Here is a 52,262-nt window from a genome sequence, read left to right on the forward strand (position 1 = left end):
GGGAGTATGTGCTTTAGCAATGGGCCACATCACGGGCCTCATCGCTTCTGGTTTTCTTTCTCAGTGCACATGTCCCTACTTCACGAGCAGTGAAGCAGAGCTGCAAGTCTCTCTCCCTCTCCCTCTTTCTCTCTCTCTCTCCTACCCTCTCAATTTCTCTCTCTCTCTCTCTATCTATCTATCTATATATATATATATTCAATAAATAAATAAATAGAATATACTTTTACGGTAGCGCAGCAGGTTAAGCTCACGTGGCGCAAAGCGCAAGGACCCGCATAAGGATCCGATTGAAGCCCCCAGCTCCCCACCTGCAGGGGAGTCGCTTCACAGGTGCCACAGGACATCCCATGTGGAGCTGGGGTTCTAACGTGTGCTGCACACATAGCAGTGCACGTGCCCTGCCCAATGAGCTATAGCTCTAGTCCCTTCACTTAGAATTTTGATTGAAATATTTCTTTTAAGATTTATTAATTTATGGAAGTCAGGCGGTAGCGCGGGTTAAGCGCACGTGATGCAAAGCTCAAGGACCGGCATAAGGATCGGGTTCAAGCTCCGGGCTCCCCACCTGCAGGGGGTCACTTCACAGGCGCTAAAGCAGGTCTGCAGGTGTCTATCTTTCTCTCCCCCTCTCTGTCTTCCCGTCCTCTCTCCATTTCTCTCTGTCTTCTCCAATAACGACGGCATCAATAACCACAACAAGGGCGGCAAAAGGGAAAATAAATATTTTTTAAAGATTTAAAAAATAAAAGATTTATTAATTTATGTATTATTTATGTATTTTTTACCAGAGCATTGTTCAGCTCTGGCTGATGGTGGTGCTGATGGTGGAGACTGGACCTGGAACCTCAGACACTTAGGCATGAGAGTCTTACAAAACCATTATGCCATCTCCCCATCCTGTTTTAAGATTTATTTATTTCTCTACTATAGAGAAAGAGAGGAGAGAAAACCAGAACATCGCTCTGCCATATGCAATATCAGGGACTGAACTTGGGACCTCACACTTGAGAGTCCAGCAAGCTAGCCACTGCACCACCTCCCAGGCCCTTTACATATGAAAGCCTTTAGTATTCTCCGCAGCGGTTGTGGGGAACATCTGACCTGCAAAATCACTTGTCTGACCCTGCCAAGGTAGCTGCAGCTCTTTGTCATAGAGTCATGAAGTGCTAGTTATTAAGCCGATAGTTTTGCATGGTCCTCAAATGATGTTAAATATTACTGGGCAGGGGTGAGGGAAGTTCCCCCATGCTCTGCTCTGCAGCAAGAACAGAAAGTTAGGTCAGTCTTCTCTTCAAGTAACTTAGCAAAATGTCTACTATTGATCATTTAGAAAGGTTTCTTCTGGGGGCCAGGCGGTGGTGTGCCTGGGTAAGCACACATGTTGCCATGCTCAACGACCCGGGTTCAAACCCCTGGTCCCCATCTGCAAAGAGAAAGCTTCATAAATGGTGAAGCAGGATTGCAGAAGTTTCTGTCTTTCTCCCTCTCTCCCTCCCCTTGTCCTCTCAGTTTCTCTTTATCCTACCAAATAAAATAGAGAGACAGAAAAGAAAAAACAGATACCAGTGGACTCATAGTGCTGACTCTAAGCCTCAGTGATAACCCTGGTGGCAATAAAATTAATTAATTAATTAATATTTCTTTTAGGGGCCGAGTGGTGGCACACCTGGTTGAGCACATATGTCACTATGCGCAAGGACCCAGGTTCAAGCCCCTGGTCCCCATCTGCAGGGGGTAAGCTTTGTGAGTGGTGAAGCAGGGCTGCAGGTGTCTCTCTGTCTCTCTCTCTCTCTCTCTCTGTCACCCCCTTCCCTCTCAATTTCTGCCTGACTCTAGCTAATAAATAAATAAAGAGAATTTTTAAAAATTTAATAAATAAACATTTCTTTTTTTTTAAATATTTTATTTATTTATTAATGAGAAAGATAGGAGGAGAGAGAGAAAGAACCAGACATCACTCTGGTACATGTGCTGCCGGGGATTGAACTCAGGACCTCATGCTTGAGAGGCCGATGCTCCATCCACTTCGCCACCTCCCAGACCACTAAATAAACATTTCTTTTAATGTCTCAATGTCTTGTTGATCTCTATAGTCTGTAAACAATTCTCAAAAATTGCCACAATCAGGTCACACGGTCGGTCACTCAGTGGTAGAGCTCATATGTCACGGGTATGAGGCCCTGCATTCAAACCCCATACAAAAGGGGAAAAAAAGGAAATAAAATAAAGAACATGTTATTTAAAAAAAAAAACAAAAACGAACCCTACAGAGGAAGGAAGAAGTCTCCACACTGTGATTAAAATCCCTGACTTGGCAGGTTTTGCAGAAACACAGGGTCATGGGGGGTGGGGTGGGAGCAGAGGGTGGCGGTGGGTGCTCTTAGGGCCTTAGCAGAGGTTGTGCAATTCAGTCCGACCTCCCCTTCCCCTGTGGCCTGAGTTTTCAGTCGTTTGACAGCAAACCTGCTTCCACTGGGGAGAAGCTTCCAGAAGGGCTCTTCTTCCTGCAATAATCAAGGGGCCACCCAGTGGGGGCAATGCCCACCACATCAGGGACCGCACAGGCCAGCCATGAAGAGGCGCGTGCCTGGGGGCCTGGCGGTGGCACACCCGGGAGAGTGCACATGCTGCAATGTGCAAAGACTCAGGGTCAAGCCCCTGGCCCCCTCCTGCAGGGGGGTAAGCTTCATGAACAGTGAAGCAGATCTGCAGGTGTTTCTCTGTCTCTGTCCTTCTTTATCTGTCCCCCTCAATTTCTCTCTGTCTCTAGTCAATTGCTCAATTTAAAAAGATGGTGTGTGCCCCTGACTGTCACCTGGTAGTCTGTGGCCCACAGCCTGTGACAGGCAACAATACAGACCACCTTAGAGTGAGCCGCGCACTGTCCCCAAGCTGGCAAGAGGGCCATCCACCTTCACTGAGGCTGCACAGATAGAAACTGGCAGGTCCTGAATGCCAGGAGGGAGCAGGCTAAGAAAGATACACAAGCAGGCAAGGGAAACAGCACAATGACTCTGCAGAAGGCTCATGCCTGCGGCTCTGAGATCACCGGTTCAAGCCCCAGAGTCACCATAAGCCAGAGTTGAGCTGTAACTCTTCTGTCTGTCTGTCTGTCTTTCTATCTATCTAACTCTATCTCTAATTAAAATAAAAAATAAAATAATTTTAAAATAAAAGACGCAAAGGAGATAGCACAATGGCTATACAAAAAATTTTTTTTCATGGGGGCCAGGTGGTAGTGCAGCGGGTTAAGCACAGGTCAAGGCGCAAGGTGCAAGGAACAGTGTAAGGATCCCAGTTCGAGCCCCCGGATCCCCACCTGCAGGGGAGGTCACTTCACAGGTGGTGAGGCAGGTCTGCTGGTGTCTATCTTTTTCCCCCTTCACTGTCTTCCCCTTCTTTCTTGATTTCTCTTTGTCCTGTCCAACAATAGCAATAACAGCAATAACAATAACAACAACAAGGGCAACAAAATGGGAAAAAGTGGCCTCCAGGAGCAGTGGATTTGTAGTGCAGGCACCGAGCCCCAGCAATAACCCTGGAGGCAAAAAAAAAAAAAAATCTATCCCCTCAAAAAATTAAAAAAAAAACTTTTTCATGACTGAGAGCCTCCAAGGTTCCAGGTTCTATTCCCTACACCACCATAAGCCAGAGCTAAGCAGTGCTCTGATAAAAATAAAATGATTTTTAAAATTTAAAAAAGACATAAAAGGGCCAGGAAAATAGGTCTTGGATAGTGCTCTGCTTTGCCATGAGTACAACCCAGGTTCAAGCCCAGTGCCCACTGCATTGAAAGAAGCTTTGGTGCTGTGGTCTCTCTCTCTCTCTCTCTCTCTCTCCCCGTCTATTTTCTCTGCATATGCACAGGAAGGAAAAAGGGAGGAAGGGAAGAAGGAGGGAGAGGGAGAGGGAGTAAGGGAGGGAAAGATAGAGGGAAGGGGGGAGAGTGAAAAAAAGAGATAAAAACCAGGCTGTCTCTGGTTTAGAGGAGCCTGCCTCTCCTCCAGCTCCCCAGGACTGCACTCGACTTTCTTCTCCTGCCTTTCTTAGAGACCCACCCACATTTCATAATGGACTTTCTTTCCCTCACACGCCCCTGAGGATGCCTGTGCCCTGGGGTTCTTTCTGTGGCAGTGGGGGCCTCTGAATCTAGTGCTGAATGACTGTGTCCAGATTAGTGAAATGGGTATTGTTGCTCCTGTTTTGTTGTTGTTTGGGAATGCTGTGACGCTGTACTGCCAGGATGGCAGCCTGGGCCGGCCCTCCCCTTAGGCATCTCCCTTCTGAGGGCTGCCAGGACCACATCTGTCCTCGCCCTGTGGGGCCATCTGCCCCCTGCCCTTCCAGCCTGGGGGACACACGTACACACACACACACACACACACACACACACACACCCTCATGCTCTTTCCAGTGTTCTGCCAAGAACATGCCAGCCCTGAGTTCAGCAGGGAAAGGTCAGCTGGAAGACTCTAACTAGATGGAAGTCACAGCTCATGGAGCCACCACCCCCAGGAAATTCTGGCCTTAACCATGGGGAATCGGGGGCATTTTTTTTTACTTGATTATAAAAGTGAAATACACCAACAAGTGAGGAGAGATGGAGAGATGGTAGAGAGAAAAATTAAGAGCCAAGCCAAGTTAAGCCTAGAGTGGGAGGCGGTATAGCAGTACTAGACTTGTGGTGTTTTGTTTTTTTTTCCTCCACGGTTATTGCCAGCATCATGAATCCACTGCTCCGGGAGGCTTTATTTTTTTTCCCTTTTGTTACCCTGGTTGTTTTTTTGTGTCATTGTTGTGGTTATTATTATTGTTGTTGTTGGATAGGACAGAGAGAAATGGAGAGAGGAGGGGAAGACAGAGAGGGAGATAGAAAAATAGACACCTGCAGACCTGCTTCACCGCCTGTGAAGTGACTCCCCTGCAGGTGGGGACCCGGAGGCTCGAACCAGGATCCTTATGCCAGTCCTTGCACTTCATGTCAGGTGCACTGACTCACTGTGCTCAGAGGGACTGTGCCCAGCCCCCCCCCCCCCCGTGTGTGTGTGTGTGTGTGTGTGTGTGTGTGTGTGTATGTGTGTGTGTGTGTGTGTGTGTTAGTTAATAGTGGGTTACAAGATTGCAAGATGATAGTGTATAGTTATGCACCCCCCCAGAGATAAACTAGATCAGATGGGGGGTCCATAGTGTGTCCTGATAAGGTGGGGGTCTGCAGGTGCCAGGCTCAGACAGGGGGTCCACTGGGGCATCAAGATTGAATGTGGATCCACAGGATGTCTGATCAGATGGGAGTTGCCTGGGGTGCCCCTATCACATGGGGGTCCACTGTGTGCCAGCACTAGATGGGGGTCTATGGGAGGTCTGGTTAAGACAAGGGTTCTCTCTTGGGGTGCCTGGCTCAGACAGGGGGGTCCGTGGGGTGCCTGGGCCAGACTGGTGGGTTAGCCTGACGTGTGGATCAGACAGGGGCTTCGTGTGGCACTGTATCAGACAAAGGGCCCAGGGGTGCCTGGCTCAGATAGGGGAGTCCCGGTGGTATTGGGTCAGATGGGGGGCCCGAAGGGTACCTGGATCATAGAGGGGGTCTGCACGGTGCCTGGCTCAGATTATACCGGGGGGGGGGGGGCAGAGGATTTCCTATGTTACTGGGTCAGACAGGGAGGTCTGTCTTAGAGACTGTTTACTTCTAAGTTGTTTGGTTGGTGTTTCTGTTTTACTGTTTTTGATTTTTTGCTCTGTGTGTGTGTGTGTTTCAGGTCTCTAGATTCCACATGAAAGAAACCATTTTTCCTCTCTTTATTTCACTGAACACCATCACCTCCAGTTCCATCCATCTTGTCCCAAAGGACACCATATCATCTTTTTTAATTGCAGAGTGGTATCCTGCGGAATCTATATCCCATAACTGCTTTAGCCAGTCATCTGTGGATGGGCATTTAGGCCGCTTCCACTCTGTGGCTACTATGAATAACGCAGCTGTGAACACAGGGATGCCTGTGCCCCTTCAAATCAGTGTTTGAGTGTCTTTTGGATAAATGTCTCAGAGTGGTATTGCTAGATCATAAGGTGATTCCATTTTTATTTGTTTAATAAAGTGCTGCCTAAGTTTGTAATAGCCAAAACCTGGAAGCAACCCAGGTGTCCAACCACAGATGAGTGGCTGAGCAAGTTGTGGTCTAGATACACAATGGAATACTACTCAGCTATTAAAAATGGTGACTTCACCGTTTTCAGCTGATCTTGGATGGACCTTGAAAAATTCATGTTGAGTGAAATAAGTCAGAAACAGAAGGATGAATATGGGATGATCTCACTCTCAGGCAGAAGCTGAAAAACAAGATCAGAAGAACAAACATAAGTAGAACCTGAACTGGAATTGGTGTATTGCACCAAAGTAAAAGACTCTGAGGTGGGTGAGGGGGAGAGTACAGGTCTTTCAGAGGACCTAGTGGGGGTTGTATTGTGATATGGAAAACTGAGAAATGTTATGCATGTACAAACTATTGTATTTCCTGTTGAATGTAAAACATTAATTCCCCAATAAGGAAATTAAAAAATAAATAAATAAATAAATGAAGTGCGGCGTATTCTAACTCCACTACCGACCTCAAGTGGTGTTTGGATGTAAGTCCTCCAATCACCTGTGCCATTTGGAATGTCTCTGTGTCTTAAACACCTTGTTCAGATCTCAGTGACCACTGAAGGATTGTTTCATCGTCCACAATGGTGACCAATTTCAAAAGAACACTACAGAAGGAAGTCAGATGCAAGAAATCTGGAAGTAAACTTCTACATTGCCAAATACTTTGTGGCCAAACGATCTGGCAACTCCACCCACCCCCAGCTCTGGATGCTAAGCACCCCTTCTTTGGCTTTTGGTCTCCCAGGGAATTTCTCCTCCCCATTTATTCCCTTCTCTGTTTATGCTGCATCTGGAAGGACAGAGCTGACTCTCCAGGCTGGTTTCAGACCAGAAGCCCCTGGCCCAGCCCAGACAGGAGGACACACATACAACATCACCCCTGCAAAACACACACACACACACACACACACACACACACACACACACACACACGGAGACAGACACACACAGCAGCCCTGACCCACTTCTGAGATGACCAACTTCCTCATACACCCCGGGGTGCTACCGCATATGTATTCCCTGTGCCCGAGCCCCATTCCTTCCCTCCCCTCCCCCACCTTGCTAACCACTTACACTGGCAGCCTGTTTTCAAAAAGAGTTCGTAGTTTGCTGTATACTTTAGTGGGTATTCAGGAAGCCAACGTTGAAGCAAAAGGGAGGAGTCCTTGAGCTTGGGTTGGTGGGGGGGGGTTGCAGAGGGGGAGAAGAGGGGGTAAGGGGAGACCCACCCCAGGGTCTTGGGATTGGTAGGGTCTTTTCTAAAAAGGGTCCTAGCCACCCCCATATTCACGAAACCAGGCATTGGCGGAAGGGGTCCGTGTGCACCCCTCCTTTGTGCCAGGCCTGGGCCTGCCCAAGAGCAGCTCCTACCCCCATAGGGCTCACGTCGGATGAGGGTCCGCTAGGGCGCACTGACTGGAAGGAAGTTCAAAGGGTTCCCCATGGGTGGAGTCTGCAGAGGCGCCTCAGTGGGTGGGAGCCCCATTGGGTAGGAGGCCGCTGTGTGTCTGGATCAAATGGGGCGGGGAGAGAAGGGTTCCCTCGGTGCCAAGATCAGATGGGGGGGTCCATAGTGTGTCCTGACAAGGCGGGTGTCAGGCTCAGACAGGGGGTCCACTGGGGCATCAAGATTGAATGTGGATCCACAGGATGTCCGATTAGATGGGAGTTGCCTGGGGTGCCCCTATCACATGGGGGTCCACTGTGTGCCAGCACTAGATGGGGGTCTATGGGAGGTCTGGATAAGACAAGGGTTCTCTCTTGGGGTGCCTGGCTCAGACAGGGGGGTCCGCGGGGTGCCTGGGCCAGACTGGTGGGTTAGCCTGACGTGTGGATCAGACAGGGGCTTCGTGTGGCACTGTATCAGACAAAGGGCCCAGGGGTGCCTGGCTCAGATTGCGGGGAGGGGGGATCCTATGATATTGGGTCAGACTAGGAGGTCGGTGGGGTGCCTGACTCAGATAGGGGTCCATAGGGCGCTGGCTCAGGTAGGAGAGATCCACCGAGTGCCTGGCTCAGACGGGGGAATGCCGGTTGCTGGGTCAGATGGGGGTATGTGCATGGTGCCTGGCTCAGCTGGTGGAGGTCCTATGATGTTGAGTCAGACAGGGGGTCTGCAGGGTGCCAAGACCAGACTGGTGGGTGCAGCCTGGTATGTGGATCAGACAGGGGGCTCCGTGTGGCTCTGGATCAGGCAGGGGGTCTAAGGGTACCTGGCTCAGATAAGGGGTTCCATATGGTATTGGGTGAGATGGGGGCTCCAAAGGGTACCTGGGTCACAGAGGGGGTCTGCAGGGTGCCTGGCTCAGATTATGCATGGTCAGACAAGGGAGGTGCATAGGGTGCCTGACTCAGAAAGGGGGTCCATATGGCACTGGCTCAGACAGGGGGGAATCCAGGTGCCTGGCTCAGATAGGGGGTCCACAAGGTGCTGGACCAGATGAAGGAGGTCCTATGATGCTGGGCTAGACAGGGGGGTCTACAAGGTATGGGAGGGGGGTCCCAGGATGCTAGGTCAGACAGGAGGGGGTGGGCCATAGGGTGTCTGACTCAGGAGGGATCCGCGGAGTGCCCGGCTCAGATGGGGGGAGGCGGGGTACTGGGTCAGATGGGGGGTCCACAGGGTGCTGGGTCAGATGGGGGTCCACGGGGTGCTGGGTCAGATGGGGATCCACAGGGTGCTGGGTCAGATGGGGGGGTTCACGGGGTGCTGGGTCAGATGGGGGGTCCACGGGGTGCTGGGTCAGATGGGGGGTCCACGGGGTGCTGGGTCAGATGGGGGGGTCCACGGGGTGCTGGGTCAGATGGGGGGTCCACGGGGTGCTGGGTCAGATGGGGGGTCCACGGGGTGCTGGGTCAGATGGGGGGTCCATGGGGTGCTGGGTCAGATGGGGGGGTCCACGGGGTGCTGGGTCAGATGGGGAGGGTCTGCGGGGTGCCTGGTTCAGACAGGGGGAGGTCCTATGATGCTGGGTCAGATGGGGGTCTACAAGGTGTCTGGCTCAGATAGGGGGGTCTGTGGTGCTGAGTCAGACAGCGGGGTCCGCGGGGTGCCTGAATCAGACAGAGGGACCCATAGGGTGACCCCAGCTCCGGGCCTGGAGGGGCCAGGCCGGGCGGCGCCCAGGAAAGTCCCGAAACGGGGGCGGGGCGGGGCGGGGCTCCCGGGCGGGGCGGGGCTCAGGGGGCGGGGCTCCCGGGGCGGGGCGGGGCTCCGGGGGCGGGGCGGGGCTCCCGGGGCGGGGCGGGGCGGGGCGGGGCGGGGCGGGAGGCCGGGCCTGCGGGCTGCCCAGACCCCGGAGCTGCGGCCGGGAGCTGGAGGAGGAGGCGGCGGAGGAGGGCGGCGGAGGAGGGAGGGCGGAGGAGGGAGGGCGCTGCAGCCAAGGCCGCGCGGGCCGCGCGGTGATCATGACCCGCAGGGTCGCCGCCCAGAGCCGGGCCATGCGGCCGCCGCCGCTGCTGCTGCTACTGCTCCTGGGCTGCGGGGCCGCGGCGCCCCCCACAGGTGAGCGCAGCTGGGGGCGGGGGGCGCCCGGATGGGCGGGGGCCTTCGGGATGCCGGGGCCGATCCTGGGGGGGCGCCTCGCTCGGCGGAGGCCTGGAGGGATGTCCCGGTAGCGTGGGGGGGGAGAAGTCTATGGACGGGGCTGCCCCGATTGCATGTAGGGGAGAGGTCTTCGGGGTGCCCGGATAGCGTGGGGAGGGGTCCGTGGGGCTGTCCCCCTCTATCTGGAGGACCCACAGACAGCCCAGGTCGGCCGAGGGGCAGCGGGGAGCCCGCAGTGCTTGGGGGTGGGCAGCGGGGAATTCCGGGCAGCCTCTGGGCACCGAGCCAGACGGCCCGCCCCGGAGGACACCCCCTTCCCGCCCTGTGACACCTGCACCGCAGGCCGGGGGGGGGGCAATCTGGACCCTCTTTACTCCCCCCCAACCTTTGCTCCCCCCCAAACCGCCGCCTCACCCCTAAACCGTGCTGCGGGTGCAAGTAAAGGGAGGCACAAGCCAATCCGGGGTGGGGGCTGCTGGCCGAGGGGTCTTCCCAGGCCCGTGGCTCGGGGCGTCCTCCCTGGGGCCGCCCCCAGCACCTAGCTGTCAATGGGACCCTTTTGCTCAGCCACCCGGCAGGGACTAGGTCCGGGGCCTGTGCTGGGTAGTGGGTGTGAAGTCCACAGGGACAGCGTTGGGACAGAACACAGACTGACTTCAGGTGTCCCCCGGGGAGGAGGCTCAAATGTTGGTGCCAGCCCCTTGCCCATCCACAGCCTCTTCTGTGTGTGTGTGTGTGTGTGTGTGTGTGTGTGTGTGTGTGTGTGTGTGTGTATCTTCTGTCTAGGAGACCAGCATCATAGGTTAGAGGGGTTCTCCCTGTTAAAGGGGGTCACCTTTGGGGGAGGGTCAGGAGATACCCATGCTGGGTGATGGGCGCTGGGTGATACTCGAGATGATGACTGCTTCTGGTTGGTGGTGGCTTGAGGTCAGGTCCCTCTGGAAGATCAGGAAGGCTTGTGGAGGCAGGAAGAAGTGTTGGCAATTTAGGGATAGGGCTCAGTGCTTATGCAAACAGGCTTTCATGCCTGAGACACCAGAGATCTCAGGTTCCATCCCCAAAGCCATCAGAAGGCAGAACAGAGCATTGCTCTAAACACAGAAAAAGAAATGGGGGGGGGGGGGCAGACGGTGGTGCACCTGGTTAAGCGTCCACATTACAGTGCACAAGGACCCAGGTTCAAGCCCCTAGTCCCCACCTGTATGGGGACTTCACAAGTGGTGAAGCAGGGCTGCAGGTGTCTGTCTCCCACTCCCTTCTCAATTTCTCTATATCTCTACCAGTAATAAATAAAAATATTTTGAAAAAAAAATAAAAAAAATATTTTAACAAAACATTTTTAAAAGGAAGAATTATTTAGAAGCTTTGCAGGCTGACACGCAAGGACACAGCCAGCTTTCTAATGATCGTCTTTATTGCAAGCTACCAAAGTTTGGGTCTGTTTGGAGGTACTGGATAGAAATTATCAGGGAGTGGGACTGTAGTGCAGCGGGTTAAGCGCACGTGGCGCAAAGCGCAAGGACCAGCGTAAAAATCCCTGTTTGAGCCCTGGGCTCCCCACCTGCAGGGGAGTCGCTTCACAGGCAGTGAAGCAGGTCTGCAGGTGTCTCTCTTTCTCTCCCCCCTCTGTCGTCCCCTCCTCTCTCCATTTCTCTCTGTCCTATCCAACAATGACGACATCAATAATAATTACTACAACAATGAAACAACAAGGGCAATAAAAGGGAATAAATATAATTTAATTAAATTAAAATTAAAAAAGAAAGAAATTATCATTCACAGTGGATTCCCCCCAAAGCAGTCCATTTATCCATTAGCACTGCATATACCCTGTGCTCTGACAGTAATTCCCAGTGACTCCATAATCTACTCTCGTGAGTATTTGGAGTGTCTTCATAATAAATTTGAAAAGAATTGGGGTAAGGCTGGAAAATAACATAGTACTTAGGCAAAAAGACTTTCATGAGGCCAGCTGGTTATGTGTACATTATTACCATTACCATGTACAAGGACCAGGTTCAACCCCCAGCTCCCCACCTGCAAGGGAGGTAGCTTCAGGAGTGGTGAAGCAGGGCTGCAGGTGTCTCTGTATCTCTCCCTATCTCCCCTTCTCTTCTCAATTTCTCTTCATCCTTTAAAAAAAAAGACTCCCTAAAAAGTTTCATACCTGAGGCTCTGAGGTCCCAGGTTCAATCCCAAGCACCACCATAAACCAGAGCTGAGCAGTGGTCTGGTAAAAATAAAAAAGAGGGAGTCGGACGGTGGTACAGTGGGTTAAGTGCACGTGGCGCAAAGCGCAGGGACCGGCCTAAGGATCCCGGTTCGAGCCCCCGGCTCCCCACCTGCAGGGGAGTCGCTTCATGGGCGGTGAAGCAGGTCTGCAGGTGTCTGTCTTTCTCTCCCCTCTCTCTCTGTCTTCCCCTCCTCTCTCCATTTCTCTCTGTCCTATCCAACAACAAAGCAACGTCAACAATGGCAATAATAACCGCAACGAGGCTGCAACAACTAGGGCAACGGAAAGGGGGAAAAATGGCCTCCAGGAGCGGTGGATTCATGGTGCAGGCACCGAGCCCAGCCATAACCCTGGAGGAAAATAAAAATAAAAATAAATAAATAAAAAAGAAAGGAAGGAACGAGCTGGGGAGACTGGAAGGTAGTTCACAAATAGGGCATGTCGCGTCCCACACACCTGGTCGAGGCTTAAACTCCAGCACCACATGGGAGTGACACAGCAATGGGGAAAGTTCTGGTGCTGTACTGTCCCTGTCTCTCCCTCTCTCTCTGTCTCTCTCTGAAATAAAAAGAATGACAAAGTCAGCTAAGGAGTGAAGTCAGGGATATGCAAGATCCCACCACTGGCATTACTTTAGATGAACACTATTATTTCTGATATGGGTACATTTCTTAGGATGTTGCTATTACATGTATTATATGTTAAGTATATACAGTATGTTCCAAATTTTATCTAAAATACATTTGTTCAAGCCCCTGGTCCCCACCTGCAGGGGCGGAAGCTTCGTGAATGATGAAGCAGGGCTGCAGGTGTCTCTCAGTCTCTTTCCCTCTCTGTCTCCCCCTTACCTCTCAATTCCTGTCTCTATCCAATAATAAATAAAATAAATATATTTGTGATACATATTACACAAGATATATGTTTGTTGTTTTGCTTTGAAACTGATTGCATTTCAGTGGAAATGCAGAAACATGTTTGACTACCTTCAGTATGAGAAACAAATATCTTGATTGCTGACAAGGGAAAATATTCTATGTTCACTGCACTGTGTGCTGATAGGGTATTTATAAGAGAAACGCCTTGTCAAAACACACAGTGAAAATATTAACAGTGATTACACAGTAAGTGATTAGTAGAAAAAGGCTCACAGTTAGGATGAGGGGATAGTTTAGTGGTTAGCCTGTAGACTTTGCATGTATAGTCTACGTTCCATCCCTTAAAGTTAAAAGGAATAAATGCCATGTTTTTTATATACATTTCAACTGTGCTTCAGGAATCATAAAGTTGCTTTTCTCTTTTTTAAATATTTATTTATTTATTCCCTTTTGTTGCCCTTGTTGCTTTATTGTCGTAGTTATTGATGTTGTTGGATAGGACAGAGAGAAATGGAGAGAGGAGGTGAAGACAGAGAGGGGAAGAGAAAGACAGACACCTGCAGACCTGCTTCACTGCTTGTGAAGCGACTCCCCTGCAGGTGGGGAGCTGGGGGCTCAAACCAGGATCCTTATGCCGGTCCCTGTGCTTTGCACCACGTGCGCTTAACCCGCTGTGCCACCGCCCGACACCCAAGTTGCTTTTCTTTTAAAGCTATTTTTGAAATATATGCGATGTTGTGATACGATAGAGAGAAATTGAGAGGGAAGGGAGAGACAGAGAGGGGGAGGCACCTGCAGACATGCTACATTGCTAATGAAGCTTCCCCAGGCACTCGAACCTAGTCGCCATGGGCACTGTAACAGGTGCACTCAGCTGGTGCACCACCGCCTGGTCCCTGAGGTAAGACTTATTTTGTCATTGGTTTTTGTATTTTAGTGTGGTGCCAAGGGGTGAGTGAAGGGGCTCCAGCATGTGTGCTGCCGCCCTGCAGCCTTCCTGGCCATTTTTTATTTTTTATTAGAGAGAGAAGAAGAAAACAGAAGGGGGGAGAGTAGAAGAGAGGGTGAGTCAGACACCAAAGCACCTCTCCACCATCCACCCAGGCCCCTTTGGTGCTGTCCATACAGCTCCGGTGCGGCTCCGGGGCGTCAACACTGGGCTTTCACACAGGGAAGGTGTGCGCTGCACCGAATGAGCCCACGAGACTCCTGGTTACAGCTGGAGCTGCTGCTTAGTTTTTCCAATGAGTGGATGTGTCCTTGCTCCACAGAATTTCTTTCTTTCTTTCTTTTTTAACCGGAGTACTGATTGGCTCTGGGTTATGATGGTAGGGGAGCTCGAACCCAGGACTTTGGAGCCTCAGGTCTGAGAGTCTCTTTGCATAACCCTTATGCTAGTTACACACACACCACCATCACCACCACCACCACCACCACCACCACACACAATTGTATCACTTCGACTGGCTGACTCGGATGCCCAAAGTTCCCGATGTGCTTAAGATAAATCCCCCACGACATAAAGACCATTGAAAAGCCATGAGACCGGGGCCAGGTGGTGGCGCACCTGGTTGAGCGCACGTTACAACGCGCAAGGACCTGGGTTCGTGTCCATGGCCCCCACCTGCAGGGGAAAGTTTTGCAAGTGGTGAAGCAGTGGTTCAGGTGTCTGTCTCTCTCCCTGTCTGTCTCACCCTCTCCTCTCAATTTCTGGCTAGCTAGCTAATAAGTAAAGATAATAAAAATAAAATAAAAAATGAGAAAGAAAAGCAAAGCCCTAAGACCGTTTGAGGGCTGGGGAGACAGCAGAAAGGCTTTGCAGAAGACTCTCATGCCTGAGGCGCCAATGTCCAAGGTTCAGTCCCCAACCCCACCACAAGCCAGAACCGAGCAGTGCTCTGGTCTCAGCCTCTGTATCTTTCTCTCTGGATCGCTCTTATTAAAGTACAGTGTTAAGGGGCCAGCTGGTGGTGTACCTGATTGAGGGCACACATTACTGGGGTCCTAGTCTCCAATCCCCACAGGCCAGGGAAAGCTTCACAAAGAGTGAAACATTGCTTAAGACATCTCTGTCTCTCTCTTCCCTCCTTCCTCTCTCTCTTCCCCTTCTCAATTTCTATGTCTCTACCCTAAATAAATAAAATATTAAAAAAAATAATAAAAACACAGTTTTAAAAAAAAGACCATTTTAGTGCACATTAAGAAATTCCTGACTGCCAGGCTTCCCTGGATTGAAGACCCCACCGATGTGTCCTGGAGCTCCGCTTCCCCAGAGCCCCACCCTACTAGGGAAAGAGAGAGGCAGACTGGGAGTATGGACCGACCAGTCAACGCCCATGTTCAGCGGGGAAGCAATTACAGAAGCCAGACCTTCTACCTTCTGCAACCCTCAATGACCCTGGGTCCATGCTCCCAGAGGGACAGAGAATGGAAAAGCTATCAGGGGAGGGGGTGGGATATGGAGATTGGGTGGTGGGAATTGTGTGGAGTTGTACCCCTCCTACCTTATGGTTTTGTTAATTAATCCTTTCTTAAATAAAAAAATTTAAAAAAAAGAAATTCCTGACTGCTGGGGGGACAGGGTAGTACCTCACCAGGTTAAGTACATAGTACAAAGGTAATGACCCGCGCAAGGATCCTAGTTCGAGCCCCCAGCTCCCCACCTGCAAGGAAATCACTTCACAGGAGGTGGAGCAGGCCTGCAGGTATCTATCTTTCTCTCCCCCTTTCTGTCTTCCCCTCCTCTCTCCATTTCTCTCTGTCCTATCCAACAATGACGACGACATCAATAACAACAATAATAACAATAATAAAACAACAAGGCAACAAAAGGGAATATATAAATAAATAAATATTTTTTAAAATAAATAAAATAGGGAGTTGGGCGGTAGCGCAGAGGGTTAAGCACAGGTGGCGCAAAGCGCGAGGACCGGCGTAAGGATCCTGGTTCGAGCCCCCGGCTCCCCACCTGCAGGGGAGTCGCTTCACAGGCAGTGAAGCAGGTCTGCAGGTATCTGTCTTTCTCTCCCCCCTCTCTGTCTTCCCCTCCTCTCTCCATTTCTCTCTGTCCTATCCAACAATGACGGCATCAATAATAACTACAACAATATAACAACAAGGGCAACAAAAGGGAATAAATAAATAAATAAATTTTTTAACTTTAAAAAATATAAATAAATAAATAAATAAATAAATAAATAAAATAAATGGCCATAGGAGCAGTGGATTCATAGTGCAGGCACCAAGCCCCAGTGGTAACTCTGGAAGCAAAAAAGAAAAAAAAAAAAAAAGTTCCTGATAGTGCATCATCTAAACAGTTTAAACCATACAGTAAGTGGGGCATTGGGGGCAGACTCTGTACATGACACTAACAGCTACTGCTTACTGAATGGCAGTCCTCCTAGATCTGACTAGGCACTCAGGCTTTTTATTTCCCCCACCATGCCTTTGCGGTTTGCGGTAGGTGAGAGCCCCGCTTTACTCTCCCAGAAACAAAGCCTGTCTTTGTGGGAAGTGACCAACCAACGGTGGAGGTAAACAGGCTGATGCCTAGTGTTTGCTGAAGAGAACAACTTCCTGTATGTGTTCCCTGACTTCCCTTCCCCTGTGGGGTGTCTGAGGTGGAATCGCTGCTGTTCATCTTCCGGTCCCTGTGACATGCACAGAACCAATCTTCCGCAAGGGCTCTGGAGAAAAAGGGCAGGAGCTGTGGGCATTTGACACAGGAAACTGCTTTGGTGTCACCTGAGAGGAGTGGCAGAGAGAGAGAGAGAGCATCAAGGAAAGAGGCTACCAGAGGGGGGTGTGCCACGAGGATGGGGTGAAATGGAGGTGTCCCCAGCCTCTCCCAGGAAGAAAGGGGGAGACCAAGTGGGTGAGGTGGCACAAGGATAGCCTTCTGCTGGGGATGCCAACTGTGGCCCCAGCCCCTGGTAGACCAGCTTGCCAATCACTATTACACCTGCCTTTCAAAAAGACAAAGTGTTTGTTTGTTTGTTTTGTTTTATTTTATTTTGCCTCCAGGGTTATTTCTGGGACTTGGTGCTGGCATTATAGCCACTTTTTCCATTTTATTGGATAGGACAGAGAGAAACTGAGAGAGCGAAGGGAAATAGAAAAGGAGAGAGAAAGATAGACACCTACAGACCTGCTTCACTGCCTGTGAAGCATCCCCCCTGCAGGTGAAGAGCCAGGGGTTCAAACCCAGAGTCTTGCACTTAAGTGTTGGGTGTGTTTAACCGGGTGTGTCACCACGCGACCACCCAGAAGACAGTCTTTGCTGCAGTCCAGGGCACAGGGCAGACAGGTACCATGCTCAGATTGTCTCCCACTACCCCCACCCCTCCCTTCAGGGAATATTTATAGAGATAGAAGGAGGAACTGGGGTGGGGGTAGATAGCATAATGGTTATGCAAAAAGACTCTCATACCTGAGGTCCCAAAGTCCCAGGTTCAGTCCCCTGCACCACCATAAGCCAGAGCTGAGCAGTGCTCTGGTTAAAAAATAACCAGAAAGGGGCCGGGCGGTAGAGCAGCGGGTTAAGCGCATATGGTACGAAGCGTAAGACTGACCTAAGGATCTGGGTTTGAGCCCCTGGTTCCCCACCTGCAGGGGCATCACTTCACAAGCAGTGAAGCAGGTCTGCAGGTGTCTGTCTCTCCCCTTCTCTGTCTTCCCCTCCTGTCTCAATTTCTCTCTGTCCTATCCAACAACAGCAACAAGGGCAGCAAAATGGGGCGGGGGGGGAATGGCCTCCAGGAGCAGTGGGTTCTACTGCAGGCACTGAGCCTCCAGCAATAACCCTGGAAGGGAAAAGGAGGAGGAGGAGGAGGAGGAGAAGAGAAGAAAAAAGGAGGAGAAATCTTTAAAAAAAAAAAAAAAAAAGGAGGAGGAGGAACTGGAAACTTCTGTCTTGTGTTGTCTACTTCTTGAAAAGCTGGAGGTGGGTTTCAGGACAAACAGGATGGTTTGGCCAGCCACAGTGAAGGCAGAGAACCAGCAGGAACTGAGGGCTGTGCATGCATCTTGGTCTTTCTCCAAAAGGCTAGCTGTAGATGCAGTCAGCCTCTGCTACAAAGTTGTTCCCGCAAACAGAGGACAGCAGAGTCTTTGTCTTTCATCTAATCCAGTGTATCCCTGTCAGTTCCCTTAATCACAGTCAAATCAGGAAGACCTGCCCTGTTAAGGCAGTGACTTCACAAAGTGAAGAGAGCAGTATCGTAAGAACTTATTAATGCTTTGTCTAGATGTTTTTGTATAAACATCATTTGATAAAAAACAAGAGCAACAAAAGGGAAAATGAATAAATATTTTTTTTAAATTTTAAAAACATTATTTGATCAGAACATTTGTAAAGAGTGCGTGGTCTTGAGTGTTTCACTGTGGAAGCCACTCTTTGGGATTGCTGTTGTCTTTGGATATGGTGAGACAGGAGGTCCTAGGAGATTCACATGGAAGAGCAAAGGAAGGGCACCCGGTTGAGCATACACATTACCGTGCACAGAACCTGGGTTCGAGCACTTGCTCCCCTGCAGAAGGAACATTTCACAAGAGGTGAAGCAGGTCTGCAGGTGTCGTATCTCTCTCCCTCTCTCTCTCTCTGTCTCTCTCCCCCTCTCTCTCTCTCCCCCCTTAATTTCTTTCTAACCGATCTGAGGGAAAGAACGGGAAAAAAAAAGGCTGTCAGAAGCAGATTCATAGTGCCAGCACTGAGCCCCAGCAACTGGAGGCAAAATGAAGAAGAGGAGGAAGAAACAGGAGAAGATGAAGAAAAAGATGATGAGAAGAAGGAGGAGGAGAAGTTATAAAAGGAGGAGAAGAAGAAGGAGATGGAGGAGGAGATGGATGGATGGAAAGAGAAATAACAGGACCTTGGAGGTGGAGCTGGAGCAGGGGTTAAGGCAGTGGACTCTCCAGCATGAGGTCTTGAGTTCAATCCCCATATCACATGTGCCAACGTGGTGCACTGGTTCTAAAAAAAAAAAAAGTTATCTTTTTAAAAATTTTTATTTATTTCCTTTTGTTGCCCTTGTTGTTTTATTGTTGTAATTTTTGTTGTTGTTATTGATGTCGTCGTTGTTGGATAGGACAGAGAGAAATGGAGACAAAAAAAAAAGAAAGGAAAAGACAGGGAGGGAGAGAGAAAGATAGACACCTGCAGACCTGCTTCACCACCTGTGAAGCGACTCCCCTGCAGGTGGAGAGCCGCAGGCTCGAACCAGGATCCTTATGCCGGTCCTTGTGCTTCGCGCCAGGTACGCTTAACCTGCTGTGCTACCGCCCGACTCCCCCCACAAAAAAAAGTTATCTTTAAATTATAGGGTAAATATACGAATATGTGAACTATAATGCAATATGTAATAAATATAAATGTTTATCAAAATTCCGTGTCATTGACTCCTGGATAAGACTGAGACCCAGACTGTTAAAATTCCTTCTTAGTCATGCTCCTCTTCCTAAGGTGGAACTTTCTAGTCCATGCCTGCCTGGGAGTACAGGGACCTGCTAGGGAAGGAAAGGCAGCGGCCCCCAGCGCCTTGAGGCCTCCTCTCACCATCCTGGTGGAGGAGAGGGGGAGGAAGATTTGCCAGGAGGAACAGGAAATCCCATTTCTGTGCAGTGACAAAAGCTGACTGGTCAGATGAAGGGCGATGGGCACTTTATCTGCCTGGAGGCTTTCCTCTGACCCTCGCTCCCCCTCCCCAGGCTGGCCTTCCCAGCTGCCTGCTCCGAAGAACGTCAAGCTGCACCTGTACAACACCCAGCAGGTGCTGAGCTGGGACCCGGTGACCCCGGGCGAGGACCCCAGGCCTCTTGTCTACCAGGTGCAGTACAGACTGTAAGCACATGTTTCTCTGCCATGTTTCTGGGGAGGTGAGGGTGCCAGGGAGGGGGTGGGGATTGTTGTGGAGAAGCCAAGGGCCAGCCACACAAGAAGCAGAGGGTTCTCATGCTCTAAAACATTAAATCTCCAAGGACAGAGGTTTCCCAACCTCCCACTCAGCCCAGGGTGGGTCTGTTTGTCTGTCTGGCAACCCTTCTCTCAGACCACAGGGCTCTTCCTCTAAAAGAAGATTTTTTTCTCTCTCTCTCTTTCAGGGGTTTCAGAAGGTTGTATCAAAGCACTTCCTGTCTCAGAACACTTCCTGTGTTCATCTCTTGGACAGAGAGGTTATTCCGGAGGCACAGTGCCAGTACAAATCCACCACTCCCGGCAGCCATATTTATTTCTTTTTCTATTTCTATTTTATTTTATTTTATTTATCTATTTGCCTCCAGGGTTATTACTGGGGCTCGTTGCCTGCACTACGAATCCACTGCTCCTGGAGGTTGTTTTCCCTTTTGTTGCCATTGTTGTTTATCATTGCTTTTGTTTATCATTGCGGTTATCAGTTATTAGTATTATTAGTGTTGTTGTTGTCACTGTTATTGGATAGGACAGAGAGAAATGGAGAGAGGAGGGGAAGACAGAGAGGGGGAGAGAAAGAGAGACATCTGTAGATCTGCTTCACTGCCTGTGAAGCGATGGGGAGCCGAGGACTTGAACCAGGATCCTTAACGCCAGTCCTTGCGCTTTACGCCATGTGCGCTTAACCTGCTGCACTACCGCCCAGCCCCCCCTTTCTTTCTATTTTATTTAATAGGACAGAGAGAAATTGAGGAAGGGGATAGGGGATTGAGAGAAAGGGAGAGAAGGAAAGAGAGAGAGAGAGGGAGAGAGAGATCTGCTTCACTGCTTGTGAAGCTTCCTGCCAGCAGGAGAGCAGAGGTTCGAACCCCGATCCTGCATGTGGCAATGTGTGTGCTTAACCAGGCACGCTCTGCCCCACGCCTTTTGGTTTAAACCTGAAAGACCAGATGCGACTCAACAAGGCTTTTTTCTTTCTTTTTCCTTTTTCTTCTTAAATTTAATTCCAATCAAGTATCAGTTTCTAAAAGGGATTTCCATTTTGTCTTAGTTGGCCCTACTCCTCTTCCCAAACCTCACCCCCTCACCCCCACCCACTCTGATTTGTAATATAAACACAAACAGGAAGAAAGCAAAACCTGAGCCCTCAGCCACTGTTTGCTTCCCTTGCTAGACAGGCAGACTGAAGGTCAAGTTCAAACTCTGGGCTGAAGTCATTTTGTTACTAACTGCGATGGATAAAGACCAACCGCATCAGTTAACACAGCCCCTTGGAATTCGGCTCTTAGCTCGACATTTAGAGCTGTGGAAATGTTTGCGTTGCTTTAACTCTAGACAGATATTCCAGTCTCCCCCCACACAGACACGAAAAATGTACTCCTGCAGATAAACACTGAAATGGCCACTAGTGTCCGTCTGCGTCAAATTGCATCATGCTCACTTGGGACTCGAGCTCTGGGCAGCAATGAAGCTGGATATTCTGTCAGCTGTGGTTGACTGCAGCTGTGTGCCGTGTGGAAGGGCCTCCATGGTCAGAGTAGGCAGGGCCACAGAAAATTCCAGGCTGCTAATCTATTAGAGGAGTGTGGTTCCAGAAAGATCAATCTTTTTTCATTTTTCCCTGTGCACTGTGGCACTATCTGCTGAGTAGAATTAGATTCAAGGTCCCAAAAAGCAGACCTCCTCCCATGTCTGAGTCCCTGGGCTTCCACCCTCACCACCACATAGGACAGCACCAAGGGGAGAGTCCATGGATCGTGGGGCATTGTGCTAGTGTCTCTCGCTTTCCCCCCCCTTTTCTCTCTCCCCATATTTTATCTCTAAAATTAGATAATAATATTGGATAATAAATTCGATAATAAAGGCCAGGAAATATCTCATCCACTAGAACACACACTTTGCTAGGTTACCACTCAGGGTCAAAAGAATAACAAAGAGTTTCCCAGACAGACAACTGAAGGAGGGCTGAGGAGATAGCGTGATGGTTATGCAAAAGAGGTTCATCTTTTGATGAAACTCTTGAGATTCTAAGGTTCCTGGTTCAATCCCTACCACCACCAGAAACCAGAGCGGAGCAGTCCTCTGGTTTCAGTCTTTCTCTCTCTCTGATCTCTCTCATTAAAAAAAAAAGTTTAAAAAAACAGTTGAAAGAATACAGTACTGTTAACTCAGTCCTATAATACATACTATAGGCACTTATACAAAGAAAAATACTGAAATGTTTTTGACTGGGTTACTGGGAAATAAACTCAGGTCCTTGCATAAGTGAGACACCACTGAGTAGACTCCTAGACTCAGTTTTTTTTTCTTTTTCTACCTAGAATGAGACAGACAGACAGACAGATCACAGCACAACTCCACTATCCATGGTACTCCTATCTGGACTCACAACCAGGAAGGACCTCACACTAAGTAAGGCCTGTGCTTTAGTGGATGAACTATCTCCCAAGAAATATTTTTTGAAGCTTACGACAGTGTCCTATCAAGTGTTGGACCCTCTCCTATCTGCCAAGAGCTTATTGTAGAGATTTTTCCACGCCAGAGATTGATTTTAGTCAGTTCTTCTTCTGGCGTTTGCCCTTCTTCCGTAGCCAGTCAACAGCGTCAGGTTGAGCCTGATGTAAAGTTTCGAGACCTCCTTTGAATCTGGAGAGGTGGCAGTCGTTGACTATGTGGGTCATAGTCTGTCTGGAGCCACAGGGGCAGTTCAGGTCGTCTCTGGCTCCCCAGCGATGGAACATAGCGGCGCACCGGCCATGGCCTGTTCGATAGCGATTGAGGAGGGCCCAATCATAACGTGCTAGGTCAAAGCCGGGTTGACGCTTGCAGGGGTCTGTGATGAGCTGTTTGTTCTTTGTCTCAGCTGACTGCCAACTCTGTTTCCAAGAGTCTGGAACAGAGAAGTTCAGTGTAGGCGTAGGGGACCAGATTGGGTGACGAGACATCAAGCGTTGGACAGGGTGGGCGAAGATCTCCGCGTATACTGGCAGGTCCAGTCGAGCGTAGACGTGGGAAATGAACTTAGATGATGCCGCATCCCGACGAATATCTGGCGGGGCGATATTGCTAAGAACTGGCAGCCATGGAACCGGGGTGGAACGGATGGTTCCAGAAATGAACCTCATGGAGGAATATAATTTGGAATCGACCAAGTGGACATGGGGGCTACGGAACCATACTGGGGCACGGTATTCTGCAGTGGAATAGCATAATGCCAGAGAGGATGATCGTAGTGTGGAAGCGCTCGCGCCCCATGAGGAGCTGGCCAGTCTTGCAATGATGTTATTCCTCGCGCCCACCTTTGCTGCAGTTTTTATGAGATGTTTGTGAAATGACAGGGTGCGATCGAGAGTAACGCCAAGATAGACTGGCTGGGCTTCATGCCGGATTCTCGTATCGCCAAGCTGCACATTAAGCTCACGCGAGGCCGAGGCATGGTGTAGATGGAAAACAGATGATACCGTTTTTGCAGTGCTAGGGATTAGTCGCCATTTTTTACAGTAATCAGATATCAGAGACATGTCTTTCGTGAGTGTTTCCTCGAGGATGTCGAACTTGGATGCCTGAGTTGCACAGTCAGTGATCCAGAGAGGTAGGGTGAATGGAATATCCTTATTTAGTAAGGTTTCAGGGGGGGCGGGCAGCAGTACACCCAGCTAAGTGCACATAGTACTAAGTGCAAGGGCCCATGCAAGGATCCAGGTTCGAGCCCCCCATCTCCCCATCTGCGGGGGGTGGGAGAAGGAAGCTTCACAAATAGTGAAGCAGATCTGCAGGTGTCTCTCTTTCTCTCTGCCCCTCTGTCTCTCCACCTCCCCTCTCAATTATTCTCTGTCCTGTCCAATTAAAAAAAAAAAAAAGGCCACCAGGAACAGTGGATTTGTAGTGCTGGTACAGAGCCCCAGTGATAACCCTGGAGACAAAATAAAAAAGGTTTTGAGGTCATCACAACTGAAGGGAAGACTGGTTTTTTTTGAAGCGGGCCTTTGCTTTTTCTTCCTTTTTTTTTTTTTCTTTTTGTGCTCTGGCAGTGGCAGGCCTCGCACACCCACACTGATTCTGGGGAGGACACTTTCATTCTTTTTAAAATTTCAGATAGATGGGGCGAGGCAGGGTGTTGGGAGAGAGAAAGGAGGGGAGACCCATCACAGCACTCACGTTTCCCCGGTGCCCTGTGGCTCGATCCCGGGCAGAAAGCATGGAAGGCACACACCTTACTAGGTGAGCTATCTCCCTGATCTCATTTGGTCTTTTTGTTTCGTTTAAATATTTATTTATTTTCCCTTTTGTTGCCCTTGTTGCTTTTTTATTGTTGTAGTTTTTGTTGTTATTGATATCGTCATCATTGGATAGGACAGAGAGAAATGGAGAGAGGAGGGGAAGACAGAGAGGGGGAGAGAAAGACAGACACCTGCAGACCTGCTTCACCGCCTGTGAAGCGACTCCCCTGCAGGTGGGGAGCCGCGAGCTGGAACCGGGATCCTTATGCCGGTCCTTGCGCTCCACCCATGTGCGCTTAACCCGCTGTACTACTGACCGGCCCCTGACAAGATTTTTTAAAAAGTGAAATCTTTAGATCTCTTAAATTTGACATAAAATAAAATGAGATAGGGAGTCGGGCTGTAGCACAGCGGGTTAAGCGCAGGTGGCGCAAAGCACAAGGACCGGCATAAGGATCCCGGTTCGAACCCCAGCTCCCCGCCTGCAGGGGAGTCGCTTCACAGGCAGTGAAGCAGGTCTGCAGGTGTCTATCTTTCTCTCCTCCTTTCTGTCTTCCCCTCCTCTCTCCATTTCTCTCTGTCCTATCCAACAACAACAATCATAACTACAACAATAAAACAACAAGGGCAACAAAAGGGAATAAATAAATAAAATAAATATTTTTTAAAAAATTAAAAAATAATAATAAAATAAAATGAGATAAAAAAATTGAACTGTGGTCCAAACACAGATGTGGAGCACAGCCCATCACCCCAGGTTTGCGCTTACACCCCCCCTCTGAGTACTGTGTAGTGAACTTGGTTTCATGATGGGAACTGTCAAAGAGTGAAGGCAAAATGGGAAAAAACAGCCTCCTGGAGCAGTGGGTTCGTAGTGCAGACACCAAGCCCCAGCAGTAACCCTGGAGGCGCGCACACACACACACGCACATGCACACGCACACACACACGCACACACACACACACACGCACACACACACACACACACACACACACACACACACTCTGGTTTATCTTGAAAATACCACCAAGAAGCAAGGCATTTGGTAGGTTACAGTTCATCTGCACAACTGAAACATCTTAGAATTTCATTTCTTGCTTCCTAGAAAGTGGCCCAGTGGGTAAAGTGTCTCCCTGTATCTCAGTGTCTTCTCTCCTCCCTCTCTCTAAAATAAAAGAAAAAAGTAAAGCCAGGCAGCAGTGCACCTGCTTGAGTGCACATGTTACCATTGCAAGGACCAGGGTTCAAGCCCTTGGTGTCCACCTGCAATGGGCAAGCTTCATAAGCAGTGAAGCTGGTCTGCAGGTGTCTCTCTTTCTCTCTCCTTGTCTATTCCGCCTCCCCTCTCAGTTTCCCTTTGTATATTCAATAAATAAATAAAATATTTTAAGTAGGTGGGGGTGGGTAGAGCCATCTCTGGAGAGATTGTTTTTTTTTAATTAGCAATTCAATATTAATTTACAAGATTACATGTCAACAGGAGTATACTTCTCCACCATTCCTACCACCAGAGTTCTGAATTCCAAGTCCCTCCATTATAAACCACTGTGGTTCTCCCCAAGTTGCAGAGATGGGTTAACTGTCAACTCTACAACTATCTGGCTACATTTGTACTTAATTGTCCCTCCTTTTTTTTTTTCCTCCAGGGTTATTGCTGGGGCTCAGTGCCTGCACTATGAATCCACTGCTCCTGTGGCCATTTTTTCTTTTCTTTTTTTTTTTTTGGATAGGACAGAGAGAAGTCGAGAGAGGAGGAGAAGATAGAGAGGGAGAAAGATAGACACCTGCAGCCTGCTACACCACTCATGAAGCTCTCCCCCTGCAGATGGAGGCCAGGGGCTTGAACCCAGGTTCTGTGTATGGTAATGCATTCACGTAACCAGTCAGCCACCACACCACCCACCCCACCCCCACCAGAGAGACTTCAGTGACGTGCAATCCCATGTCTCTTGCAGAGCCAGCAGCCACAAGACTTGGAGTGATGTCATACGTGACAACATACCATACGTGAACTGTTCCAATATCATGGCTACCAAGTGTGACTTCACCCCATTCGGCTTCCCGATGCATTTCACCGTCTCTCTGCAGGTCCGAGCTAAGCAGGGAGAACTCACTTCTGCCTGGACCAGGGTACCCCAGTTCATGCCCTACCAGAACGGTAAGAGAACAAGGGTGGGGTGTGTTGAGAAATCGTGAGGAGCCTCCTTACAATTTCCCGACAGGGGTGCTCCCCATGTCGCCCCTGTGTGTCCTTCCCTGAGCACCCTAACCCTGCCCGTCCCCGGAATCAGCAGGGTATGAGTATGCGGCCAGACCCAGACACAGCCCTTGCATTATGCCATCCGTGGTAGTTTGCAAACAGACTTTAAGGGAAGCAGAGTTTAACAAAAGTAGGTCCCTGAGTGATGTTTCACCCAAGGGCAGCCAGGAATTGTTTGTTCTCATGGAAATCATCACAAAATTATGTCTTTTCCAGGACCTGCGGGTTCTGCTAAACAGACTTTGAGCTGAGGATGGAATCTGGCCCTCCAGTTTGTTTCTATAAATAAAGTTTTATTAAAATAAATAAATAAATAAAGTTTTATTAGAACACCATCGTAACACTTCATGTTCAAGACCCCACCTCCACTAAGATTCATTAATTAATGAAATTATACCATGAGGGCCTGGGAGATAGCTCAGGCAGTAAAATACACACCTTCCTGTGCACAAGGACGCAGACCAGAACCCCCAGTGCCCCCAGTGCCCCCAGTACCACATGGGAGCCCCTGCGCCAGGGGAAGCTTCCACAGGCAGTGGAGTGCTAACCTGTGGCATCTCTTTCTCCCTCTCCCTCCCCCTCTCCCACTCTGTCTCTGCTTGAAGTTAAAAGGAAAGAAAAAGAATCTTCTGGAAATGGTTGCCAAAAAAAAAAAAAAAAAGCCCTAGAGTACAATAGCTGAAATAATATGAAATAAATAAAATTTTATATTGAATTCTGTAGTCTATGAAATAAATAAGTAACTAAGTAAAATGAAATGAAATAAGGGGCCAAACGATAATGCGCCCAGTTGAGCAAAGACCCCATGCTCAGTGCTGACTGGTGTCTGCAGTATTAGCAGACACAGAGTGAGGGAACTCTTGGATTAGGATGAAAGCAAGCCCAGGCAGAAGGCCTCAGATTGATTCAGCGAGACAGCTAGCTTCCGTTGCTGTGTCCTTAAAGGTGTGGGCATGGTGACTTGTGGTTTGTAGTAACAGGGAAGGTTTTTGCCTTGGAGAGAAGAACACTCAGGTCTATGGCACTACGTCTGTGCTGGACCACGTTACTATTCTGAATCAGCTGGCGGCTTGGAGGCTACAGGGGGAAGCACAGCCCTGGGTCAAGATTGGCCCCCGCTATGTGGAAGGAAGCTTCAGTACTGTGGCCTTCTCTCTCTCTCTCTCTCTCTCTCTCCTTCTCCCCCTCTCTCTCTCTCTCTGCCTTAGTCTTAAAACCAAACAAACCACACGAATCTATAAGCACACATGTGGGAGGCTCAACTTGCTGATTCTGTAGTAAAAGCTGAGCAAGCCAGCCGTCCCCTGTGCCAGGGCCTCATGACCTGAGAGACTGAGAGATGTCCCCTCCATCTATCCTTGAGGGTGTCAGGTCAACAGGTAAGTGAGCAGCTCCCGTCTCACTCTCTTCAGAAGGGCAGCCCTCTCGGAGGTTACAGCTCTTATTTGTTTATTGCTGAGAGAGAAGCAGGGCAGCGCTCTGGCAGAGGCAAACCCAGGGATCGAACTCAAGCCCTCCCACCTGCAAGTCCTGTGCCCCACCACTGCACCATCTCCCAGGCTGCTCTCTCCCAAGTGAAAGGAGTCTTCTTGTCTGGTATCCTGACTGCCCTGCCCACTCCCACAGATGAGTCATGGAAAACTCTGGAGCAAAGAGAGGCCCCAGGCAGAGAGCCAAGCCCTGCACATGTCCCCGTGCTGTGGCCACGCTGCTAAGACAAAGAGCCTGGGCGCTGGTCACTCTTGGCACCAGCCACAGGCTTGAGGCAGGGGATAGCTCGTAGCCTGTGGCCTCGGGGAAACCCGCTCCACCTTCTAATAATAGAACTGCTCAACGGGCCCCCAGCTCAGCCTCTCGTGACACTCCCATAGTGACCTCATAAACCGGTGTTAAATCAATTAAAAAAAAAAAAGCCGGGAGTCGTGCGGTAGCGCAGCGGGTTAAGCGCAGGTGGCGCAAAGCACAAGGACCGGCGTAAGAATCCCGGTTCGAGCCCCCGGCTCCCCGCCTGCAGGGGAGTCGCTTCACAGGCGGTGAAGCAGGTCTGCAGGTGTCTGTCTTTCTCTCCTCCCTCTGTCTTCCCCTCCTCTCTCCATTTCTCTCTGTCCTATCCAACAATGACATCAATAACAACAATGATAACTACAACAATAAAACAAGGGAAACAAAAGGGAATAAATAAAATAATAAAAAAAGAAATAAATTTTTTTTAAAAAGCCTCCTGGAGCCCAACCCACACCTTGATCTGGGCTCCTTCAGTTTATCTGACTGTTTACACACTTCCCTGACAAAGGCTGTGACCTCGCCTTTACAGCAGGGTCCCTAGTGCGTCGTCACACGACCCCATGTCCTGAGATTTAGATGCAAAGCCTTGACATTAAAGCAGATCGCCCAGGTGACACCGCAGTCAGCTGATGGATGACGGACGTGTTTGCAAACTGGTTTCACGCGGTGAGGCACAGGGCTGGCCTGCCTGAGGCCCCGGGTTCGATTTCTGGCACCAGCATATGCTGGAGAGATGCTCTGGTGTCTCTGTTTCTCTTTCTCTTCCCTCCCATTCATGACCTAAGTAAGTCAAATCTTCTTTTAAAAAGACTTGTGGGAGTCGGGTGGTAGCGCAGCAGATTAAGTGCATGTGGCGCAAAGCGCAAGGACTGGTATGAAGATCCCAGTTCAAGTCCCGGGCTCCCCACCTGTAGAGGCGTCACTACACAAGCAGTGAAGCTGGTCTGCAGGTGTCTTTCTCTCTCCCTCTCTGTCTTCCTCTGCTCTCTCCATTTCTCTCTGTCCTATCTAACAACGATGACATCAATAACAACAACATTAATAATTACAACAATAAAAAGACAGCAAGGGCAACAAAAGGGAAAATAAATAAATAAAAATTTAAAAATAATAATAAGAAGAAGACTTGTAAAGAGGCTAGCTGGTGGCACATTAGGTTGAACACACACATTATAGTACAGAAGAACCCGGGTTCAAGCTCCCAGTCCCCACCTGCAGGAAGGAAGCCTCATGAGTAGTGAGTGAAGCAGTGTTGAAGCGCTCTCTCTCTCTCTCTCCCTATCTCCCCCTTTCCTCTTGGTTTCTCTCTGTCTCTAGTCAATAAATAAATAAATTAAATATTTTTTTAAAAAGACTTGTAAATATCACCTTTGTTCATCCCTATAAAAATTACATTGGGGTGGGGGTATAGCATAATGTTTATGCAAAGAGACTTTCATGCCTGAGGCTCTCAAGTCCCAAGTTCAATCCCCCACACTGCCATAAGCCAGAGCTGAGCAGTGCTCTGGTAAAAAATAAAATAAATAAATAAATAATAGAAAAATAGAAAAGAAATTAGACTGGCAGAGGATCAGGAGACAGTTCACCCTGGCAGAATGCACACTCGACCATGTTCGAGGACCAGGGTTCGAGCTTCAGGTCGCCATATAGGACCGCCGAGGCACAGGGAGCTTCGTGAACTGTGCAGCAGTCCTTGGTGCTTCTGCTTTCTCTGTTTTTCGCTCTCTATCTCTCATGAGACTCTCAACATGTTTTTAAATATTTATTTATTCCCTTTTGTTGCCCTTGTTTTATTGTTATAGTTATTATTGTAGTTGTTGATGTCGTCGTTGTTGGATAGGACCGAGAGAAATGGAGCGAGGAGGGGAAGACAGAGAAGGGGAGAGAAAGACAGACACCTGCAGACCTGCTTCACCGCCTGTGAAGCGACTTCCCTGCAGGTGGGGAGCCGGGGGCTCGAACCGGGATCCTTCTGCCGGTCCTTGTGCTACCGCCCGACTTCCTGACTCTCAAGATTTTTGTGATATTGTAAACCAGTATTAAGTCAACAACAGCAAAAGCAATGAAAAGACAGAGGTCAGGAGATGGTACACATGGTTGAACACTTACGTTATAATGCACCCTGCTTCAAGCCCCTGGTCCCTGTTTACAGCAGGGAAGAGTTACGAGGAGTGAAGCAGCGCTTCAGTTGTCTCTGTTTCTCCCTTTCTTCTTCTTAATATTTATTTATTCCCTTTAGTTGCCCTTGTTGTTTTATTGTTGTAGTTATTGTTGTCGTCATTGTTGGCTAGGACAGAGAGAAATGGAGAGAGGAGGGGAAGACAGAGAGGGGGAGAGAAAGACAGACACCTGCAGACCTGCTTCACCGCCTGGGAAGCGACTCCCTGAAGGTGGGGCGCCGGGGGCTTAAGCAGGTCCTTGCGCTTCGTGCCACCCGCGCTTAACCTGCTGCACTACCGCCCGACTCCCTCTTTGTCCCTTTCTGTCTCTTCTTTCCCCATCAAATCCACTGTGTCTCTATTCAAAACAAATAGATAAAATAATAACAGTTGCATCTGCAGTGCCCAGAGACATGGCTTCCCCAGCAGACCTCTAGATTGTCCCAGCTGAGATGCAGCGTCATTACACACACACACACACACACACACACACACGTCATTTTGACAGTTAGCAGTGTTGCCCAGTGACATGGGTTATATGCCGCTCGGATCAGGTTTCCTGGGAGCAGAGCTGCAAGGTTACTGAACAGATGGCAGGTTTTCAGGCCGAGCAGAAGCAGGTTTTCTTAGCCCTGATTCATTCAGGTTTTATTAATCATCTCTCCATCCATCCTTCTATTTATCTAATGTCTGTCTTAAAATATTTTCCTTTTATTATGTATTTATTTATTTATTGGTACAGACAGTAATCAAGAGGGAAGGGAGGGAGAGAGAGAGAGAGAGACACCTGCAGCCCTGCTTCTTTCCCCCTGCAGGTGGGGACAGGGGCTTGAACCTGGGTCCTTGCACTCAACCAGATGCACCACCACCCGGTCCTGATGCAGTGATTCTTTTTTTTTAAATAAATATATACATATATATATATATATATACATATATATATATATTACTTATTATAGGATAGAGACAGAGATAAATTGAGGGGTGAGGGGAAGATAGAGAAGGAGAGAGACAGAGAGACACCTGCAGCCCTGCTTCACCACTTGTGAGGCTTTCCCCCTGTAGGTGGGGACCAGGGGCTTGAACCCAGATCCTTGCACACTATGATGTGTGCGATTAACCAGGTGTGCCACCACCTGGGCCGGTGATGCAGTGATTCTTGTCCCTGGCATGGCCCCTGATGAGGACCGTGGGAACTGCTCTTACAGCTTGTCCACCAGGGCAGCCCCTGACTTGCCTGAATGCATCTCAGCTTCTCACACCAGAGCTGTCTCCTAAGAAGCCTGGGAGACTCCCCTGGGTGCCAGCCACCTAGACCCCTCTTTCCATGGAAGGGAAACACCCTGGGGCCGGGCTCACCTGCAGCCTTCCCCAGAAGTCTTGTGCCCAGGGTGGCAACGCAGCAGGTTAAGCGCACGAGGATCTTTACGAGCGTAAGGATCCCTGTTCGAGCCCCCGGCTCCCCACTTGCAGGGGAGTCACTTCCCAGGTGGTGAAGCAGGTCTGCAGGTGTCTATCTTTCTCTTCCCCTCTCTGTCTTCCCCTCCTCTCTCCATTTCTCTCTGTCCTATCCAACAACAACATCAATAACAACAACAATAATAACTACATCAACAATAATAAACAAGGGCAACAAAAGGGAATAAATATTTTTTAAAAAACATTGTTTTTTTAAAAAAAAAAAAAAACGTCTTGTGCCCAGAGCAGCTTCTGGGGATCTTCTGTGTCTCTGTGCAATTTTATTGCATGTGCTTGTGTGTATGTGAGCGTGTGTGTAAATGCATGTGTGTCTGTGTGGCAGGACATGTGTGCCTAGATCCGCACTTTTGTTTGTGATTCTGTTGCAGCCACCATTGGGCCCCCCCAAAACCTGAAGGTGATGGCAGGGGAAGGCTCCCTGCTGCTCCATCTCTCCCCTCCCTTTGACGTCCACAGAGCCCTCGTGAAACTGCAATACCAAGTGCGCTACTGGGAGAAAGGGACAGACGACATACAGGCAAGAACCTTCTTTTCTTCCTTAGTGTCTTTCTCTTAGGAATCCACCAGGGCACGTGCAAGGTCCAGCTCTGTACGTTGCTCTGGCTTGAACGATTTGCAGATAGGAGAAAGTCCACCTGGAGGAGAGAGAGGGCTCTAGAGAGAAGACTTGGAGCGTGAGGACGTTGCTTAGACCTGTCAGGAATTCCAGCCATGTGGTGGGGGAAGGCAGCGAGGGGGCCCTTGGGCAGGCACTAAGGCTGACAGCAGTGGGTCAGCTTTAGGACTGGTCAGCCCTGGGAAGGACAAGGGGAAAAAGAAAAAACCTGATTCTTAATCTCCAGTGCTTGATTTTCCCAGCTGCATTTGATGAAGTTTCATTGTCTCTGGAAATGCCATTTCCTAAGGTTAATAGTCCTGAAACTTGTTTGGAATAATGGGAGTATACATTTAAGGAGAACATTCTTTGTGTCTGGCCCTGAGCTGGTTATTTTACCCCACTGTTATTTTTTACTATTTATTTTTATGGGGAAAAGGCTATTCTTTTTATTTATTTATTTATTGGGAGATTAATGTTTTACAGTTGACAGTAAATACAATAGTTGGTACATGCATAACATTTCTCAGTTTTCCACATAACAATACAACCCCCACTAGGTCCTCTGTCATCCTTCTTGGATCTGTACTCTACCCCCCCAACCCCAGAGTCTTTTACTTTGGTGTAATACGCCAATTCCATTTCAGGTTCTACTTGTGTTTTCTCTTCTGATCTTGTTTTTCAACTTCTGCCTGAGAGTGAGATCATCCCATACTCATCCTTCTGTTTCTGACTTATTTCACATACCATGAGTTCTTCAAGCTCCATCTAAGATGGGCTGAAAATGGTAAAGTCACCTTTTTTTTGTTTTTATCTCTTTTTTTTTAATTTAAGAAAGGATTAATTAACAAAACCATAGGGTAGGAGGGGTACAACTCCACACAATTCCCACTACCCAATCTCCATATCCCACCCCCTCCCCTGATAGCTTTCCCATTCTCTATCCCTCTGGGAGCATGGACCCAGGGTCATTGTGGGTTGCAGAAGGTAGAAGGTTTGGCTTCTGTAATTGCTTCCCCGCTGAACATGGGCGTTGACTGGTCGGTCCATACTCCCAGTCTGCCTCTCTCTTTCCCTAGTAGGGTGTGTCTCTGGGGAAGCAGAGCTCCAGGACACATTGGTGGGGTCTTCAATCCAGGGAAGCCTGGCCAACATCCTGATGGCATCTGGAACTTGGTGGCTGAAAAGAGAGTTAACATACGAAGCCAAACAAATTGTTGAGCAATCATGGACCCAAAGCTTGGAATAGTGGAGAGGAAGTGTTAGGGAGGTACTCACTACAAACTCTAGTGTACTTCTGCTTTCAGGTATATATTTTGCAGTAGTTTATGGATATGTGTGAACATATGCTCTCTCTCACAGAAACTGGTGTATATCTAGGTTTTGGGACTTTGTTAGAAAGTGAACCACCTGAGATGAAATTAGAGTATACTATGAAGGAAAGGTCTCACCCGAGTAATGAAGCTGAAGGGTTGTCATTCCACACGTGAAGTCTCTGGACACAGTCTGAAGTGAAGCATGTTGAGGTGGCAATCGTTGTGTTGGCTAGCTTGTGATCGGCGGATGCAATATTATTTGATATGGATTGGGAGAGGCATATGGGAAAGTGGGCCCTATCCAAGGGTTCCAGGACTGGGGGAAGTAGGGGCTCTATAGTGGAGATGTGAGGTTCCTGCTGTCTTAGGGTTCAAAAAGACAATCGATAGTTAATGTTATCATCACATTATTTGGTAATTGGGTTAACTTTGAAAAGTCCTTTTGTTATGGTTTGCTGTACAGTACCCAGTATCTTGTATATAGCTGTGCTATTGGATGCTTCTGATCTACTTGGTCTAAGCTTTTGAGAGAGTCCGCATATCAAATACACAGCCAATGTATATTAAAAAGATTCAGTTTGTGTTTTGAAAAACTTTGAGACATACAATTTATTTTCCCCCTCTCATATTAATTAACTAGTCACCATTTTTTATAGCTGAGTAGTATTCCATTGTGTATATAGACCACAACTTGCTCAGACACTCATCTGTGGTTGAACACCTGGGTTACTTCCACATTTTGGCTATTACAAATTGTGCTGCCAAGAACCTATGTGTACACAGATCTTTTTGGATGGATATGTTGAGTTCCTTAGGATATATCTCCAGGAGAGGAATTGCAGGGTCATAGGGTAGGTCCATTTCTAGCCTTCTGAGAGTTCTCCAGACTGTTCTCCACAGAGGTTGGACCAATTGACATTCCCACCAGCAGTGTAGAAGGAAGGGTTCCTTTGACCCCACAACCTCTCCAGCATTTGCTGCTGTTACCTTTTCTGATGTGTGACATTCTCACAGGAGTGAAGTGGTATCTCATTGTTGTCTTTATTTGCATTTCTCTGACAATCAAAGACTTGGGGCATTTTTTCATGTGTTTCTCGGCCAAAAAGGCTATTCTTTATTGTTGCAAAAAAAAAATTCTTTATAGTATGTACATAAGAAAAAAGGTTAATTCTTTTTATGTATTGGGAAGGAAGAAAGTTAAGTATAAACTAATTGAAAAACTGGCTTTGGTTAACTAAACATTAGCATATTTAGTTGTATAATATAGTTTATTTTTTTAAGATATTTATTATATATATTTTATGAAATAGAAAAAAGGAAAGGAAGGCATTTTAGATCCATTGGCCCATTTAATCTTAATACCAACAGTTTCTCCCAGGAAGACAGTAAGCTGTTAGGAAAGTGAGGGGGCTGGGCAGTGATGCACCTGGTTAATCGCACACAATACTGTACGGAAGGATCCGGGTTCAAGCCCCCACTCCCCCACCTGCAGGAGGGACACTTCACAAGTATTGAAGCAGGTCTGCAGGTGTCTCTCTTCCTCTCAGTCTCCCCCTTCCCACTCAATTTCTCTCTGTCCTGTCAAATAAAGTAGAAAAGAAAAAGGAAAAAAATGGCCACCAGGACCAGTGGATTTGTAGTACCAACACTGAGCCTCAGCAATAACCCTGGTGGCAAAAAAAAAAAAAAAAAAAAGAAAGAAAGAAAGAAAGAAAGAAAGAAAGAAAGAAAGAAAGAAAGAAAAAGAAAAAGAAAGTGGCCCAACGTCAGCAGCTGAGAGGGCACGGAGCATAAACATCCAGCTCAGGGTCCCTCCTTTTAATTTTTTTTTAATATTTATTTTATTTATTCCCTTTTGTTGCCCTTGTTGTTTTTTATTGTTGTAGCTATTATTGTTGTTGTCATTGTTGGATAGGACAGAGAGAAATGGAGAGAGGAGGGAAAGACAGAGAGGAGGAGAGAAAGATAGACACCTGCAGACCTGCTTCACCGCCTGTGAAGCGACTCCCCTGCAGGTGGGGAGCCGGGGTTCGAACCGGGATCCTTATGCCGGTCTTTGTGCTTTGCGCCACCTGCGCTTAACCTGCTGCGCTACAACCCGACTCCCTTAATTTTTTTTTTAAGATTTATTGACATATTAATGAGAGAGAGAGAGAGAGGGCATTCCAGGACATCACTCTGGTACATGAGATGCCGGAATTCAACTCAGAACCTCATGCTTGAGAGGCCAACACTTGCTCCACTTGGCCACGGGACACCCCTCCCCCCACCCTCCCCGTCATGCCATTTTTCTCCCATCCCTTCTATCAACAGCTCCTGCCTAAGACGTGTTTTCACCGTCCACCTTTGCAGTCACCTGTGGCCAGTCGCCATCTGGAAGTATTAAGTACAAGAAAGAGAGTTAGTGAGAAAGATGGGCCACACTCACATAATTTGATCCCAGTAGGTTGTTATAATTGGCCCACTTGTTAGTTACTGTCAGGTATATATCTTACTATACCTAATTTAAATATATGCATACATATACATATATCTCCTAGGGCACAGCTAGAGAAAATGCTTGCTTGGTATGCCGGAAGCGTCAGGTTTGAGTGCCAGTGTCATGTATTCCGTGCACCACTGGTGTTCTGGCTTTTTCTTCTTTCTTGTGTGAAATTCACCATTTCTACTTCATATGAAACAAATAAAATAATTCTCTCTCTCTTTTTTTTTTTTTGCCTCCAGGGTTATTGCTGGGGCTCAGTACCAACACTAGGAATCCACCCCCTTCCTGGTGGCCATTTTTTCCATTTTATCAGGTAGGACAGAGAGAAATTGAGAGGATAGGAGGAGGGAGAGAGGGAGAAAGACCTGCAGCCCTCTTTCACCTGCTTGTGAAGCATCCTCTCTGCAGGTGGGGCACGGGCTCAAACCCCTGATTCTTGCACAGGTCCTTGAGCTTTGTACTATGTGCACTTAACGGGGTGCACCACTGCCCAACCAAATCTTAAAGGAAGAAAGGAAACCCTGCAAATAAAGCCAAGCATGAGGCTCACTGGTAAAGTCCATGCTTCCCATGTACAAGGCTCTGGGTTCAATTCCCAACACCAAGAAAACCATCATCATTAATTCATGAAGCAAGCAGCAGATCAGGGAGTTGAAAAGCACTCTTTCCTAGAAAGATGTTTTTTTTTTCTGTTGACTACCTTGAAGTATCCAGATTAGCCATGAGATGCAGACTTAACTTTCAAGATCTCATCCTAGAAATGGAGGGGGAACGGGACGGTGGCATACCTGGTCAAGCGCACAGCCCCCGATGCCCGCCTGCAGAGGTCACAGCCCCCTATGCCCGCCTGCAGAGGTCAGCTGCGGGTGAAGCAGGGCTGCAGGTGTCTTTCTCTCTCTCCCTCTCTGCCACACCCTCCCCATCTTGATTTCTGACTGTCTCTACCCAATAACTATCTAATAAATTAATAAAGATGGTTTTTTTTTTGGTCCAAGAGATGGTGCAGTGGATAAGGCACTGGACTCTCAAGCATGAGGTCCCGAGTTCAATCCCTGGCAGCACGTGTGTCAGAGTGATGTCTGGTTCTTTCTCCTCCTTTCTCACTAATAAATAAAAATCTAAAAAAGAAGGAAAGAAAGAAAGAAAGAAAAAAGAAATTGGGATTGGTGGGGTGGGGGGTAAATAGCAAATGGTTTGCAGTGACTCATGCCTCAGGCTCCAAAGTCCCAGGTTCAATCCCCCACAGCACCATAAACCAGAGCTGAACAGTCCTCTGGTTTAAAAAAAAAAAAAATTGGGATTGACTAGATTTCAAGGTCAGACTTTTTGTTGCTCCGATAGACTCTCTGAGACCACACGGCCTCTTTCTTGCCCCGTGAGCCGAGGAGATAACATCGCAGTAACACACCGCATTTCACATGTGTGAGACCCCAGGTTCAAGCCCTCTGATCAAAACTAAATGCCAATTTTATCTTATTTATTTATGGTTTTTGTATGTTTGTGGATAGGGAGGGAGAGAAAAAGACACCCGCAGTACCAACTCATTGCTCATGATGCTTCCCCCCTACAAGTGGGGATCAGGGGCTTGAACCAGGTCCTTAGGCATAGTAACATGTGTATTCTGTCAAGTGAGCCATGGCCCAGCCCCCAAAATTAAATACATAAATGAATCTGTCCATTATAAGCCAATGGTGTGTCTGTTTGTGAAAGAGAGGGGGGATGGAGGCTCCCTGTTGGCAGGCCCACTTTTTCAGATAGGAAAACAGAGGCAGAAATAGAGAGGCAGAGAGAAAGATACCACAGCACTGAAGCTTTCCTCAGTGACCTGGGGTTGGGCTTGAACCTGGGTCATGCCCATGACAAAGCAAGCACACTACTCAAGTGAGCCAGTGACTTGTAAAAGTAGTCTTTGTGGCTAGAGACAATGTTTTGCAAGCCTGTGGCCCTCGGTTCAATTTCCAGCATCACATATGTTCAGGTGGTGCTCTGGATCTCTGTCAAAAATAAATAAACAAAAATAAGGCAAGGAAGACAGCACAGGAGTTTGCACAGTAGACTTCCATACCTGAGGCCATAGGGTTCCAGGTTCAATCCCTGGCAACGTCACAAGCCAAAGCTAAGCAGTGCTTTGGCCCAAAGATTTTAAATAGACCATGTTGTAATAATATAAAAAGCAACAGGGTTGTGTGTGTGTGTGTGTGTGGGGGGGGGTACATAGCATGATGGTTATGCAAAAAGACTTTCATGCCTGAGACTCCGAAGCCCCAGTTCAATCCCCTGCACCACCATAAGCCGAGTTGAGCGGTTGATTTAAAAAACAACAATAACCAGGGAGGTTGTGCAGAGGTAGAGTACAGGACCTGCATATTTAAGATCTCAAATTCTATTCACGACATTGTCTATGCACAAGTGATGCTCTGTTTCTCTCTCTCTCTCTCTCTGTCTCTGTTTCTCTCTCTTTCTCTCTTTCATTGATAAGACAAATCTTAAAAAAAAAGAAACCAGGGCCCAGCAATAACGGGTTAAGCGCACATGGTGCAAACAGCAAGGACCGCACAAGGATCCCGGTTCGAGCCCCCGCTCCCCACCTGCAGGGGGGGTCACTTTACAAACGGTGAAGCAGGTCTACAGGTGTCTGTCTTTCTCTGCCCCTCTCTGTCTTCCTGTCCTCTCTCGATTTCTCTCTGTCCTATCCAATAACAATAGCAACAACAACAATAGGAATAAATAGCTTTCAGGTGCAGTGGATTCATAGTGCAGGCACCGAGCCCCAGTGATAATCCTGGAGGCAAGAATAAAAAAGAAATGAAAGAAAGAAGGAAGGAAGGAAGGAAGGAAGGAAGGAAGGGAACCAAATCATATATATATATATATATATATATATATATATATATATATATATATATTCCCTTTTGTTGTTTTTTTATTGTTGTAGTTATTATTGTTGTTGTTACTGATGTTGTCATTGGATAGGACAGAGAGAAATGGAGAGAGGGGGAGGGAAAGACAGACACCTGCAGACCTGCTTCACCACTTATGAATGACCCCCCTGCAGGTGGGGAGCCGGGGGCTCGAGCCAGGATCCTTGCGCTTTGCACCACCTGTGCTTAACCTGCTGTGCTACCACCCGACTCCCAAACCAAATTTTTTTAATTTACTCTATTTTAATGAGAAAGAGAAAGGTATTGAGAGACCAGAGCACTGCTTAGCTCTGGCATCTGGTGATACTAGGGATTGAACCGGGGATGTCAGAGCCTCAGGCATGAGGGTCTTTTGCATAAGCATTATGCTGTCTCCCCAGCCCTAAAAAAACCACAGCTTCTTATTCTCCTGTGACTGCATCCACTGTGGATTTGAGGCAATGTCAGGGAGAGGAGGGAAGGACTTACTCTGAGTCATTTACAAGACTCGCTGTTGTTGTTGTTCTTGTAGACTAAAGGCCCTTTGGGCAACAGTTCTATTAATTTGGAAGATCTAAAGCCCTTAAGGGTGTACTGTTTACAAGTCCGGGCGCAAATTGAGATACATGGCATCTTGAACTCGGGACTCTTCCAAAATGCATCCTGCTACGAGACAAAAGCAACTGGTAACGTGCCTCCTGTGTCTTCTGGGCTGGGGAGGGACTCTTAGCAGAGTGAAATTGGGGAGCACTCAGGTGGAAGAAGGTGGGGTGGGAAGGCCTGGGGGGGGTGAGTCATTCATCCTGGCCTGTAGGGAGGGCAGTGGGGTAGGACCAGATGTCCCTGTGCTCACTCTGGTTGTCTCTTTAGCCACCAGCAGACTCCAGCAGACCATCCTGATTGTCGTGGGGACCTTCTCGTTGCTCTCCGTGTTGATGGGGACCTTTCTTTTCCTGTTCCTGAGGTACAGAGGCCTGCTGAAGTACTGGTTCCACACCCCGCCAAGCATCCCACTGCAGATTGAAGAGGTGAGTACACACTCATCCCTTCAGGGAACATGCCAGACACCGTGTTCTTAGCTCACAGCAGTGGAAAAGCCACAGACTCAGATCTGAGTTGGGACGGCATAGGGGTGGGGCGTGTTTGTACACCTGTGCTCATAGCAGTGCTCTTCACAGTCGCCAAAGGTGGAAGTGAGCCAGGTGTCCACGGGCAGGTGTATGTGATCCAGTCATACCGTACACGCTAACCCTGGTAACAAGAGAGAGAGAGAGAGAAGTAGAGGGGCCCCATGGTGGCACATGTAGTTGAGTACACGGACCTGGGTTAGAGCCCCCAGTCCCCACCTGCAGAGGGAAAGCTTTCGTGAGTGGTGGAGCAGGGCTGCAGGTGTCTCTGTCTCTCTCCCCGTCTTCCCCTTCCTCTCAGTTTCTGGCTGTCTCTATCCAATAAATAAAAGGTAATTTAAAAAAAAAAGAGAGAGAAAGGAAGAAAGAGAGAGGGAGGGGAGAAAGGAGAGAGGGGGAGGAGGAAAGGGAAAAGAGAAAAAAAGAGGCAGGAATGGAATAGAAAAAAGGAAGGAAGGAAGGAAGGAAGGAAGGAAGGAAGGAAGGAAGGAAGGAAGGAAGGAAGGAAAAAAGGAAGAAAGAGTCAGGCGGTAGCGCAGTGGGTTAAATGCATGTGGCACAAAACCCAAGGACCGACATAAGGATCCCGGTTCGAGCCCCCGGCTCCCCACCTGCAGGGGAGTCGCTTCACAGGTGGTGAAGCAGGTCTGCAGGTGTCTGTCTTTCTCTCCCCCTCTGTCTTCCCTTCCTCTCTCCATTTCTCTCTGTCCTATCTAACAACAACAACATCAATAACAACAATAATAACTGGCACAACAACAAAAACAAGGGCAACGAAAGGGAAACTAAATAAATAAATATAAATTTTTTTTTAAAAAGTAGTGGTGCACCTGGTTGAGCACACGTGTGATAGTGCACAAGGACACAGGTTCAAGCCCCTGGCCTCCTCCTGTAGGGGGGGAAGCTTCACAAGTGGTGAAAAGGTCTGCAGGTGTCTTATCTTTCTCTCTTCCTCTCTACTCCTACCCCCTCAGTTTCTCTCTGTCCTGTGGGAGGTTGGGAGTGGGAGAACAGAAAGAAAATTTAAAAATAAAGGAAAAAAATGACCACCAGGAGCAGTGGATTTGCAGTGCCAGCACTGAGCCCCAGAGAGAACCCTGGTGACAATAAAAATAAATAAATAAATGAATAAATAAATAAATAAAACAGTGATGCTTCCATCTCTCTCTCTCTCACACACACACACACACACAAACACACAAACTTTTAGACACCTGCTATATGATCATGTATGCTTACAGTTAACAATTCTATAACAGTGTGTCTTCATTTATTGAGAAGATGGAATTTATTTTTAGTGTCCTTGTTTCTCTCTTTCTCTCTTTCACACACACACAGAGACCCTCTCGAAATTTTGTTTGCATTGTCTCTCAGTGAACCAACCAAGCAGTTGAGTGAATTTACTAGCAGTTGTTCCTTTGGGGTTTGAATCTAAAACCATCAAACCTTGTGGTTCACTTTCCTGGGAAAGTGTGAAAAATAGAGATCAAAGGTCACTGGAGTTTCATGAGAAGAATGAGTCATGTTTCACATTTGTTCATGAAGTTTCACAAGTGCATACCATCAGTTGAGGTTCCTCTTTTCGTCTGCCAGCTCGGAACTTGCATAATGTGGCTCTCGGTGGCTCTCGGAATCTCTCGGCATTTCCAAGAGCAAGGCCTGAGCTTCTGGAGAACTCGGGTGGGATTCTGACTCAGCCTGATGCAGAGGCAGGAGCAAGAGGGAAAGTGAACATGCTGGCTGGTGTCTGTGTGTTCAGGACCTGGGAGCCCCCCTGACACGCTGCCCTCCTAGAGCACTGGCGTTTGCCCCAGATCTCCACTCCTGTGTCCAGGTGCTCTGAGAAGGAGAAAAGACCATGTGGGAGGGACAGAAGAACGCCTGGGAGCCCCCCATCGTGCCTTTTATGGGAGATCCAGTTCCACCTTCACTGACTTTCAGAGTCATTTTAGTCTGGATGACACCCAGGCCTACACTCAGTCAAAACTTGCTTTTCTTGGGACTGAAAGATAGCTCACCCGGTAGAGCGCAGAGTTTCCCATACTCAAGGGGACCCACATGGAAGCAGGGAAAGCTTCTTGACTGATGAGGCGGACAGTAAAAGGAGAAACCAAAGAGTCTGTTGGGAGTGGTGAAATCAAGCAGGACCAAAGTCCCATGGTTAATAATAATAATAATAAATAATAATAATAACTCACCATTCCAAGCTGACTTTGCCAGATAGAAAGAGGGTGGAGGTGAGGAAGAAACCACAGCACTGAGGCTTTCTTCAGTGTAGGAGGGGGCTAAGCTCGAACCTGGGCCTGTGAGCGCAACACAGCACTGCACTATCAGGTGACTTATTTTGCCAGCCTCACCAACCCCACAGTTTTTTAATTAAAAATTTTATTTTAAAAAAAAACTTGTCTTTTTTTTTTTCTTCATTATGTCCACTACAGTTTAAGGGTATACACTTCAATGGCCCTTGGGTTGTTGTTAAAAGTTATTCATGAGAGGAAAGGTGGAGGGGTTTTTAAGTTTTAGAAGTTGTTTGGTGAACAGAATAAGAAGTTAGATTTGTAATACATTAAGGGCTTGTTACAGAATTCTTGCCACTGAAAAGGTCAATTAATTCAAGATACTTGGTATAGGGAATAGGAGTCTCTTAAAGGAGCTCATGGGCTGAGAAGATAGCAGACTCATGTCTTAAAAAGCCATCTTAGGATGGCCTGGGAAGTGATGCTGTGGATAAAGCATTGGACTCTCAAGCATGAGGTCTTGAGTTCAATCCCAGCATTGAATGTGCCAGAGTGATGGTCTCGGTGTCTCTTTCTTGTCCTTTCTCTTCTTTATTAATGAATATATATATATATATATATCTTTTTTTTAATTTTTTTTATTTTTTAAATATTTAATTTATTTATTCCCTTTTGTTGCTCTTGTTGTTTTATTGTTGTAGTTATTATTGTTGTTGTCATTGTTGGATAGGACAGAGAGAAATGGTGAGAGGAGGGGAAGACAAAGAGGAGGAGAGAAAGATAGATACCTGCAGACCTGCTTCACCGCCTGTGAAGCCACTCCCCTGCAGGTGGGGAGCTGGGGTTCGAACCGGAATCCTTATGCCGGTCCTTGTGCTTTGCGCCACCTGCGCTTATCCCGCTGTGCTACAGCCCGACTCCCATATATATCTTTTTTAATATGTATTTATTTCCTTTTGTTGCCCTTGTTTTATTGTTGTAGTTGTTGTTGTGGTTGATATCTTTGTTGTTGGATAGGACAGAGAGAAATGGAGAGAGGAGGGGAAGACAGAGAGGGGGAGAGAAAGACAGACACCTGCAGATCTGCTTCACCACCCATGAAGCGACTCCACTGCAGGTGGGGAGCTGGGGGCTCGAACCGGGATCCTTATGCTGGTCCTTGCGCTTTGCGCCACCTGCACTTAACCCGCTGCGCTACCACCCGACTCCATATATATATATATATATATCTTAAGGGCCAGAGAGATAGCTGACTAGGTAAGATGCACATACCCAGGTTTAGTCCCTGCCAACATATGGTGCTTTGGCCCTGAAGGAAGCCCTCTGTCAATCTAAATGCAAAAGTGAGGGGCTGAGTGGTGTTGCGCCTGGTTGAGCGCATGTGTCACAATATCCAAAGGCCAGGGTTTGAGCCCCCCCACACCTGCAGAGGGAAAACTTCACAAGTGGTAAAACAGTGCTGCAGGTGTCTTTTTCTCTCCCCTTTTCTGTCTCCCCCTTCCCTCTCAATTTCTGTCTCTATCCAATAAATAAGTCAATAAATGTTCAAGGGATAAATGCAAAAGTGAAGTTGAATTTATATAAGTCCCTAACTACACACACACACACACACACACACACACACACACACACACGTCAGTGGTCTGACTAGACCATTGCACAGCTGTCCATTTGGCTTCAGTGATCTGAGGAGTTGTCAGAACACAATCACCAGGTCAGAGTGGACTGTTGCCTGCAGAATTCCGAGTCCCATTGCTGGGTATCCTCGGCAAAATAGTCTCCACAGTCTCCCATGGGAACTGGGTGTTTTCACTCTTCATTGTTCCTTCCCCCACCCCCATCACTGACCCACTTCTAGTTAAGCAACACCCAGGGCAGGGCATTCTTAACCACCAAGTGTCAGACAAAGTAAGGGCCAAGAGGAAGATGGGGAGACCACGGGACCCAAGATGGAGCTTCCAGTATCTGCTCATTTGCTGATACCAGCTCACAGAGGGGGTGGCTTAGAGGTAGAATGCATGCTTTTTATTTTTTATTTAAGAAAGGATTAATTAACAAAACCATAGGGTAGGAGGGGTACAATTCCACACAATTCCCACTACCCAATCTCCATATCCCACCCCCTCCCCTGATAGCTTTCCCATTCTCTATCCCTCTGGGAGCATGGACCCAGGGTCATTGTGGGTTGCAGAAGGTAGAAGGTCTGGCTTCTGTAATTGCTTCCCTGCTGAACATGGGCGTTGACTGGTCGGTCCATACTCCCAGTCTGCCTCTCTCTTTCCCTAGTAGGGTGGGTCTCTGGGAAGCGGAGTTCCAGGACATATTGGTGGGGTCTTCAGTCCAGGGAAGCCTGGCCGGCATCCTGATGGATGAACCTAGAACCTGGTGGCTGAAAAGAGAGTTAACATACGAAGCCAAACAAATTGTTGAGCAATAGAATGCATGCTTTTTATATATGAAGGTGTGGGCTCCACCTCCAGGCCCCAAAACAGAGTAAACTAAAATGTGATAGTCGCAAATAAAACTACAGTGAAGATGGGACCTTTTGAACTGAGAAGCTAATCACTGTTGGTTTTCTACCTTTTCAAGTATTTAAAGGAACCAAATCAACCAATACTGGAGGCCCTGGACAATTCTCCAAAGGATGATGCCTGGGACTCAGTGTCCATAATCTCCTTCCCAGAGAAGGAGCAAAAAGAGGTTTTCCAAAGCACTTTGAACCAAAGCACCAATGAGGCCCACCAGCCTGAGGAAAAAGGACTCTCCAGCCGGTGACACTGACTTCCGGTCAGGACTTTGCTCCGGGGTTTCGCCATATTTCTGCTTCCGGTCAGTCCATTGTTCATCCGGGACGTCATATTTCTGCTTCCAGTGAGGACTTTGTGCCACCCGACACTGTATTCCTGCTTCCTATGAGGACTTTTTTACTCGGCCTAACACCCTATATCTGCTTCTGGTCATGATTTTGCTCAGGTAGACACCATGATCCTAATGCAGAGCTGCCCTTGGGGGGCCTTGAGGAGAGGAGGTGGTTCTTGTGGGGAAGGCATGCTTAATTTTTTTTTTTTCTCCTCTTCAAACTCGAGAGTTTTCTAAATCATACTCCTTCCTAGAATAGTTCCACAAAAATGTTCCAGAAACAGAAAAAAAAAAAAAAAAAAAGTTTTCTCTTAAACACTAAAAAGCCCTTGTCAAGATGGCACTGCGTTCCTCTGGTGGGGCCCTGCAGTTGGGGTGCAGGGACCCCTCAAGCCTGTCCCTTACTGTCCCCCCCCACACTGAGCCACACTTCCTGCCCAGTCTCCTGGCTGCCCATTGCAATGAATTGTATAAAATGGTTTTTTTCTAGCAATTTAAGATTTTCTATCCAGGCTAAAAATAAGATTGTATAGTGAACTTTTCAGGAAGTCTGCATGAAATGTCTTCTCTCTGCCTCCTGCACTGTGACCATTTTTTTTTTTCCTGCAAAGCTTCAGTGCTCAGCAGTTGCTCTAGGGAAACATGTTGAGTGTGTGTGTGTGTGTGTGTGTGTGTGTGTGTGTGTGTGTGTGTGTGTGTGTGTTTAAATAAGGACCAGAGAGCTGGTGAAATAACTCACCTGCATAGTGCGCTGCTTTGCCATGTGCATGACCGAGGTTTGAGCCTGGTCCCCACTGCTCTGAAGGAAGCTTCAGGGCCATGCGCTCCCTGTCTCTCTCCTCTCCCCATGTCTATAATACTAATACATATGTAAATAAGTAAGCGACCCAGTTGAGCTACTGAGGCCTGTGGTGACTCAGCAAGGACTTTCACTTGATTCCTTGTAGGGGGGGGTGGGGACTTGGGGAGCTGCCACAGAACTTCCTGCCCACGTGATGACTCGTGATGACTCCCTGCACTGACTGAACAAGGCCAGGAACTTGTGGGCGGTGGGAGAATCAGCTAAGGGCCATTTGCTGGACACCTGAGCTGTCTACTCATTTATTACGGTGGATGGGCTCTTTTGTTTCATGATGGCTATTAAAATCCTATTTAGACACGCAACCGGGAAGGTTATGTGGTGGTTAGACCACCAGACTAACCGTGACTAAGCATGACTGAGGTCCCATCCCTATAGAGTCAAAATAAAAACTTCAACAATGATATCAATAACAACAATAATAACTACAACAATAAAACAAAAAGGGCAACAAAAGAGAATAAATAAATATTTTTTAAGAAGAGTGGTTTCGGGAGGGGGTAGATAGCATAATGGTTATGCAAAGAGATTTTCATGCCTGAGGCTTCAAAATATCAGGTTCAAGCCCTCGAACCATCATAAGCTAGAGGTTAAAAAAAAAAAAGTGGTTTCTAGGGACAGTAGAATTGTGCAAGTACTAAGCTCCCCAGCATTAGCCCTGACTGATACATATCAGAAAAGTCACAACATATTTTTGCATAGAAAAAATATATCACAGAAAAAAAGAAGAAAGAAAAATATGTCATGGGAGGTTGGGCAGTGGTGCACCCAGTAAATGTACATAGTACAAAGTGTAAGGACTTGCCCAAGGATCCGGGTTTGAGCCCCCACCTTCCCGCCTGCAGAGGGGGCAATTCATGAGGGCTGAAGCCAAGTCGGCAGGTGTCTGTCTTTCTCTCTCCCTATCAATGTCCTCCTCCCCTCTCAATTTCTCTCTGTCCTATCCAATAAAAAGGAAAAAATGGCCACCAGGAACAGTGGATTCGTAGTGCTGGCACCAAACCCCAGCAATAACACTGGAAGAAAAATAAATAAATACATAAATAAATGTAAAATATGTCATGACTTTTAAAACAGCACTATGTGTGGGTAAAGTACTGAAATTTTCTCTGTGTGTGTGTGTGTGTGATTTATTGGATAGATACATAGAGAAATTGAAAGGGAAGGGAGAGATAGGGAAGGAGAGAGACACCTGCAGCACTACTTCATCACTCACAAAGCTTTTTCCCTGCAGGTGGGGACCAGGGGTTTGAACCCAGGCCCTTGTGCATAACATGTACATACAACCAGGTCGTAGCAGTAAGACTCTGAACTTACTCTTTATCGTGACACACGCACAGCCTCTCCCATCATCACCATCACCCAGTGGAGAGCCACGAGCTAGTTTACCCTGTCTCCCCTCACTTCTCAATTTCTCTCTGTCTCTATCCGATAAAAAAAGTTTTTTACAAAAATTAAAGTCAGGGAGTTGGGCAGTAGCGCAGTGGGTTAAGCACAGGTGGTGCAAAGTGCAAGGACCGGCGTAAGGATCCCAGTTCAAGCCCCCGGCTCCCCACCTGCAGGGGAGTCGCTTCACAGGCGGTGAAGCAGGTCTGCAGGTGTCTGTCTTTCTCTCCCCCTCTCTGCCTTCCCCTCCTCTCTCCATTTCTCTCTGTCCTATCCAATAACAACATCAATAATAACTACATCAATAAAACAAGGGCAACAAAAGGAAATAAATATTTTTTAAAAATTAAAGTCTCATGTATGGTCAAGGATTATGTTTTGGTCTCTGCCTCTAAAAATATAGAATAAGGGGTCTGGGAGATAGGTTACCTGGAAGAGAACATGCCTGACCATTGCATAAGGACCTGGGTTCAAGTCCAGGAGAGCATTACACAAAGGGGAAGTTTCCCAACTATTGAAGCAATTCTGTGGGATCCTCCCTGTTTCTCTCCCTCTGTCTCTCATGATCTGTCAGGAGTAATGGACTCAGGCAGGCACAAAGCCCCAGCAAAAGACCTGGCAATAATAATAGTAATAGTAATCATGAATAAGTGGGAGTCGGGCAGTAGCGCAGCGGGTTAAGCGCACATGGCACAAAGTACAGGACCACATAAGGATCCCAGTTCGAGAAAAAAAGAGGCAGGAATGGAATAGAAGAAGGAAGGAAGGAAGGAAGGAAGGAAGGAAGGAAGGAAGGAAGGAAGGAAGGAAGAAGGGAAGAAAGAGTCAGGCGGTAGTGCAGCGGGTTAAATGCATGTGGCACAAAACCCAAGGACCGACATAAGGATCTCGGTTCGAGCCCCCGGCTCCCCACCTACAGGGGACTCGATTCACAGGCAGTGAGGCAGGTCTGCAGGTGTCTGTCTTTCTCTCCCCCTCTCTGTCTTCCCCTCCTCTCTCCATTTCTCTCTGTCCTATACAACAATGACATCAACAACAACAATAATAACTACAATAATAAAACAGCAAGGGCAACAAAAGGGAATAAATAAATACATATATATATAGAGAGAGAGAATAAGTGATGAGGCCATGTGGTGGCACACCTGTTGAGCGCACATGTTACACTGTATATGGACCCGGGTTCAAGTCCCTGCTCCCCACCTGCAGGAGGAAAGCTTCACAAGTGTCGAACAGGGTTGCAGGTGTCTCTCTTTTTCTCTTTCTCTCTGTCTCCCCCTTCCTCTCTCCATATCTTTGTCTCTACCAGTAAATAAATAGTGATAGAAAATTTAAAAATATTTGGAGTCAGGCCGTAGCACAGCGGGTTAAGCACACATGGCGCAAACCCAGCTCCCCACCTGCAGGGGAGTCGCTTCACAGGCGGTGAAGCAGGTCTGTAGGTGTCTATCTTTCTCTCCCCCTCTGTCTTCCCCTCCTCTCTCCATTTCTCTCTGTCCTATCTAACAACAACGACATCAATAACAACAACAATAATAACTACAACAATAAAGCAACATGGGCAACAAAAGGGAATAAATAAATAAATATTTATAAATATATATTTAGAATAGGGTAGGGTAGCTAGCACAATGGGTATGCAAACAGATTCTCTTGCCTAAGGCTCTGTCAAGTGCCAGGTTCAGTCCCCCACCACCATGAGCCAGAGCTGAGCAGAACTTTCACACTTGAGGTCCTGGGTTTGATCCCTGGCATTACAGGGGCCAGAGTACCTCTCTTACCTCTCTGGTTCCCTGCCCCCTCCCCCATTAAATAAATAAATAAATCCCGGGTTTCAGCACCAAAAAAAAATTACTTGGGGTCCTGATGCATGATGGTGGGAAGGACTTAAGTTGGAGGTGAGAGTGTTGTGCAGACACCAATCATGGGGAGACGAGGAATGGTACCATGTGCCCACAACTGTACTGTAAACCATTTCCTCCCCCCAAATAAAATGTAAATAATAATGTAATTTTTAAATCTAGAGAATGCAATTGAGTCAGAACCTCTGACGTCCTAGATTCAATCCCCAGCACCACTGAAAGCGAGTTTCCCAGATCTGGTCACCCTCCTCCCGCTCCGAAGATGCTTTTCAGTTCCACCCTGGCCTTTTCCAGAAGGTCAAGTTTCACTTGGAGTCACAGTCTGTGTGGGCCGGTGTGGGCGCACAACGACCCTCCTTAATGGAAGGAAACAACTTGAGTGCGTGACAGACTCAGAGGCCGAGTCCAAGATCAGTGCTACTTCAAGGTGAGAGGCCAGACTCTCCAGGATCACGGCCTTGCATGGGAGGAGCTGTCCTGAGGGCAGACTGGGCTCTCCAGAGCTCCCGTGCCCTGTGCCTCTGACAGAAGCGACATTCTGACTTTCAGCATCTCGGACACATTTTACCAGCCTAACTCAGGACAAGCAAGCCAGAGAGGCCTGAGTCCATTATCCGGGGGGAGGAAAAGGATTTTTGGAAACACACTGCTCCTTTCTTAAAACTTTTTTTTTAATTTTATTTTATCTTTATTTTTTAATATTTATTTATTTTCTCTTTTGTTGCCCTTGTTTTTTATTGTTGTTGTAGTTATCGTTGTTATTGATGTCATCGTTGTTAGGACAGAGAGATATGGAGAGAGGAAGGGAAGACAGACAGGGAGAGAAAGAGAGACACCTGCAGACCTGCTTCACCGCCTGTGAAGCGACTCCCCTGCAGGTGGGAAGCAGGGACTTGAACCGGGATCCTTACGCCGGTCCTTGTGCTTTGTGCCATGTGTGCTTAACCTGCTGCGCTACCGCCTGACTCCCACACTGCTCCTTTCTGTAGCATTTTTCCTAAAAAGCTAATGCCGGGCTCTACTTTGACATGGAAGTAGTCGTCAGCAGGATTAACATTTACACGAACCCAGGAATTTCATTTCTTTTTAAGCTGAGGACGTCATCATACCTCTGACTTGGACACAGTCTTACAAACTATCGCAAACAGAGAAGGCGCTTAACCCGCTGCGCTACCGCCTGGCCCCTCTTCTTTCCTTTTTAATGGGTGGAGGGATTAATAGTTTACAGTCAACTGTAAATACTGTTGTTGGCACATGTGTAAAATTTTCCAATTTTCTGCAAAACACTCTCACCCCTACGTAGGTCCTCCGCCACCATCATGCACCAGGACCTGAAAGCCACCCGCCCTAGAGACCTTTACTTTGGTGCAATACACCAATCTTTCTTATTAAAGATTTTTATTTATTAATGAGGGGGATAGGAGAGAGAGACAGAGAGAGATAACCAGACATCACACTGGTACATGTGCTGCCCGTGCCAGGGGTCGAACTCAGGACCTCATATTGGAGAGTCCAACACTTCCATTGCACCACCTTCCGGACCACCCCTGTCTCCTCGTAGCAGGAAGGAGCGTGGCCGGCAACCGGCCACACAGACTTCCTGAATCACTCTGGGCAGAGATCAGCGATGGCAAATTACATCAAAATCCCCCTGGGCCGAAGTTGAAAAAAAACAAGATTAGAAAAGAAAACACAAGTCGAACCTGAAATGGAATTGGAGTATTACACCAAAGTAAAAGACTCTGTGGTGGGTGGGTGGGTGGGGAGAATACAGGTCCATGAAAAATGATGAATGAAATAGTGGGGGTTGTATTGTTAAATGGGAATCTGGGGAATGTTATGCATGTACAAACTATTGTATTTACTGTTGAATGTAAAACATTAATTCCCCAATAAAGAAATAAAAAAATAATAAAATAAAATAAAACAGTTTAGAGAGAAAAAAAAATCCCCCTGGGGTGGTCCGGGAGGTCGTGCAGCGGATAAAGCGTTGGACTGTCAAGCATGAGGTCCTGAGTTCAATCCCTGCAGCACATATACCAGAGTGATGGCTGGTTCTTTCTCTCTCCTACCTTTCTCATGAATAAATAAATAAATTCTTTTAAAAAATCCCCCTGGGTGCCAGGATAGCGGGGTCTTTCCAGCTGGCGTCCTGCAGACATGGGGCAGCCTCCCCTCTCTGCCCCACGCCTGCCACTTACCCTCTGGACCCCCAGGTGACTTGGCTCCTGTGTGAGCACGGCGCGACCGCCAGGGGGCGCTGCTCACAGCCGGGCCTCTAACAGCTGCGAGAACCAGGAGCAGGTGGCTCTGGACGCGGGCTGTCTGCCGCATTTCGGGTGACACATTTCGGGTGACACATTTCGGGTTTCTTTCTCGGCTGCTAAACTCCCGGCTCCCGGCGTGGGGTGCTGGTTTTTCTTCTCTTCCTTTTTTTTTTTTTTTTTTTTTGCTTTGCCATGTTTCATGTGAAACTCAATCTCATACAAAATAATTTTTAGAAAGGGGATGGGGAGTGGCGGGCGGTAGCGCAGTGGGTTAAGCGCACGTGGCGCAAAGCACGAGGACCGGCTTAAGGATCCCAGTTCGAGCCCCCGGCTCCCCACCTGCAGGGGAGTCGCTTCACAGGCAGTGAAGCAGGTCTGCAGGTGTCTGTCTTTCTCTCTCCCTCTCTGTCTTCCCCTCCTCTCTCCATTTCTCTCTGTCCTATCCAACAACAAAAGCAGCTTTAACAACAATAATAACAACAATGATAAACAAGGGCAACAAAAGGAAAAAGGTGGCCTCCAGGAGCAGTGGATTCATAGTGCAGGTACCGAGCCCGCCCCAGCAATAACCCTGGACGCAAAAAAGAAGAAGAAGAAGAAGGAGAAGAAGAACAAGGGAATATAGGGAGTTGGGCAGTAGCTCAGAGGGTTAAGGGCACGTGGTGCAAAGCACAAGGACCGACATAAGGATCTGGGTTCAAGCCCCCAGCTCCCCATCTGCAGGGGAGTCGCTTCACAGGCGGTGAAGCAGGTCTGCT

General features: G+C 48.0%; 1 protein-coding gene across 2 annotated transcripts; it reads left to right on the forward strand.

Annotated features, from left to right (window-relative positions):
- Positions 1-9,443: 9,443 nt before the first annotated feature.
- IFNGR2 (interferon gamma receptor 2) lies at positions 9,444-45,704 on the forward strand. 2 transcript variants are annotated; one of them, XM_060198653.1, is made up of 7 exons: positions 9,444-9,650; positions 19,506-19,624; positions 26,017-26,086; positions 31,980-32,128; positions 39,440-39,593; positions 39,778-39,935; positions 44,861-45,704. In XM_060198653.1, exons 1-7 carry the CDS (start codon positions 9,554-9,556, stop codon positions 45,044-45,046), a joined length of 933 nt encoding a protein of 310 aa, XP_060054636.1. In that variant the 5' UTR covers positions 9,444-9,553; the 3' UTR covers positions 45,047-45,704. The 2 variants fall into 2 exon arrangements, with proteins under 2 accessions (XP_060054636.1, XP_007519799.2); XM_007519737.3 differs by having other exon boundaries at positions 9,445-9,650; positions 19,506-19,638; positions 25,884-26,086.
- Positions 45,705-52,262: the final 6,558 nt, after the last annotated feature.

This window comes from Erinaceus europaeus, chromosome 9 (assembly GCF_950295315.1).
Source record: "Erinaceus europaeus chromosome 9, mEriEur2.1, whole genome shotgun sequence".
Classification (NCBI taxonomy): domain Eukaryota; kingdom Metazoa; phylum Chordata; class Mammalia; order Eulipotyphla; family Erinaceidae; genus Erinaceus; species Erinaceus europaeus.

Bases quoted from the DNA above. Each gene is read 5' to 3' on its own strand.
- IFNGR2 (XM_007519737.3), top strand. From the start codon at position 9,554: ATGACCCGCAGGGTCGCCGCCCAGAGCCGGGCCATGCGGCCGCCGCCG. The intron at 26,087-31,979 runs GTAAGAGAACAA...ATTCTGTTGCAG, and splicing joins GTTCATGCCCTACCAGAACG to CCACCATTGGGCCCCCCCAA. The intron at 39,594-39,777 runs GTAACGTGCCTC...TTGTCTCTTTAG, and splicing joins CTACGAGACAAAAGCAACTG to CCACCAGCAGACTCCAGCAG.